Source organism: Myodes glareolus, chromosome X, assembly GCF_982192425.1.
Source record: "Myodes glareolus chromosome X, mMyoGla1.1, whole genome shotgun sequence".
NCBI classification, from domain to species: Eukaryota; Metazoa; Chordata; class Mammalia; order Rodentia; family Cricetidae; genus Myodes; species Myodes glareolus.
The window spans coordinates 79812130-79884218 of record NC_142053.1 but is presented as its reverse complement, the minus strand read 5'-3'; the positions used below and the strand labels follow the sequence as shown (position 1 = coordinate 79884218).

The following is a 72089-nucleotide window of genomic DNA, read 5'->3' as shown; positions in this document are numbered from 1 at the left end:
TTATAGTTCCCTCCAACTTATTTCAATTCCTTGACTGTAGGGCTGGTTTTTTTTTTTGCACACTTGGGTTTTTAATTTTTTTTAGCAGACAATACACACTTCCCTTACCCTTTAAGTTGGTGTGACAATCTTCCATAATAAACTACTTAAAGAGATACTTTGGTCAAAAATGGAATGAGATAGCAAAATCAAAACAAAATGAAAAGATAAGAAAAAACAAAAAAGAAACCCCTGCTGTCTTTAAAACCCACACGTCACCCACAACATCCACACGAACACACTCTAGTTGCTTAATAATGTGACAGTGTTACCACGGACCGGCGGTCCTCACCAACATGCCAACGGCAGAGTGTGCGCAGTCCCTTCTGTCCTTCATGCTGGATGGCAGAGGCTTGGTCAGCTTCTCATTATCCAGAGGCCCTGGAAGCAAGACTCCAGGGTCTTGAAATCCCAAATTGTCATGGCTCCATCGATGCCAGTAGTGCAAAATTTTCGATAGTCTTGCTTGTCCACCTCATAAATAGACACCCGAGTGATGTTGTTCTGGTGCGGTGTCTCCAAGGCTGTGTTGCAGTCCTCAATTGTGGTTCTCCTGTCCATGTTGCAGAAGCATTCCATGGCAGACATGTTGCACTGGATGCTCTGTTTTGGGACGTCTAGTTTGGACACAAAGGTCAAACAGCCACGGTCACCATAGTTAAATAGCATCAGGCAGCAGTCGTGGCCAGCGGCCACAACGCTGTTCTCTGAGACGAACAACACACTCAGCAGTGGCAGGAACTCCGTTTTCAGAGTAGAAACCTGCACACTTTTTGAGGCATCAGCAATGGACACAGCGCTGTCATGGCTGACCCAGGCCAGGCGGCTCCCACTGGCAGAGAAGCTGACACCATGCACCCATGCACGCTGGTGCCACTGCCACCAAATTCAGATATCAGCTGACCAGAAGGCATCTTGCTGCCCCAGGGAGTGCTGGCTGGCTTCTCTCATCCACCTCTTTGATGTAGGCAGAAAACACTCTGCACTTGAAGTCACGTGAGCCTTCAGCCAGAAAAACGTTGTTGGGATGCCAGTTCAAGCTGAGGACTGTGGAACGAAGTGGCTTCTTAATGTGCTTGCTCACCCACGAGTCATTTCCAGACTCAAAGTAACAAACAGAGATGAGCCGCGCCCCACTCCCCACAGCAAACTTATTCTCAGGTGGAGACCACTTCACAAAAGTGGCTGCGCGGTTTTAATCCTCAGGATCACCAGGGTATGCTTCCAGATGCCTCTAGACGTACGCGTTTCGGTCCACCCCACAAGTGACGATGCTGTCGCTCTTAGGATCCCAGTCAATACCTGTGATGTGTCCATTATGTTCCTTCAGCTCATGAGCTTTCGTGCACTGGCTCCCATTTTTCTTGTAGATGTGCACTTCATGATTATTGGGGCTAAGGGCAATCTGGGTACGATCCCTGTTCCAAGCGTGACAGGTGATTGGCTCTAGCAGAAACGGATGCAGAGACATGATTCTTAAGTGTTTTCAAAAGTTAGAAAGCATGTTCCCAAGAGTGTTGAGTATTTGAATGAGGCCAGAAACAAACAAATCCTAGCCTTCAAGTATGAGGAAAGAGAGAGAAAAGGCAAGGAAGGCAGGTATTCGTAGAATGTCTAAGACGCATTAGTAATGGCTATTATTTATTTTCATTATTATTTGAGCAGCTACTCTTGAACCTAATAAAAGCCAAGTAGACGAAGAATCTTCTTACTGCAGCTGTAGAAACCGAGACACCGAGAATCAACCTTCCCAGAGTCACCCGACAAAGTGACAGAGTCAAATGAGAACTTTGGTGGTCCTACATAAAGGAATTTATACAATGAATAGGAACGCAGAGAAGGGTGCAACTTTGGCGGGAGGTGGGGGTGGAACCGAAGAATCTTAAGATTACTCGGAAAGATGACTTTTCTCTTGTTGGGAAGGGTCCCCCAATAACTGACGGATCACAGGCTGCTTTAGACAACACCCTGGGGTCGGGGCGGTCCTTAGGGTCTGAGGGGAGATTCGTGAACTCTGTTCAGTCGATGCGAACAGGCTCTGGCGGGCGACGATGGAGGAGGGAGGCCCAGAGGGAGCGCCTGATAGATCTTGGAAGTTAAGATCTATTTTATTGTATCCAATTAATACTTGGATGGTTTCTAAGACTGCCCTGCTTGATGTGAGGAATTTAGTTGAACGCTGAATTTTAAAATAAGTTCCTCTTAAAGTTTTTATGCAACTAGAGACGTCTGAAATGTACTTCTTACTATTAAAAGAAACATTGTATAGCTTTTATTCTATACTATAGAAGTTCTAAATTATCTGAAAATAGTTTCAAAAGTTGCAGCTACAAATTTAAGAAGACAACGTCTATAAAGAATGCATATATAGTCACACAAAAGAATATTTTATTTTCTTCTAGTTATTCTCAGTAACCAGCAATAGGGGAAGAGAAAAAAAGAGCCCAGCCAGCCCTTTGGCTCATTAGTTAGACAATCCTGCCCCCTAGAGGCATAGTAAGGAAAAACAGAGCATGAATTCCCTATTCCTAGTGAGACGCTTGTTTAATTTTATTGGTAATCATGGATCTTATTACCTGAGAATGTTCTCAGTGCTGACACGAAAAGATCACTCAAGTCATATTAGATTAATACAACAAGTAACTGTGATTGTGTGATGAATCCCACGAACCAGCTTCTTTAGGAAAGTAAAGAACCCTGGGAAGAAATCAAAAGCCCCCACAGAGCACTGTGTCTGCATCCCAGGAGCTCCGGGTCCATCCTCTCCACACTTCCATTGCACATACGAAAGGACAGCTATGTAAGGGGATGCTTTTCTGTGGTTTCATCTTGTGTCAGATATGTATTCTAGCCCTAATTTTGCCATTCGGCAGTTATTAAAGTCAGAGTGCTGTGATCCCATGTCTAAGACACTCAGAACAGCTCTCATCTCAGGATAAATTCTCCTGTCCTTTCCTTGCCTTGTGAAACCCCCCAAACTGCCCCACTGCTTCAGCTTTTACTGATTTTCCTCTTCAGCCCCGCCTCTTTTCTTCCTTCCAAATAATGAGCCAGACTCTTTCCCAGAGGCTTCTTTAGATGTCCTGTCTCCTTTCATTTGGTCAGACAGCAATCTGTGTCAACTTAAAAAGGACTCAATCACAACATCACATTTGGTTCCCTTTACCTCACCATCTGAATTTGTATTTAGCATGTTGGCATGCCTGTGGAAGTTCTGGGGTGGTTAGATGGGGCAGCCAGCAGACAAACTACCCTCTGGAGAAACTTAAATTACACAGACAAAGAGGTTGGAGGCCTGGGCCACCCCAGGGGTCCAAGCTCACCGGAGCCATCCAGGGAAGTCTGCTGCTTCTGCAGGGCCCGCTGGGATTCTGGTGCGTGGTCCGAGGGGTGGGAACTTGGGCCTGGCCGGCCGAGAGAGGCTGCAGTTGGCCACTCCGATGCGTCTTCACAGCTTCTGGTTCCCTTTGACTCTGGGCAGCTGAGGGGTGGATGCAGCAGTAGCCACAGCTTCGTGCTGCTGCTGTCAGTGTATGACCTCGGCTATCTGGGACTGATCTTCAGTTGGGTGCTGTTGGCGCTTGGGCTTCTAGCCTGGCATCGTTAAAGTCACGACCTCGAGGTCAGTCACCTGTGTTGTGCGCTGGCGCTGTGGGGTGACTAGGAGCGAGCTGTGCACCTGGGGGTGCGAGCCTGCAATCTGCATGCCTGAGTTTATTTTCCAGACACCGAGAACGTAGAATGGCTTAATAGTATGGTTAAGCACATGGAGCCCTTTATTTGTCATTTTATAGAGAAATTTTCAAGAAACCATTGGAAGCAGCTGTGTAGGGAGCAAATGCCCATCTCAGCACCTTCAGCTTCACAAAAGTGAACCCTTTATTTGTCATTTTATAGAGAAATTTTCAAGAAACCATTGGAAGCAGCTGTGTAGGGAGCAAATGCCCATCTCAGCACCTTCAGCTTCACAAAAGTGAACACGGGTCAGCAACCCCTCAGAGTCAATGGTGTTAAGGTTTATACTAAAAATGTAGACAAAAGACAAATTATTCTGAATCTTCAGATTAGTCTTGCAGGAAATTGTGAGACTGATTTGGAGATCAAACGATATTTTTGTAGAGCTGGAATGAAAAGAATTCAGATTTGTGGGACAATGTGGATGATCCTGGAGCCCTTGACTGGTGACATGCCTTTCGCTGGAGCACTGTCCATCTTCCTTAGGAAACCAAAAGGCTGGAGCACTGTCCGTCTTCCTTAGGAACCCACTTTTAGGGATTAACTAGACAGGACTGACTAATCTCCTAGACATCCCTGGGCTGAATGCTTTATCAGATACTATCATTTTGGATATAATATCAAATTAATTGACAATCACTTGTCAAAAGCCAAGATCCTAGCTGGGTTCCCCACACTTCCAATAAAGATACAGCCCCATGCAGTCCCCACCTCCATTCCCACCCCTCACATCACACTGATCTTTTCAGATTCCAATAAAAACTCAGGGGACTGAGTGTTGGTATCTGCCACATATTAGATCTCACTACATAAACATCTATATCTCTTTACTTCTCAGAAAAGTCATAGTCCTGGCTTAATTAAAAATCAAAGCTGGCTTTGAAGTTGGAGTGTGGCTCTCTTCTTCTCTAAATCCAAGCAAGCTGTTAGAAGAAAAATTCAGAGTTTTTGTTTCATGTCAGAAGAGTCACCTGGTGTAGAACAGAAGAAAACCAAAAATCTAGGGACTATTGTTGTCAAAACTGTTATCTCCCCAAACTTCTATTTCTCCCCTTACTTATTTTTGACTCTTTAGTACTTTTTTTGACTGAGTTACTTAAGTATATTTTGACAAAATATAATAATAGATGGATGATAGATAGATGGGTGATAGATAAATAGATGACAGATAGATAATAGATGTGACATATATTCAGTAGAATATTGTTACATTTTAATATCTTTATCTTATTTTTAATTATTTGTAAGTATATGTGTGTTGATGTGTCTGCATATATTGCCCTGCCTATTCCTTTCAACAATTCAATAACTTTCTGGGGTCCTGGAAGATTTCCCTTAACACTGGCATACCCTACAATCCACAGGGGCAAGCCATTGTGGAAAGGACCAGAACTCTTAAGGAGCTGTTGACCAGGACTATCTCACCAGACCTTAACAGAGATCCTTTTCATATGACTTTCTCAGCTTTGATGACAAGGGGTTCAGCCCAGCTTACAAACACTGGGCATCTCTGCCAAGGAACATACCCCTCGCCCCTGGTGATATGGAGAGATCCTCTCTCCCTCCAATGGCAGCCACCAGCCCCCTGCTAACCCTTGGGAGAGGGTGTACTTGTGTTTTTCCTCAGATTGCCACAACACCAATATGGGTCCTGGCCATTGATCAGCCTGCTTCTACCAAGGAGGGATTAATTCAGGATGGGTAATATATATACTCCCCTTTCTTGCTCTCATAGGCCCCCCTAACAAATTGATTTATTAAGGGCGGATGTTATAGCCTTTGACTACTCATTTTTTGAAAAAGTTTGGCATAACATAAAAGGCTATTGGATCCATCCTGGATGTTCACATATGCATTAACTGATGGGGTGGTTTTGTTAACCTTTATTCACCTTAAATGTCTCATGCAGCAGATCCAACATCAGTGCACAGCAACTAAGGGGACTCTTCAGTTGGTAATGGTTCTTAGGCATCCTTCTGGCAGTCTTCCACAGGAGGTCATGCATGCCTGGTTATTTGTAATTCAAAAGGCCACTGTCTAGTCCCCCAACCCTGGCAGCTCTCAAGGAATGAATGCTCTTCAACGGCTTGTAGTCAATGACAACCACGAGCTTGCTTGGCAGGCCAACGTAAGACAGGCACAGTCCAGTTGCTGAGCCTTCCTGAGGCGGGGTCAACAGGGCTGAGCAAAGAAGTCTGGCTCTCACTGAGTGCCCTCTGTAATAAATAAAAAAAAGGGTGGACATGAGGCCGCTCTGCAATGCTTACAGGAAGCAGCCGACCGAGGGAATGTCTACGCCCAGGGGACTTTCGTGGAGTACTACTACAAGATGAAGTTGTTTTTTTTTTTTTTTTTTTTTACCAAGTGTGTTGCATTTTCCAAAAGGATAGTGGACTACGATGAGGTTCACGACATCCCCATGATAGCACACGTTACGGACTGTCTCCCAGAGTTTATCAGCAAAGACCATGGTCTCTTTCTGCTACGCACGGTGTCTCCAGCTCAGGTTGGGCATTACGAAAGATGAAGCATCTGCCAAGCACTATTACTCGAAGGCTTGCCATCTGAACCCTGCGTTGGCAGATGAGCTTCACTCCCTGCTTATTCGTCAAAGGATTTCGACCACAATGCATTTCAACAGAGACCGTCCATCCTTACATGAAGCAGCATGCACATGCTTACAGCAGCTACGGGTGTTATTTTCTGCATCCCCATTCTATTATCCGGGGTATTTTACAGAAATGTCTCCTTCATTCTTATATTTGTACAAACCAAACTTTAGACACCAATCGAATTGCTGGAAAGAGTCCTCAGAGGTCACCTCTTAGCCTAGAGTGGCACAGACCGCCCTGAATTTGAAAACATGCCGAGAGCAAGTGCCCCCTTGTCTTCTTAAACACAGTGTCTGGGAAAAAAAAGGGTGGGTATGTAGGAAGTTAAGTCCTGGAGCTGTCAAAGGTCCTGTCTGTGCCAAGTCAATGAGAGACAAGCTTGAGATGTCAACTGTCAGCAGATCAAAATGCCTGAGTGCTGGGAGGGTAGATAGGTTTTTCCCTGTTGTTAAATAAATGAGTCTGTTGTAAGCCTTCTACCTGAGTCCTGGCGTCTGTGTTCGTTGATGTCGTGCCTTCACCCTACCCCCCATTCCCCAAGGAAAACGTTCGGACCCAATAAAACAAATATATTCTCACACTCACTCCATTAGAAGTATCTTCTGTTGAAGACAAAGGCCTCTGTCTTTTTGATCACAGAGCTCTCTCCACCCTTGACAGTGTGTGGGACATAGATTAAAACATTTGTTTATTTTTACATTTGCTTTGAAACAAAGTCTCATGTAGCTGATTATATAACCAAAAATGACCTTGAACTCTTGACCTTCTTGCTTCAGATGTTCCAGGTGATGGGATTACGGGTGCATCCCACCATGCTTGGGTGTCATTTTTTTCAATGATCAATAACTGCAGGGAGACCTGGAACATGTCAATTATATTTTACTTCTAAAGTACAAATTTTCAATTGCCTCCACATTATCATAAGTGTCAAGAAGACAGCTGAGGAAAGATTCAATGGGCAACAAGCAAGGATCCAATATATTTCGGGATAAGGTTTATTTATCAGTAATGATGTCTCTGGCTCCCTTACTCACTCAAGGCCACTCTAGACATTCTCCTTTGAACCTTGTGTCAGGGTGGTGAGTGGGAAGAGTGGTCACTGTACATCATAGGATGCTCTCCCTAGGCCCTATGGGGTTTCTATGGAACATTTGTGGGTAGATGTTTGAGTCACCCACAAAGAAGTCAGTTAGGAATCCAGTCACCCAAGCTTCCAGGCTCAAAACTTAAAACACGTTTGTTGTTGTTGTTGTTGTTGTTGTGGAGACATGGTCTTTGCTATGTAGCCCAGACTACCATGAATTTGAAATCTTCCTACCTCAACTTTCAAGTGCTAGAATTACAGTTACATGGTGTCAAATGACACAATCCTATGATCTGGTTTTAAAACTGGCATTATTTAAGCAGGCAATAGTGCCTAAGCCAGGTCAAGATAATATATGCTTGTGTGTGTGTGTGTGTGTGTGTGTGTGTGTGTGTGTGTGTGTGTGTTTCTTTATTCTTTGTGAATTTCACATCATGCACCAAAATCCCACTCACCTCCCAGTTCCTCCATATATTCCCCTCATGCCATGCAGCATCTCCCCCAAATGAAAACCATCCCCAAATAACTAAAAACAAAACAAAAAAGACAAACTCACTCCTCCATTTTTCCAACATCTCTTTATTTGTCCTAATGGTATTGGACCAATGCAAAAGCCCAGGATGTGGGTCTGGGTGGTAGGTGAGCTGGTCAGTCTGGGCCACTGGGACCAACCACCTCAGGCAAGGGGCAGAACCAACTCTCCTAGGCCTATACCATAGGAGTCAGCTTTCCCATGCCTGTGGTACGGGATGAGGCCTCTCTCCCAAGTGCAGGGGTCAGCTCTCTCATGAGGAGTAGAGCTAGTTCTCCTGCTGCAGAGTCCAGTGAGGGGCAGGGTCAACTACCCCAGGGTTACTGAAGGCCAGAACTGGCTCAGCACAACCCTTGGATTTTAATACACATAGTTCCTACCACCTCCTGTGATAACACAGGACATGGACATCAACATAGAGCCCAGTTGCAGTGGAACCATGAACCCAGACATGGTACTCGGCAGCAGCTCAAGACTGAAGGCCACCACAGCCCTGGTGGCAGATCAGGTCATACAGATCGGTATGGCCCTGGTGGCAGTGTGGCTCTCAGACACCAACATGGCCTCAGGTGGCAGTTCATACCCCAGGCAACCATGTGGCATTTGGTGACAACATGGGTCATGGATATGAACACAGCCTCGAGCTGCAGTAGGACCACAGACACAGACAATTCACATATACAGGAAAATCCATCAGACTAACAGCTGGTTTCTCAATGGAAACTCTGAAATATATCCTGGAGAAATGCACTCCAAATTCTAAATGATCATGACTGTCAAGCTAGACTACTGTACTCAGAGAAACTACCTGTTGTAAGCAAAGGAAAAAGAAAAACTTTCTAAGATCTAAATTGGTTAAATATCCGGGTGTTGTAGGAGGCTGTTTGTTCGTTTCCCAGCTGCCCAGACTCCTGAAATAATCACACAGAAATTACATTATTTAAATCACTGCTTGACCTATTAGCTCTAGCTTCTTATTTCTATTATTTTATAATTTACCATGAGGTTCGTGGCCTACCAGCAAGGTTCCAGCTTGTGACTGGCATCTTTCTCCTCTGACGGCTCCATGGCATCTCTTGACACTGTCTTTTTTTCCCCAGCATTCAGTTTAGTTTTCCCCACCTAGCTCTTTTCTGCTAAGCCACTGGCCAAAACAGTTCCTTTATTTATTAACCAACAAAAGCAACACATATACAGAAGGACTTCCCACATCATTTGTTTGTAGTTCCGTCTGACTGGAATAAAGACTCAGTTGGTTATAACTCCACTGTGTTGGAGTGGTCATCTTTGGTGGGTTTGCATAACAGAAAGACAAATGAAGCTGTAATTTCTTGTAGGATATTTGTTCACACTGACATTCCAGGACTTCAAATAACGTTAAACCTTAATTCAGAAGGTGGAGTCAGTGACTGGCTGACCAGAATTAGCCACAGATACATTGGATGACCAAGGGAGTTGGAGAGAGAAGGACAAGAAGAGACAAGGAGAGCATTGGAGGGAAATGTGGAGAGTAGGGTCAGCGGATCATTTCTCAGTTGTTCCTTGGATTTATCATGTTTCTATCTCAATTTCTGGCTCATGAGTTTTATTAATACTAGAACAATTAAGGTAAATATATTAATAATTACTGAAACACAAACTGTGACTAAGAACACAAACAGGAAACCATTACTAATATCATATTGGCTACGACCAAAACATACCTCTCAATAGTAACTTTAAAACTGGGGGGATTTACTAAATTTTAAAGTTAAAAATCATGGCATTTATTAATTTGTACATACAGAAAGTACACAAAAAAGTACATTCAGAATCTTGATTTGTTATGCTGTCTTTGAGGAAAGTCGGAGGATTCAATAATGTATACTATGTTTTTATAATTTTTTGAGATTATTAAATAATTACATCATTTCTTCCCTTCGTTTTCCTCCAGAGCTTCCTATGTACCTTCTTGCCTGTATTAATTTATGGCCTCTTTTCCTTTAATTGTTCACACACACACACACACACACACACACACACCTGCTCAGTCTGTAATATGTTACTGACTATTTGGTATTGGATAAGCACTTGGTGAGCTCTTCCCTGAGGAAGAGTATTTCTCCCACTCTGAACATTCCTTAGTTGCCTGTATTCTATGTATAGGGATGAGGCCTGTGAGTTTTTCCCCTTCCACATTCTTTTTACTTTTTCAGCTTTCAATACCATTTCTTCGTTTTGTATACTTAGTGATTTAACTTTTATTTGCTGTGAGACATTTATTTTCTAGTCTTGTCAATTTGGTGTTCTGTGTGCTTCTTGTATTTGTATACTTATGTCTTTTCTTAGTTTGGGAAAGTTGGTTTTCATCTATGATTTTTTTGGAAGAGTTGGTCAATGTCATTGACCTGCAATTCTCTCTCATCTGCTTTGATAACTTTGTGCTTTTGTCTTTTTATGATTTCTCATATTTTCTGTATGTACCCTATCTGTGTTTTAAAATTTTTTTTCATATTCTTTTCTTATCTTACCTGCATACTCTATCTTTGAGTTTTGATATTCTCTCTTCTGCTTGATTCGTTCTATTTGTAAGGCTTTCCTCTGAGTTTTTCAGTTGCATTATTAAATTTTTGGTTTGTTTATTTGTTTGTGTGTTTGTTTGTTTTGAGACAAGGTTTCTCTATGTAGCCCTGGCTGTCCTGGAACTTTCTCTGTGGACCAGGCTGGCCTTAAACTCAGAGATCTGTCTGCCTCTGCATCTCAAGTGCTGGGATTAAAGGTGTGGATCACTATGTCTGGTACACACACACCCATAGGCGCGCGCACACATACACACACACAGCCAAAACAAACCTAACCAAATAAACAATTAAACAAACTTAATGAATTCAGAAAATTTGAATTAAAATTCATATATCCTATCTGACTACAATGTAGTAAAGCTTAAAATTAACATCAAATGAATCTCTACAAATTAGACAAACTTATGAAAATTAAAGAACACATTACTAAATGGTGAATGGATCAAAGAAGAAATAAAGAAAACAATAAAAAATATTCCTGGAATTAAATAAAACTGAAAGCATAACACAGCAAAAACTCTGGGACACATTAAAAGCAGTTCTAAGAGGGAAATTTATAGCTCTAATTGCCTATAGCATAGAATCTTTGTCCAGCGACAGATGGAGATAGAGACAGAGACCCTCATCAGAGCAATGGACTGAGTTCCCAAGGTCCAGTTGAAGGGCAGAAGGAGGGAGAAGACGAGCATGGAAGTCAGGACCACGAGGGGTTGGTCCACCAACTGAGGCAGTGTGCCTGTTCTAATGGGAGCTCACCAATAACAGCTGGACCAGGACTGAACCAGCATGTGATCAAACCGGACTCTCTGATTGTGGCTGACAATGGGGGCTGACTGATAAACCATTGATAAAGGCACTGGAACTTGTTTTTACTGCATGTTCTGGCTTTTTTGGGACCCTAGTCTATATGGATGCACAGCTTCCTAGGCCTGGATGTAGGGGGGAGGGCCTCGGACTTCCCCCAGGGCAGGGTTCCCTGCCCTCTCTCAAGCGGGGGGGGGGAGGAGGGTAAGTGGGGGCGCAGGAGGAAATTGGGAGGAGGGGAGGAAGTGTAAATTTTTGAATTGAAAAATAAAAAATTCAATTTAAAAAAATATGAAAATGTTGTTTGGAGGTCGCTTGTTCATCCTGGCTGCCCAGAACCGAAATAATCAGCCCAAGACAGAAAAGTATGTTGCAGTCAACAAAACTGAAAGAAATGGAAGATCTGAAGAGCCATCTAAGCCCTTTGACACTGGACAGACAGCTACAAGATTTGGAGTTTGCCCTGCTGGGTTTGGTTCTGCTTTGATCCAGTGTTTACTCACTATGTTCTCTTACTCCCTTTTGGAATGGCACTGTATATTCTGCACCATTATATATTGGAAGTATGTGATCTAATTTTTGATTTTTCAAGGGATTATAGTTAAAGATACTGTCTTGAGTCTCAGAAGAGACTTTGAAATTTTAAACAGTATTGAGACTGTGAAAGATTATGTAGACTTCTGAAGTTGGGCTAAATGAATTTTGCACTGTGATATGGCTATAAGCCTACAGGGGCCAGAGAGTGAAATGTGATGCTTTAAATGAGAATGGTCCCCATAGGCTCATATATTTGGATGCTTGGTTTCCAGTTGGTGGACTGCTTATGAATGATTGGTAATAGGTGTTCTGTACCCTGATAACACAGCAAGCCAAATCAAGCCAAATTTAAAAAACTTAGCCAAGGGTTGGTGGCGCACACCTTTAATTCTAGCACTCCGGAGGCAGAGGCAGGTGTATCTCTGAGTTTGAGGCCAGCCTGGTCTACAGAACGAGTTCCAGGACTGGCTCCATAGCTACTGAGAAACCCTGTCTTGAAAAACCAAAATAAACACATAAATAAATAAATAAATAGCAAAAGACCAGGGTTTTTCTGGGCAAAGCAACTCCCAGTTAACCCTTCAGTCTCCAGAAATTGAGGCGAGAGAAGGGGCAGGAACTAAATCATATGGCCTAACTGAAGGGGTGACCTTAAGTACTCTGTACACATGGGATAGTGATATGGCCTCTATAAGGTGGGTTTGTGCCTAACTATAGCACGTTAGGCAGGGATTGGGCAGCTGACAGCTTCAGGGGAGGAGCTGTCACAACCGGCAGGAATGCAGAACTGGACTTTTTGGCAGTTTTTCTGAGAGGGCGGGGTTTGGAGAGGCGGGAATGGGGCTTTAGCAGGGGTCAATCTGTTCCAGGTGAACAATTCCTTCCTTCCTTCCTTCCTTCCTTCCTTCCTTCCTTCCTTCCTTCCTTCCTTCCTTCCTTCCTTCCTTCCTTCCTTCCTTTTGGTTTTTCGAGACAGAGTTGCTCTATGTAATAGCTCTGGCTAGATTCATAAAGTTCTTGTCCTGGTCTCCTTTTCTTGGGTGTTAACAGTCCAGCTATAAGAGAACTGACCTGGAAGCCTCCTCCCAAGGTGGAGACCTCTTATGTGTCTGAAGGTACTGTGCAACCTAACAAGGGATAAAAGCAATCATTACCCCTACCCAGTGGTAAAACCACAACAATGACCAGCATGGCAAGCTATCCCCAGTGGTGCTATCATGGTTGGTTTTAATGTCGACTTGGTACAAATTATAGTCACCTCAGTGGGGAGTCTTAATAAAGGCCAGACGACCCACCCCAGTTATGAGTAACACCTTGTTGTAGCAGTCCAGATAAAAAGTATACAGCAGAAGGAAGATGACTCACTTTGCTCTCCTGACCTTCCCTCTTGCCAATGACTTGATCTACTACTCTGTTGCTGCTGCTGCTGCGTCTTTCACAGCTATAAGAGCCAGCATTTTCAGGCTCCTATCATGGACTAAGGACCAGTGGCTCTCTATGGACCCTCCAGATTTTCAACACCAGTTTGGGACAGCAGAGGTACACAGCTTTGTGAACTAGGCAACTACTAGGTTGTTGGATTCTCCAGTGAGAGACAGATGAGGCACCCAGTCCCAGGGACCAAGTGATTATCAGGTCCTCAGCCTCTCAGGTTTGATGCAGCTATTGTTATTTTAGTATAAGATGACTTAAGGAGTTTCATATACATGTACATATATACACACATATTTTTTCATCCCATTGCTTCTGTTCCTCCAGAACACTGACTAATAGAGCTGCAACAGTGGCACTTACCTCTTTGGGGTAAACAAAAGTCATCTTATTGGACATAAGTCTTGCTTAATAGGAAGGAATTCATGTCTAGAACTGTAAACCTAGCCAATTACCAAGGAATGATGAAATCATGGTCACTAAAGGAGAACTTACCTTACGTTCTTAAAGCAGTATAATTTCTAATTGTATTCTTCCTACTCATCATCAAATAAGCTTTTTTTTTTCAGAGAAAACTAAAGTCAGCCACAACTGATAAGACTGTGGGGTACCCAAACCCAGTTGATGGGTCTACAGTACAATCCTTACACTTAATTCTCAGGGAGAGGGTCCAGAAAGACTGTTAAGAGCCCGAGGACTAGGACATAAGTTGTGAGATGTGTCTTCTATATATAATAGGAAAACTGCATTCATGAAAATGCAACCTAAACAAGATCTACACAATGATAACACCCACATGTGGCAACATGGACGAGGAAATCTCACAAGGTCCCATCCACATAAACGATGAGCTATAGAAAATTAATGGCTTCTGAGAAAGGAAAATACAGTATTCTCCAGGGATGAGCCCCCTGAGAAGTTATCCAATCCCAAACTGTCATCCCTAAACACACATAGATTTGAACAACACTAAATGGACTCAGTGGATTTTATTATGCTGTATGTATGCTGTATGTATGTAAGTGTGTGTGTGTGTGTGAAACAATAATTAAGATAAAGTTATGAAAGGGAGTAGGGGAGACACAGGATTTGGAAGAAAAGAGGCAGGGGGAGGAACTGATGTAAATACAATGCTCATGTACAAAATTCTCAAAATAATGAATTAAAAAGTTAAAACTATTCTTCTGAACACACCTCCCCACAGAACACAAAAGAGAGGATAGAGCCAAGGCAAAACAGAACAAAATAATTTTCCTCAATTTGGGACTTTAGTATAGAGAGGCTATACCAAAGATTTTGAAGAGGGGAAGGAAGGAAAGAAGGGAGGGATGAAGGAAGGAAAAAAAGAAAGGAAATCTGGGTGAGTAAGAATAAAGCTTTTCTTTAAAAAGCAAAGTGTGGAGCCAGTGGTGTGTCCCTCTGGCTTCTTGCTAAGCAGTCAGATTCCTATGGGGAGAGGTTGGAGTCACCTGTGCTAGAACTCATCAATCCTCTACCACAGAAACTGTTTCTAGACACCTCAAAAAAGTCCACGACAAATGTTACAACATATTCACATACAAAATATGAGTAAAGGCAAATGAATCAGTGATGTGGGATTTCCCTCTGTATTCTGTGAATGCCATTGGTTAGTAAAGAAGCTGCTTGGGCCTGCCTATGTCAGGGCAGAATAGAGGTAGGCAGGAAAACTAAACTGAATGCTGGGAAAAAGAAGGCAAAGTCAGAGAGATGCCATGTAGCTGACACAGGAGACAGACGCCTCTACCAGAGCCCACTGAAACTTTGCCGGTAGGCCATGACCTTGTGATGATGCACAGATTAATGGAGATGGACTAGTTTAGGATATAAGAGCTAGCTAGCAATACACTTAAGCTATTGGCTAAACAGTATCGCAAATAATATAGTTTCTGTGTGAGGAGACAGATGCCGGAATGTTGCCTGGTAAGCCACGATCTCGTGGCAATACACAGATTAATAGAAATGGGTTAATTTAAGATATAAGAGCTAGCTAGCAATACTCTTAAGTGATCAACTAAGCAGTGATTTAATTAATATAGTTTCTGAGTTATTATTTCAGGTCTAGGCAGTTAGGATACAAACAAGCAACCTCCGCCAACAAATCAGCCTTTTTCAAATCTCAGTTTCCAAAGGCTTTCTTCACAGGGCTGTTAATATTTCACTTCATGTTGCTAAACAAAACAAACTTTTAGCAATGGCATCAAAGAGGTTTGGTGTTGGGAAACACTCTCATCAGGGCTGAAGTCTGGTCTGGTAGATAGCCTTTACTCTCCTGCTGTCTCCTCACCCTGTTACACCACAGAACACTCAAATGGATAGATTACCACTTACTAACTAAAGTTGAAAGACATTGTAAATACACACTTGCTATTTCTAACAATGGCAAGAATGTTCATCAGTAGCTATTTTATTATTATTATTATTTGTATGGCTTTCCCATCAATTAGGGAAGTAAATCAAGAGGCTCTGAAGAAATATCAAGTGTCTATTTCTGAGGGAAGTGTGACAGCGCTATTGATTGGCTGTCACATTGCACTGCAGTTGGACTGGGCTTCCTTAACTGGCTAAGCTCTCTCTTTTTCTAATCTTTTAAAATTTCTGTATTATTATTATTAATTATTATTATTGCTACTATTGTGTGGGTACATACATGTGGAGGTCAAATTTCCTTACACAATGTTGGTCCCCAGATCAAACTGAGGTCATCCGACTTGAGTGAAGTCTTGAGTGAATGTGTATTTTCATATTGGCATGAACTGCCAGGGACTCCAAGACCTATTAGTATATGATGAGTTGGCAAAACCATTACCCATATGGACCAGGCTCATGAGAGATGTCAAATCTTTCCTATGGAGTGTTTATGAACAATTGATTCATGTTTGCATAGACTAACAACTGCAATTTTCTTCTCTTGGATGTTTACAGCCTGAGATTGCTCACTTTTGGAGACTCTGCTACAGAAACTAGCTAATCCGGCCTCCTGTGCAGTATATAATAAACACACTGAGGTTCCACATTGCAATTGTACAAATTAGAGAACCTCACCTGATCCCAGTCTCACTCTATGTGTCTGTTCTTTCTTCATCCTTAGATAGGGTTCCAGGACCCAAACAGATTTAGTGAATGCATCCCCTTAAACTATTTGGTGTTGTTTTTCTGTCCCTTAGCTGGGACCTCCTTTGTGCTGGCGTGACCTCTGGGAAATCCTGGTGAAGAATTAGATTTACTTGACCTTGCAGCTAAGGCATTAATGACTAAGCTTATGTTTATTATTTGCTTTCCTGAACGGACAAATTCCTTAGAGACCATACTAAAACTTAAATTTTTGTGAAACACAAGAAGATAAGGATTATAAATTTTGTGGATGAGATTGATAGGAATATGGAAGACACACTGAGACAAAGAGAAGATGAAGGGTAAATGAGCCACTGTATCGTCTACACAGAGAAAAAAATAGAGGGTAGGAAATAATTTTAGAACTATGGCCCCAAGCAGTTAACTCCATCTGAGCTTTCTACTGGGCAAAACTTGCCTTCAAGGCATAGTCTTCAAAATTTTAGTGAGCCTGCCTCTTTGGGAACAGGTTCTACAGGTACAAAACCCTCTCCAGCACTTGCTGTCTCTCTTTGAAATGTGAGACACATTGAAAATTTGGTCTAGGATTAGATTAATGTGATATACATTAGATAATGTGTCTAAAGGTTTCAGCCAACTGATGATATACAATTAATAAATACTAAAACACACGATGGGGGTGAGGCAAATGGTACTTTTAGAGGTTTGGCTGACATTCTAAGCCAACAACTTTGGTGTACAAGTTAAAAATGAAGCTTACTGGGGCTGGAGAGATGCCTCAGTGCTTTTTCAGAGGACCTGGGCTTAGTTACCAGATGGTAGCTCACAACCATCTGTGACTTCAGTTCCAGGGGACCTGACAATCATTTTCTGACCTCTGAGGGTTCCTGCATATACATGGTGCCCATAAACTCTGGCACACACATATATGTAAAATAAATATTTTTCAACAACCCTTAGCATCACCACTGTGAAGTCTGAAAGTTGGTTTTAAAAAAAATCCAGAATAGTATTTGATAAATCCAGAATGATTATTGACTCCATTTCTTATCCTTTTTTAAATATACTCCTTCCCACTTCCCTTCTCTCTGGGTCCACACCCTTTCTGTGTCTCATTAGAAACAAACAGGCTTCTGAGGAATAATAAAATAAAATATATGATAAAACAAAAACCTACTCTTAATGGTCTATTTTGTGTATACATTTTGGGAATTGAATTGGGAGCCTTGGGCATGCTAAGCAACTTTCCTAACTCTTATTTAAAAGGTTAAAACTATGAAGGCCAGATTTCGGTTTCATTCAGGCCCTTGAATAGTTAATCTTAGAACTCGCAGATAGATTACTAATAGCCATATTACAAATGGATAAGTATTTTCAAGTGCTTGATATTAAGTACTCTATAAATTCATATCCAGTGAGGTGGGCATATTGCCATCCTGCAATCTAGGTGACACAGGTAAGTTACAGACACTGACTAATTTGCCATGGGCCACAGGACATTCTAGAGTATTTTGACTCCTATCTTTGATTCTGAAGTTCTTCCTTGGACTCTTAATCCTGTTTCTTTATGACATCACTTGTTTTTCAGTATTCCTCCCAACTTCTAGGCTAGTTTAATTGTGAGGTATGATTTCCATAAGACAAAAAAAACCCCATTGTTTTTGACTAGTTTGCCAAGGAAAACTTTAAAAGGGCAAATCTATATCCATTTATATGAATTAAGGGATATAAATATCATAAATTTGTTAAATCACTCTGGACATTTCCAAATACACCTTAGGAGTTAGAAATTAAATCAAATTAACATTCATTTTAGCATGTTAATATGTTTTGGAATCAGTTTTAGGGCAAGTATTTTCCAAAAGTCTTGGGAAAAGTATATATACATACACACACACACACACACACACACACACGTGTGTGTGTGTGCCTCTGTATATGTCTACATATATGCATGTATAATATGTATATATATATGTATGTATGTATAACAGGCTGGCCTCGAACTCACAGAGGTTCTACCTGTGTCTGCCTCCCAAGTGCTGGAATTAAAGGTATGCACCACCACTGCCCAGCCATGTTTTGTTTTTTTGAGATAAGGTTTCTCTGTGTAGGTTTGCCTGTTCTGGAACTTGTTCTGTAGACCAAGCTGGTCTTGAACTCAGAGACCTGCCTGCCTCTGCCGCCAAGAGCTGGGATCAAAGGCATGCATCACCACTGCCAGGCCTTATCCATTTGTTTTTAAACTTAGTAAGAATATTTAACATTGTCTCCGGACATCTTAACACAATTTTGAGTGTATGGTAGAGTCCCAGTTAAGGTCAACTGACTATATAAGAACAGCGTTGTTTCCAGTCTTTCTACTGAGGTTAAAGGTGTTCACCACCAACACCCGACTTTTTTCTGTATTTTATTCTATGAAATTTGGGCAAATTTTGATGGTTCCAAGAGTTGAATCCAGAGCCTTGTGCAGGATATGTAAGCAGTATACCTTTGAACACCACCAGCGGCCTAAATTGAGCAATCTTCAAGGACCATCTTAACTCTAATATGAACTACAAAGGATTTCAGTCAACTTTTTGGTATGCCCATTAGTTTACCAGCATCCAAGCAGATGTCCTTTAAAGTCGGTTGTCTAGAGCTGCCATAGGCCTTTGAAGAGTGTTGTCATTGCTTAAAAGATACTTTTTTAAATTGCTTTTGGGAACACTTTTATGAGCACCAATATAGTAACCCTATTCAGTTGGTTCACATGCTACCTTTCTGGCTGTTTCCAAGGATTACTTTTATCTCAATAGATATTTAACACTTAAGCAAAACAGTCTAAAGGCAAGTGCAAACAAATCATTTCCAAATAATAGGTCAAGTGGTGTTTGGACTAAGTAAATGGCTGTTGAGGAGAGGACTTGAAGATCATCATGTCTCATTCAATGCGAAGCACCAAGATAAACAGCTCCCATTGTAAGCAGTCAGGCTTTTCAGTAGGAGCTGCCTAAGTAGATGATACTAGCAAACCTTAAACAGATGTGCCATAATTATCTCCATTCAAACACATAGCTGAGCGCTCAAATATTTGAGAGGAGTAGAGAAGGATATGGGGTGATCAAGGGCTCATCTAAATTTCCAGTTTCCTCAGGAAGTAACCACGTTGCTCTCATCTCTATCTTAAGCACTGTTTTTGAAGAGCGGGTCCTGAAATCTCTGAAATACTGCTGAAGTCTCATCGGAGGGCCTGACTGCTACAGCTATAGTAGGTGGTGACTACTGTATTGCCGAGTAGAGTTCTAGTTTGATAATTAAAGTGGGTAGGATGCAAATGGCACCAAGTTTTAAAAGTTGACCTATGGCTATGCAGGCATACCTTATCTGCTGACCCATATCACATCAGAACTAAGTATGTCTTGTTGAAAAGAAAGCACACGTGTGTGTGTGTGTGTGTGTGTAGCTCACGATAATGAGTTTTGAAGAATACCTGGTAATGCAGGTCTATAATCAAAGCTACTTACAGGCTGAGGCAAGAGAATCACGAATTCAGGGCCAGCCTGGGGAACAGTTTCAACATTAAAACAAAAATACAAAAAGGTCTGGGGAGTCAAGTTCAACTCTAGGGCGCTTGACTAGCATGCATTAAAGTCCTGGGCTCCAACACGCAGTTTCTAACAAATAGAACCACCACACTAAAAGCCCTAGAGAAGTAGTGAGGCAAAGGGCCTATTGAATCAAAACTATACCGAGGAAGTGAGTTTGATTATCAGTGGAGAGCTCTGCAGGTGCCACTGCCGGCTCAAGGTGTATAACAGGGAAAGTCCACCCTTTCTGAGCACAATGATGTGCTCAGAAAGAGCCATCTGAATGAAGGACTTAATGTTTCAGAGACGGAAGACTGGATGGAGGACAGACACTGCACAAGCCCACATGCACACCCATTCTGAGGTCAAGGGAAGTCAACCAAGGCAGCAGTTGGGGCAAGAACAGCAGACACATCTACTTCAAATGTCAATCACCTCTTTACATCGAAGATTAAGCCATTCAACAAGATAAAAACCTTGGCCAAATAATGAAATCAGTTGCAGTGGAATCCTCGACTCTAAAAATTGCTTATATGACTGGTCTAAGGTACTAGAACATTGATTAGCATCCACCTTTTAAAACCCCAAAGATGAAAAAGCACAAATGATTACTTCATGCATTTTATTGATAGTCTATATTTTAAGTCTGCAGTATGACATTGTACATAGGGAAAAAGCTTCTTCCTAAAAGATAGCTATTAATAATCAAACCAGATTTAATGAATGACCTTTCAAGGTCTTGCTCTGCATTAAACAAGTTAAATTTTAGCAGGTGTAAAGCACTGTACAAAAAAGGGTACATTCTCAAAATTTAATACAGGGCTTCCCAACCAGGAGTTTGTTGGATCAGATACCGGAGAAGGGTGCTTCATTCAGATTTAAATGGTAAGAAAATGAGAAACCAGACAAAGCAAGCCAAGCAAATTCATTTCCCTTTGTGCTCTTCTGTTGCTTTCTGAAAATGGATCCCGGGTCAGGAAGCCCTGCTATGGCCATCACTTTAGTCTTTACACAGCATGCACACGTGTGCTTCGTGTTCAAAGATTTAAGGCCTGCCCTTTTCAAATCCTTTCAGGTTCTTATGGGCTTCAGAGCTTTCCAGGATTGCTGCCCAGTTCCTTACAGGCACTCAAGTAAACATCTGTACCAAAGCAGCTTTTCCTGGGAGAAGACAGACATAGGTCCAAAACCAGGCCAACTGCGTACCTACTCCCACGCGGACACTCACGGGGCCCTATACCTTTAAAAGCAGCATCAGGAACAAATGGAGCCATCAAGAGGTAAAATGCAAACGCTGGACAGTTTCAACATATAAAAACCAATCTGTTAAAAATGTTAGTAACAGGGCACTGAACAGAGTTAAGGCTGGGCAGCTGGCCTGACTACAGATTGGAACTGGAAACAATCAAGATGAGAAACAAGGCACAGTGGCATGGCAGGCTCACTTTCACTGCGCGTCTCTGGACAGCCGCTCATCCAAATGACTATAGAGCAGCTGTGGGACTTTAGCACACAAATCCTTTCTGGGTGGGGCGACACACCTATAATCCCAGCAATCAGGAGGATCACCAATTCCAGGCCAGCCTGGGCTACAAAAACAGACCCTCTCAAAATACCAAAACAAAAAGTCCCGAGTATCTCACCGTAGCTCTGAGATTTGAATCCAGACATCGACATGGACATGAATATAATCATAAAACTGATACTTTGAAAAAAATTCCCGGTAGCTGTAGGTTTTCAGATACAAGGTATGGTGACTTACAGAGGCCACTCACTTCCTGGAGTGTTGGAGAGTATTTTAGAAACGTTCCAGTGAAGGGAAAGGAAACCTTATTTCAAAGTGCTGAGCTAGGTTTGGTGACAAGTACCTGTATTCCCAACATCCAAGAGGCAGAGGCAGAAGGACTGCCACAAGTTTGAGGCCAGTCTGGTCCACAGAGAGTTCCAGGCCAGCTAAGAGTGCACAGCACAATACCCTACATCAAAACATGGTAATTCACAATGCTAAAAAAAAAAAAAAAAGAGTAAAGGGCAGATATTGAGGTCACAGCTGTTTTTATTTGCTTACACTGTGACTTAGAAATACTCTTTCCTCAGACCTTGCAAAGTGAAGCATGATACAGCAATGTACATTTAAAAACGGTTTTCTGAAAAGAACCATTTACTAGGTAACTCAATTACAACACTGTTACTGAGCATAAACATAGTGAACTGTTCTGCAGGGAAAAAGCAGACAGCCTCACATGTGCGCTCTCCGCCTGTTACAAAAGTTTAGAGAGAATACTTTGGAGAGCAACCATCAGAACCGTCTTAGACCTAAGTGCTCCGCAAGCATGGCTTCCATGTCCTGCACACTGTTGGTAAGAGTGTGTCAGGGAAGCCAGTCGGGAAAAACATTTTTAAAAAGACAACTAAGGCAGATTACAAAAGATTTCCTTTCACAAAAGAATTAAAAACATCTCCATCTGTTTAAAAAACAAGGTCAACTACAAGGTGCCCCTGCATTCTAGCAAACAGTTACAAAAGGCCTTTAACAGTCATTTGCAACATTGACCTCTTTATCACGAGGATTTGGAGAACCGACTTAAAGTCATAGAAGCAGGTGGTTAAATAAAAAATGTGCTAAATGTTAACCCTTCATAAATATAAGACATTGACAAAAGCAGAGAATACTGAGTACAGAAATAAAATTTTTCCAGGAGGAAAAAAAACATTGCTTAAGGTAACAGAGCTAAGCATATTCCTACCTTGGATGGATTCTGATAATCATGTCCCTAAAGACTGAGTATCTCCTGGCACATTTTCTTATTAAATGGACCATCATCTGTTCCAACACTAGCGTGTGAGCCTCCTCCCTCTCCCCAATGCCACCTCCATTAACATAGTGGTGTAACTAACATGTTCTTTTCAGGGAAAATGTTCCAATTTCCCACCACAGCTCTCTTCAGTGTTACTGCAAATGGTCTGCCTTTTTAAAAACTTGTTCAACTTGGTTTTCAGCAATAATAAATCTCAACATTGTAAACTGCCTGAAATTAAACCAAAACACTGCAAACCTTCACACTACTAAGCAAATTCAAAAAAAATTGGAAAAATTCAAGGAAAATCAGGCTTTAGTACTTTTCCCTATGCTTTGAACAATGTAATCTCCCAACATTATTACTGCATGAAGTTCAAAGTAGGCCTTAAAGACAGAACCTTTCTGTAATAAGGAAAAAGTGCAAAGACACAAAATGAAATGTAATGTCTTTTGTAGGAATAGGTGTTTGGACACTGGTGAGGAAAAAGACTTTCACTCTTTACTGTACACCTGACACCTGTTATGAACGACCTTATCTTTAACATCTGCAACACTAGTAATATATAATAGTCATGGACTTGGTAAAATAAAAAAGCAACTCCCACTAAAAATACTTGTATTCATCCTACAGAACCCAAGAGACAGGAGTGCTATTCGAAAGGGTCCACATGCACGTCAAACATGTGCATTCTACTGAAAGCTAGAAATGGGAAGATTGATTTCCAGTGTCTCTGAAGAGCTTCAACATCTGCATTCATATAACCAGCATCCTGGCTTGAGTTACCTCTGACTTCAGTACTTTGCAAACAAGTAATATGTTTGGGGAGTTGAGGGAAGTACCCGTTGTCAGTAACTTCGTGTTTAGAATGTGCTGCAGCTGTTTTTGAGCTATAGAAAATGAACACCTCTAAAATGGAACATTTTTATCAAGAGGAAAATGGATTTGTTTTTAGTTAATCAGGACTATCCTGCAGATCTGAAAACCATAGAAAGGTGACAAGGAGGCTCACAAATATAAAGAAATCCTGACTTTTACATGGACAATTCTTTTAAAAAGATAAAAATGTATTACATAAGCGCCATAAACAGTGAAATCTGCTTATATTAAAAAAAATAAGTGAAGCTTTGTTTGGACATTATTTCCTTGCAAGAGCAGTACATATCCTTTGTAAACAACTACCATATTTACAATTTCATTTCCTTGACACTTAGGTAGGACTGAAAGCCAGAGGAAAACATGAAAGAATGAACTTTGAAATAATCTGTACTGCTAAGGTGGTATCAGTGAGGGTAAGCAGATTTGGGTAAAAGTTTCTAGAATCCCGGACTAATCTGGGTAGTTAGCTCATTTGGTGAAAGGCCAGGGATGTGCCTGTTCAATCCAGCTTCTCTTCTGGCCTGGCAGCTTTCTCCAGGAAACCAGCCAGGCTAATCTGAACCCCAATCAGTCTAAAAAAACCCACAAAAAACAAAAAACCAGGCAAGAGTACTGGGGTTATCACAATCTAGTCTTACCACTAAAAAAGAACAATAAAGTGCATGTCCATAGATGTGAGCCGGACATCTCGTCTTCAAATATGGGCAACACAACTAGAATTTGAATTTCAAATAACCCAACATGCCTCACTTTCAATAAAAGATAATCTCATAATTTATGAATATGTCTTTTAAATGTGGCATGTTAGATCTGCTAGATACAGCAATGAAATATCAACAAGTGTGCATTAGTACCTTACATGATAAATCTCGAAAACAAGCAAATCCGAGACTTTTCCAAAAAGCACACCCATCTGTACCAACTGAAATCCCTACCTTAAAATTGGTTTAGAAGTCTCTTTCCTCCACCTTTTGTTTTTGAGGAGCAGCTTGTAAAAACATCAATTTAACTTGTGCTAGGTGGTAGTGGTTTGTTTTTTTTTTTTTTTTAAACCAAAGACAGTTCTGCCAAATTTGTTGATCTTCTGCTTCATCTATTCAAGCTGCTGTGGCTGTCACTGTATGAAACCAGTTCATGTCTACATCACTGTCATCATGAAAACGTTCCATTCTCCAGAGCAATGTTCTTACCCTCTATCACTTCCTGCCTAAATCCACGTTAAAACCATGATTTCCATTGGATTTTAGTGCAGTTTGATTCTACATGGTCCTTTCCTTCCCATGTCACAGTAGCTGTTCACAAATACATTAAATATAGATATGTTCTGCTCTTGACACCCACACACTTACAAAAGCAGCTTCGTACTTTGTTTGGTGTGTTTGTTTTACTATGCTGGCTCACAAAAAGCAGTTCTCATTTCTAAGCATGGTACTTTACAATTTTGAATGCATTAATACAACAGTGCATTGGAAAAGTACTGAGCCTCTACAAAATAGCTTTACATTTTTAAACAAATGAATGTGATTTTTTTCACTTACACAAGCATAGGCTTTTTAATATTTCCACAAGATAAATATCTCAATTAAACTCTAAGTTCATTGTATTGTGTGCCACAGTGATGGGCTTAGAACAGTTAATACACTTAGAAGATCCTAACTGTTTAGTGTTATTTACACTGGTATGTCCATCATCACCTAATCTGGAAGGTGAACAAACAATATTCAGAATGTGACTGAATTTGTGTCAATAACTGGGAATGGTTTAGTTTTAATTAATCACTTACAAAACACATAATGGAACTTAGTCTTGAGTGGGAATTTTCTTCAAGCCGCTCTTATGGCCTGGGAAACTTAAAAAGAGGTCAACATGATAAAGGATCCCCTGCTAAGGCAGACCTTATGGTAACCAAGGGAAAATAACAGTGTCCATGGGTAAATTATCAGTAACAGGTTAGCAATTATCTGGTACTGAAATCAAACACTGAAGTCCTAAAACGTCGCTTCTGAAATATTCTTTCTATCCTGAAAGAGAAACTAAAGACATGATTCCCTCAGAAAGCAATGACTCGATTCAGGTTGTGACTTTATATTTAAGCACCACTCAAAAAGTGGACATAAAGCAGGTGATTTCTATTTGCCCATCACTATTCCAGCTACACAGCTTCGAGAGTTCTGTTCTCATTACACAACACTTTCTCTGTTCCCAGAAGATAAGACGGCCCTGCGGCAAATGGGACAGGTGGAATTCTCCGATAACCAGCGGTCGATGCAGTGGACATGGTACTCATGGGAGCAAGGTAGTTTACGAAGTTTGTTGCCTTCTGTATATTCTGTAATGCAAACACTACATGTCTTCAACGCATCATTTTCACCAAAACTTCTCATTGCCAAGTTATCAATCTGTTCTTTGGTGAGTCCTCTAGGTTGGTCATCGTCATCCTCATTTAAGAGGAAAAACTGAGCCAGACTAAGGAATGGCAAAGTGCCACCCTCATCAAATATAACTGGGGCTCTATGTCGGCCCTCTCTCCTGGCACCTGGTGCGAGAATTCGGGTTCCTTCATTACTGCCTTCAAACATCTCTGAGCTACTTTCTGAACTTTCACCATTGGAGCTGGAGCCAGGGCTGGAGCCGGAGCTGGAACCAGAGCTGTTACCACCAGAGCTCCCTCTTCCACTCCGTGTCTCTATTCTCTCCGTATTTCGAGTGGGGACTGAGATACCAGGCTCTGAGTCACTGTCACTGTACATAAAGTAACTCAGCTCACCAAAACCTGTCATTATCTGCCTTAACATGGTCTGAATCGCAACAGATGTAGTCTCACTTAATCCAGTATTTAAGATTCTACGAATGGGAATCCTGATAGTACTCACATAGGTTCTCACACCTGCACGTTCAGAACGTGAAAAAGTGCGCCTAAAACCTCCGCGTTCACTTTCATAAGTGACTGTGTTGTTTGGGGTCTGAGACCTTGACCGAGTTCTGCTAGCTATGCTATCTCTCTGCCGGTATTCTCCCGGACGAACTCTTCTGACTTGAAGATCAAGGACAATGGTTGGAGGTCTTTGACCAGATCCTGCAGCTTCACCATTGGTACCTGTGTCTGAAGAACTTGTCCCTTGAGCGGCATTTCTCGACCCAGAAGCTGCAAAAAGACCTCTACCTAGCAACTCAGGTCCACTTATCTGCTGTCTCAAAGTCACATGGTGACGGGTTCTAGAACTTCCTTCAATCTCGTTTACTAAAGGGTGCTCAAAAGTCTGAGATGAGATGCTATGTTGAGATCTTCGCGGAGTTTCATTTGCTGGGTGCAGAGGAGACCTACTTCTTTCAGCTCTGGCTCTGGTTCTCCGATGTTCTGGGCTCCGGCTTCTTGCCCTCCTCTGACCTCTGGTGGATGGCACTTCTGGTAATGCTTCAGCAGAACTGCGTTCTGACCTAGGTGGTCTGGCAGATGATGTCTCAGATGCTGAATTTTCCATTGGCCTTTGGCTACTGCTGTCCATGTTTTCTACACTAAGACGTCTAGCAGATGATTCATTTTCATTCTCTGGGGTTTGGCTTCCATTATTACGGTTAACATTTATCTCTAAACTGAATCTGAAATCACCACTGTTTGGATTAGTCCGGCTCACTGCCCTCCAGGACTGATTTCCTCTCTGACCACTTCTTGTTGTATTGCCAGTCTGTCTGACAGAGTTAAGCCAATCTATTATAGAGTCACCATTGGACATGTCATCTGAAGAGTCTCCACCTGTTTAAAACAAAGAAGGGGAGGAGAGAAAGGAACTACAATAATTAGGACAATCACACAAATAACATTAAAGAAGTTTGCAATTCTGAATGAATTTTACATTTACATATCTTATGCTGTATACGACACTGATTTCTAAGTGAAAAGCAAAAAAAAGGTCACCACACCATGAGTCACAGCATTAGGAAGGTTGACAAGTGCTAGTCTAAAAGAAGCTACAAGACTGTGAGAAAGCTACATGTTTTTTTCTAGTCTACTGTCTAAATCAAATGACACAACTGCTAGTTGTGGGGGCTAGTGTTCGTATTTTCGTTCCAATTATATTTCTACCAATTTCAGTCTCTATTACTTCATCTGGGGGCCTAGCTTAAGTGCCTTTGATAATATGAAGTTGCCTTAAAATACAAGAATTTTGTAGTCATAGTAAACATATAAACAAGGCTAACGGTTTATAACTACTTGAATATTTGTCAATATCAAGATTCTAAACTACCACGAAAATGAAGACCATACGAAATGAATAGCCTGAACCTGGAGTAACAGCACACCTAGCGATGTGTTTAAGAACTAATGTACCAGCACCAGCTCCTAGGTTACGTCAATCTCTGTTTCCTGGGGAGAGGGAGGCACCAGTCTTGAGCTTATAGACAGCTTGCTTACTTAGCAGCAGCACTGACACTCTGAGCCAATTAATGCTGGGAACTGTGGTGTATTTTGTGGATGATCACAATGGCTGGCAGTAGAGCTGCCCTCTGCCTGCTAGATACTAAGAGCAAACCCTAATCAGCTGTGTCAACCAGTGTCTGCGGTCATTGCTAATCCCCCCACATGGAAAAAAATTACTCCCAGTCAGAAGGCACTAGGGCAGGCAAAGCAGTGTTTCCTTTTTGCTGATGAAGCCATACTTATAAACAAGGAACTAAGTAGTAGGAAATTTCAATGGATATGGAAAGCCAAGGGGAGGAAATCTCATTTAAATAGGCTGCTTCTCACTGTGGCCCAATTAACACAAACAACCCAAAAGGTGAGGCAGAAAACAGCATGCTGACGTTCTCAGTCATACATTAAGAAAATGCCACTTCTCTTTTTATGAACAGTTACTTATCACCAAATTAATTTGTGGCATTTCTGGCTAATCTTTGGCTGACATTTACTATTATGAATTTCCTATCACTCCATCAACTGCCCACCTCCCAAAGCAAAATATACCTCTATTTTCATCTGAGCTCTGTGGTGGCGGACCCTCTTTAATTTGCTGTAGTCTTCTGAGCAACTCCTCCTCAGTGCTTTCACCTGAAAGTTAACAATGTTGGCCAAATCACAAATGAAGATCGATCGACAAGTCAGTTTCTGTCTTTTTCCCACCCTCAGGATTCATTTTGAAGGGTTTACCCAGGCTGTCTTCAAACTCAACAACCTCATGCCTCAGCCTCCTGTGCAGCTGGGATCACAGGCACATGCCACCAGGTCACCTCTCCATACCAGGCAACAGCAAAACCGTTCAGAACTGCAGTTAAGATTAATTCCAAAGTCTGGTATTGTTTGCTCAAAATGCTCCACCTAGTCTTGCTAACGAACCCATCCACAGGTTGGTGGAAACAGAATTGGGAAGGAAGATGTAGACTGAGTTCTGACTAGGACCAAATGACTAAGGACAAAGTTGTAGTTGTCATTTTCCCCACAGCTAACTTTAGGGTTACAGTTGGGACAGTCAGGGAATTAAGGATGACAAAATAAGATGCGTCTGTCCTAGAAACTAAAATCCTATTAGTTAGTTTGTAACTGGATGCATGGCTAGCAAACTAAATTGTTCAGCTCAATTTTATTTAATCCATTTTACTAAAAGTTTATATTATGACTGTTCCAATTATTAAAGAATGGAATCGGGCAATAAATAGGGCAGGCAGTAAATGCCATTCAGCATCTCTTGTATTAACAATTTTTTGTTAAAGAAACCTATTGTAAAACAAGCTATTTCTTAAAAACCTAGCAACCTACATACATAACTTACATTAGATGTAGCTTACCTGGGGTGCCTAGCAAATTGTTGTCTCTCATAAGTCTATAGTCTTCTTCGCTCAGGTTATTTACAAATTGATAGAAAGCTTCTTCCCGATCCAATCGATCCATTTGACTTCTGCGCTGTGCTGCAGATTGGTCATTTCCTTTATCGTTAGAATCTGAGTTTTCCATCTTGATGAACAAGTGGAGAATTATCTGAAAGAGAAACTCTAACGTGAATGCCATGATGCATTCGACAGTCTTACTTACATGGAAATCTAAAATGCATATATAGAAGTGAATTTTAAGAAAAACAAACAAATGAAATGTAATAGAAAATCTTGGAAAAGCACGAGGAAGACTAGATCGGGAAGTCAGCAAACTAAATGCTTGGGCCAAATTCAGCAATGTGGCCTATTTTTATCTTCTCTGTAATCTAAAACTGGTTTTTACATTTAAGTGCTAGGAACTAAACCCAGGACCTTGCCTACACGCACTCCATCATGAGCATACAATTCCAATTCCTGGGTTTTAGTTATTTGAGTCAGGGAAAGCTCTGTATGGTCCAGTTAACTCAAACATGGTTCTCCTGCCTGGCCTCTTGAGTGCTGGACTTGCTTACAGGTGCGCCACAATGCATGGCCACATGCACAAGATTGTGATGTGTGAAAACTATGGAATACACACTTCAGGATTCATAGTCTTCCTGGAGCACAGCCATTCATCCACGCTTGTGTTACAATGGCAGAACTGGACAACTGTGACGGACTGTAAGTGCTTCCCCCACGGCTGTGCGCTGCTGCTCTGAGCACTTTCAGTTACCTCAACGCAACTCTAACTTAATAGTATTTCAAGTATGGCATGTGGATCATCTCGCAACTTTTTAAAAAATGTATGAGCACACTCACTGTGGCAACTGAAAAGTGTACTTTGAACACTGCACATAAAGGCACAGCAAAAGATACCTACCTAATATTCACCAGATTAGATAACCAAAGCCACACTTAGGCAGATACTATGAATGCACTAAAGTACTACAAAATTAGACTAAAATACGTGTCAAAATATTTCCAATACAGGAAACCTATGCTCTACAAATTAGAAAACTCAAGTTGAAAGATTTCGTCTAAAACATTTCTTCATAAAAATTTACACACTGGAATATTAATCAGCTGTTTAAAAATGAAATTATGGAATTTACAGGCCAATGGATTGATCTAGAAAAATTCATCCCGAGGTAATCTAGACTCCAAGAAAAATACTGTGTTTTCTCTCATAGTCACATATTATATCTTTTAAGTCATCAATAGACATGTTACAATCCATATAACCAGACACTAGGTGTCAAGTAAGGGACTTTGGGGGAAGAGTTTTGCTTGCCTGTTTGTTTTCTAAGGTGAGTAGAGTTGGGTGAGTGGAGATCTAGTGAGGAGTTGGGGGAGGGGAAACCACGGGTAATATATTGTATGAAAAAGTTTCAATAAAAAAAATTTAAAAATGAGGATTTAAACCAACTTTCCAAATGGCTTGTTTTCTCCTGAGCAAAAAAAGCTATTTTATCAATGGTAATCTTGTTTAAGGGAAGAAATGTATACAAAGGAAATGAACTTGTTAGCATTAGCCTTTTGGTTAATTATAGACCTATATAACGTTGAAGGTACTGGACATGCTGTCACTGACTATGCAAGGAATGGAGTGGCTAGCGATGGGTTAACAAATACACCTGACAGCATTCAAGTGTTCCTTTCCCTAGGCAAGTGTTGATTATTCAAGTATAAACCAGCTGGACAACTAGTCCCATGAAGAGTCTACATGAAACAACAAATGAGAACATAGCCCAGTAATTTAGTATAACTTAAAGCAGCCCTGCCAAGATGATTTATAAATGAAATAATAAAAATATATGTGACGTAGAAAAAACTGGTGGGACTATTTACAAAGTTATATAAAAATGCAAGATGTTTATAAAGCTTCTGGGTACCCATTTTGTTTTCTTCAAAAAGTACTTTGAAGAAAATATTAGAACCCATCATTTTACTGAGCCAATAGTGTCAATGTAAACCTCATTCTTGTGGATTTAATCATTTTTAGTTGTATAAAGTTTTTTTTTTGGTCGAAAATCTTTTGTTGTTGTTGTTGAGACAGGGTCTCACTATGTAGCCTTGGCAGGCCTAGAACTCACTTTGTAGACCAATGTGGCCTCAAACTCAGAGATCTGCCTGAGTGCTGTCAGAAATTTCCCACTTTGCATTAAAGATAGGGTGTTTGCAGCCTAAGCCTTAAACTCACGGCAAGCCTGTTTCATATGAGCCACAGGCCTATTAGTCTTTCCATGCAGCATTTTGATGGCTTAACAATGGTTAGATTTTATTGTGATTTGTAGGACTTGGGTAAAAGATCAATTTTTTCTTAACGAGAACCTCAAATACTACCTTCAAACCATAAATGGCTTAAGGAATTACGTTTGGCTGGTAACTAGCAGAGAATGTCCCTTAATGAATAACAAGACAATCAATGCTGAACTTAAAATCACTGCAATAGTAGGGAACACTGGTATCACAGGCTCTCAAAGATAATGAGAGTTCCATTATAATCTGAGTTCCAACTACAGTTCCAAAAGTGCAAAATGAACTTCCTCAGCTTAAACTTCGCACTAGGGCTGGAGCAACAGCTTAGTTGTTAAGAGCATTCGCTGTTCTACAGAGGACTCAGATTTGATTCTGAGCACCAACATGACAGTTCACAACTATCTGGAGCTCCATCTCTATGGGGATCTGACACTCTTCTTGGTCCTGCAGGTACTAATCACTTGGTACACATAACACATGCGTGCGGGCAAAACTACCTATACAAATAAAAATAAAATTCATACAGTGTATAGTTGAGGACCTTTTATCTACCCTTCAAGGAGAAATAGCCATCCTAAGTAATAATATACTAAAAGGTACACTTGGGAACTAAATCTCTAAGAGCAGAATATGCGAATTAAAATCAAGCCTGTGGACTGTTAAAAAGACTGGTAAATGCAAGTGAAATGGCATTTTCAAAGATGAAACATGCACAATCCCTGCCCCCAAATCCACAAATGACACACAAATGAAGACGTGTAAAAATCTCATTTCAAGCTACCCACAGTGGACAAACATCTGTGAATGGTCAGTAAGGCACACTAACTTTAAGCTTCAGGAAAAAAAATAATTGCTTCCTAAAAGGAATGCCATTTTTCTCTATGTGAACTTGTATTAGGTGATAATGTGCTCAACTATTATTACACGGTGAAATTTATTAGCAAAACCTTCACTAGGCCAGTCATGGTGGTACAAGCATTCAATCCAGATACTCAGGAAAAACTGTGTGTGCTACCATGCCTGGCTCTGAGAACAAAGGGTTTTGAATTTCTAGCTAGCCTAGGAAATATAGTAAGATCTCATTTCAAAAATAAGAACAAAAACAAAGCCAAACAACAACAACAAAACAAAAAAAGGAGGGATGACTTTTCTGAAATTTGGGCTTCTCTCTTTCACCTAAGGTTCACATGCTGAAATTCTAACCCTCAAGGTTATAGCATTAGGAAGTAAGGATTAGCACAACCTTCTAAGAAACCCTTAAAGAAATACCTTGACTTTTTCATCAATATCAATAATAAAATGAGAGTCATGAAGCCAACCCTTACCAGACACCAAGCTGCCCAGGCCGTGAGTCTAACTTAATTCTTCTGCCTCCTGAACTCTCTTAAGACTTCTGTTGTCTATAGGATATGCAGCTTAGGGTATTCTATTATAGTAGCCCAAACCAACAAAGACAATAAGAAAATTGAAATTAATAATTTATCCCTCCCCACAAATGCAACAATGTACCAGAATCTTCATAAATCGGTCCAAAGGAACAAAATCCAAAAACCAAATCCTATTCCAGATTTGAAAAAAAGCACAAAGAGACCTGCTCTTGTCAACTTTTGCCCACTTACTTACCTGATGTTCAATAGCCTAGACATAGGCACACCCACATCTCCATTCTGTTATCGAGACAGGGTTTCTCTGTGTAACAACCCTGGCTGTCCTAGAATTAGCTAGACCAGGCTGGCCTTGAACCCCCTGCCTCTGCCTCCCTGAGTGGGTGCACCATTTATCCAGATTAGACTACTGTTCTTAAAACTACTCTTATTTTTGCTAAAGTCAATAAGATGAGCATGGCAAGGAAAAAGAAGGTAAGGCCATAATAGTTTCAGTTTCCTACTCTCATTACTAAGATTCTTTTTTTTCCTCTAGAAATTTCTGGCAAGTGTTTTGATAACTTTGATAACCATGTGAAGACTAGAAGCCAAAGAGCGAACAGTTATGGAAGTCACATGGGCCAAGTATGAACAAATGTAAAAACAACACAAACCACCATTTTCCTACAAGTTCCCTACAAGTTGGTATTGGTAATGGTAGCCGTGACTACTTTTTAAAACACAGAAAAGCACAAAAGGAAAGAAAACAAAACCCTCAAGCCATAAATAATTTCCAAAAGAAAAGCACCACCAATGTTTAATTAGCATTCTTAAAGTAGTCAATGTTCTGGACACTATAACAAGTTAGGACAAAATCTACTTGTGAAAGATCAGTAAACAATCCCCAAAATAACTGCCGGTTGAATAGGTTTTGAAAATATAAATCTTCCAAAGAAGGCAAAAACATGTGGTAAGTTCTGACATCTGAAGGACATGAACCTAAGGTAAAACTCACATGCCAAGGAAAGAACAGTGTGCCACAGTGTTAAGAATAGCACCAAGGAGATTAAACCTGGAAGAAGCAGAAACCTTTGGAAAAAATGGGGAAGATTTAAAAAACAGTATCTGAGCTCAGTGTGTTGGCACACACCTGTAATCCAAGTACCTAAGAGGCAGAGGCACATGGATCTCTGAGTTTGAGGCCAGCCTGGTTTACATAGGCCAGCTAGGGTGGCACAGATGTGTATGATATAAACTCTCAGTGAGCGATCAGGATGGGCTAAAATAAAAATAATAAATGTCAAATATCAAAGGCAATAAGTCAAAATAAAACAAAACAAAAATGGAATCCCAGCACCGAGGAAGCAGCGACAGAAGCAAATGGATCTTTGTGAATTCAAGGCCAGTCTGGTCTATGTATAGTGAGTTTCAGGGTAGCATTGAGACTCTATCTTTAAAGTAAAAAGAAAGGAGGAAGAGGGAACAGAAAGATGCCTTCAAATAGAAAGGCGTAACACTGAAGAGAATACAACCATGGTGTCAAACTAGAGCCAAGAGTTGACAAAAATAACAGTTTAACAAAACTGCCCCAAAACGGAGATGTAATCAGCAGCTAAAGCAAGGAAACCGCCTGAATGTGTAGTTGTATCATGTGGAAGTTAAACAGAAGTTAGAACAAACTGAATTCAAAAGACCCTCTGAAATAAAATGTCATTAAGGACAGGTTATGTCTCCCTGTTCTGGGGCTAGTGTAATATTGAGCTATACATTCCAATGATACAAAATTCTACCACTTTCCTGGCAAGGCCTATGGGAGTAATGAGACCGTGCCTCAAAACAGACCAAAAAGAGCAGCTCCAAACTCCTTTTACTTTCATAATGAGATGCTGTTCTACATTTCCCCTACACTCATCAATACACACTTGGGTAATCTCTCCACATATTTCTGTAACATGCTTTTACTCCAAAACTGCAAGAAAACTGGGAATGCCTTGCTAAACAGAATACAGTGTATGCTAAAGTAGAGACTTCCATCAAAGAAAGTCTATTCTTTGCAGTTATTTGGGGACAGGGAGAAAAATATCTGATTTGATTCATTCCCTACTTCTGCCCCAACTCCCCAGCCTTTTGGCTTTAAATTCTGCATTGGTTAAGAGTGGAATAAGTGAAGAGATTTAGGCACTGGGAAGGCAAATCCATCCTGCAGGGGCAGTCACATGGGGGTTTATGACTGCAAGAAGGTCCCAGAGCCTGAGTTGACTGCTTACAATTTGAAAGAAAAGGAAATTCTGAATGCAAGCAGTGATCTCAATGGCTGGTAAAGCAATCTTACTCTCAAATACTCAATGAACCTGGCCTTATTTTAAGGCAGGAGTCTCGCACTAGCTGTGGCTCAAGATGAAGAACGGTATTAAGCGCAACTCACAAGTTCTACTGTTTGGTGAGTGAAAGAAGAATATTTTAAAGGTGAAGGTGTATCAAAAATGCTAGGGAACTCTGATCCAAATACAGACTTTTCTCTACCTTAGTATGAAAATACCAGGAAGAAATGTTAAAAAAAATGTTTTCAGATACATATGAAAAAAGGAATTGTGATCATGTCCAGTTGAACTAGTAACGGAGAAAAGGGGCTGGGGCATATTGCTCAGTGACAGAGTGCTTGCCTAGTATGTATGAAGCCCCAATTTCCTAAGACGAGTAGAGGGGACATTCCTTCCACATCACCAGAGAAGATCTTTAATTTACCACCTCATTCTCAAGGTTTAATATTTATGACAGATAATATGCTTGTACTTATGATTAGTTTCAGACATTTTAAAACAATTTCCTCAAATGGTTACCAATAAACCGAGCAGTGGTAGTACACACCTTTAATCTCAGTACTCAGGAGGCAGAGACAGGCAGATCTCTGAGTTTGAGGTCAGCCTGGTCTACATAGCAAGTTCAGGACAGTGAGGACTACACAGAGAAACTCTGTTTCAACACCCCACACCCAAAAAGATTATCAATAGAAGCCTACTGTAGAGAAAAATCCTGTTCTTCTTAAAACACTTAGCTATCTGTCGTGGTTATAATATATATATATATATATATATATATGTATCTTTTTTAAAAAGAGTTCTACACTTAATCCTGACAGCAATCCCATAAAGTAGGAAACCCATCTCAGTTTGATAAGAATCCTGGTAATGGAAGAAGTGAATTGTCAAAGCCCTGTAGACAATAAATGGTCAGCAATTAAATGCAGGTCTACTGATTCCAAAGTCAATCAATTTTTCACTAAATGGCTACTCCCAGTATATCCTGGATTGTGTGCTTTAAAATACATCCTTTAAATTCCAATAGGCATGGCCACTGAGTACCATGGGCTTTTTATACCAGTCCTTGTATAAACACTTTTGAACATGAAAACAACTTTTTTGCTGTGCTGAGGATTGAACCTAGGGCCTTACACATGCAAGACAAGCACACTACCACACTGAGCTATATCCTCAGCACTCTTGGAGACATTTTTGCTATTAACTTCCCATCTTAACTTCCAAAGTAGCTGAGATTGCAGGCCCATATTATAAAGTCCATTAACAAAACAGTTTTCAAATGGTAATAACTCTTCCACTGAGTTATACTCTTAGCCTGCAAAATACCTTGCACTGGCACAAATAGCCAGATTTTCTATTTTCTGATCAGCTTTTGGAGGGGCATGGGCTCCCTATGTAGCCTAGTCCCGTGTCACCATGCTGGTTCTGTAATTTTCTTCAACAATGCTAGGAAGAATTGTGCATATTAGGCAAACACTCTACCACTGAGCCATATAGTTCAGTTTGTATCCTATTCATTTTGTCGGTTTTATTTTTGTCAACAAAGTATAAGTTCAATAATATTAACACCAAAAGGAAAAAAATATCTGTTTGTTCAACCATAGTCAAATATGGTGATGGATACCTTAATCCCAGCACTCAGGGCAGGTAGATCTTGGAGTTTGTGGACAGCCAGAGTTATATAGTGAAACTTTGTCTCAAAATAGTTTAAACCAGCTGGGCAAAGGTGGTGCAAACCTATAATCTCAGCAATCGGAGACAAAGGCAGGAATATCTCTGTCAGTTAAAGACAGCCTGGTCTATAAATGAAGTTCCAGGACAGCCAGGGCTCCCTTATACAGACAACCCCTGTCTCAAAAAACCAAATCAAAAGGCTAAAGCATGAGACAGGCTGATGGCAAAGGTCTGTAATCCTAGCCAATAGAAAGACTAAGGTAGGAGGATCACAAGTTCAAGGCCTATCTGTGCTATAGTTAGTTCCAGGGTAGCCTTGGCACTTGAATGCATAAGACTCCAGGTTCAAATTCCAGTTCCACCAAAAATGATATACAAAATTAAATCAAATAATCTACTAGATTTGAAGTCAGGATAAAAAGGGCCATCATGTATGTAGATACCAAAAGTGTTAAAGAGTTTTCCTTTGTAGAATTTAAACAGTTTAAAGTTCATTAAGTTTATAATAGATAAATGGATGGAAGTTTAGCTGTGTTGTTCTGTCATCTCTCACTTTTAAAAATAGAAAGCATTTGCAAAAACAAAAACAACAAACAAGCAAAAAAACCAGGGCACTGGGCATGGTGAAACATACCTTTAATTCCAGCACTCAGGAGGTAGCAGGCAGAACTCAAGTTCCAGGCTAGACAGGGCTACACAGTGAGACTCTGTCTCAAAAACAACAACAAAAAGAAGACAAGGACAGAGGGACTAGAGAGATGGCGGCATGATGTACAGTACTTGTTACTCTTACAGAAGACCTGATTTGATTCCCAGCACTATGTGGCAGCTCATTACCATCAAACTTTGGTTCCAGGGAAATAGACATCCTCCCCTGGCCTAAATGGGCAACAGGCACACACACATACAGATAAAGTGCTCATACAAATAAAATAATTGAATTTAAAAAGAAACAGAACAGCGTTGTTTTATTGCATTTATTTATGGAAAGATACTGCTTACCAACTATATGATTCGTTGAAATGTTTCCAGAAGTAGACTAGTAGAATATACAGTGTATTCAGAACTATTGAGACACAATAGCAATGAGCTTACAGATGACCTGGATAGTAACCAACACTTAGCTTTGCTTATAATTTCCTATCTTTACCTCTTGTAAAGGGCAGCTGAATTATCCAGAACGGATTCAGGAATGTCCCTTATGTCTAACCTCTTCGCAGGAAGAGTATTTACTGTCTTGCAGTTCACAATTCCAACTACAAGTCTTTAAAAACAATTCAATCGAAAAAATATTAAGAACTATAAAGTAAATGACAGAAAACTCTGCTATGCTATCAATTTATAGGATCAAGTTAGTGGGAAGCCAATATGATGACATTTTCATCCCACTCAAGTAATTTAGACAATGAATTTAATCTTCAACCACCATTCCATGTTCTTTTATTATTGTTCTACCTCATTATATCAGAATTTGTTCTCTATAAACTCAATTTTGAATTGCTTCTTTTAAAGCAAAAATTATAGCTGGGCGGTGGTGGTGCACACCTTTAATCCCTGCACTCAGCAGGCAGAGGCAGGCGGATCTATGTGAGTTCGAGGCCAGCCTGGTCTACAATAGCTAGTTCCAGGACAGGTGCCAAAGCTACAGGGAAATCCTGCCTCAAAAAACCAAATAAATAAATAAATAAATAAATGATATTTTCCCCTAAAACACCTAGAGGATGAGACAGGAGGAGTTCCTTGAGGTTGCTATATGATTAGCTCCAAGACAACTTGGACTTCTAGATCTTGACTCAAAAAAATCAAAAATAAAACACAGCCAAAAAAGACTGGCATATCACCTATATCAATCACTTAATTTTAGTTGAGGAAAACAACTTTAAGATGAAACATGATGACAACTAAATCCTTCCTGAACCAGTGTTCCTACCCAGAAATCATTGAGGGCAGCCCTTTAACCCTGGTCTGACCCATACACTAAGAACCCTTTATACCTGTACTTAGGCTATCATTAAACACAAGTATCTCTCCACCCAGAAAGAATCATTCTCATCAAATTCCTTTAGACTATCACAGCAGATGTGCAGTTATTACCTTTAACCTACCTAAACACACACACACACACACAATGTGTTGCTGTCTACTACAGATATTTGTCCCATACATATCGGTGCTGTTATGATTAATGAAATTAAAACCTTAAAGCATTGTAATATGAGAAAATCTAGAGCAAAATTTCTGGTGGGAAACCCTATGTTCAAAAACACATCCATAACTGAGGAATCCATCTTTGAAAAAACCTCAGTTAATTAGAGGGGTAAGATAAGTGGCTTTACATCATCTACAAAATGTCCCTATTCAAAGCTGAGAAAAAAATAATGAAGGAAAAAACAGACAGGGAACTATTACTATTTTAACCTTACTTATCAAAATTTCAAGGTACTATATAAAGTGGGACATGAGGATTTAGAAATCTCTATTATCCAAAAATGTTAAAGAACTACACTCACAAAAGAAAATGTCCTCATCCTGGCACTAACCCAAAACTGCTGCACCTCATTGGTCTGGTTTTGATTATTTGCTACCCACTCAATGGTAAATCAAACGAACAGGATGCTAGTCACTGAGGTATTCTATTTCCCAGTCCTATAGGATTCTGGAAAAAGTACGTGTAACACAATTCTATAAATGCAAATGGTCCACTTGACCTGCTCTTACTGGAAGTCTTACTACAATGTTTACTGAAAGATAGTGGCCAACATTTCTAAAGACTTCATTGAGCTATTTCTTTAAAAGAGTATAGATTATAATTTTTTTGAGACTCCCTATGTAGAATTGGTAGGTCTAGAACTCACTGTTTAGACCATGCTGATCTCAAATTGTAGTGACCCTATGTCTGCCCCTGCCAATGCCAGTATTCCAGATGTGGGTCACCGTGACATATGCTGATGTTGTAAAGTATCTCTATCAACTTACACCAAGACCAGAAAAGTTGAAACAGAAACTATAACAAACCACCCAAATAATGTGTAGATTCTGGACAACTCTCGCCTGTTCCACTGAGGTAAACTATTTTTACGAGTTAATGACAGTTTCGGATGCAGAATAAGTTACAGATTACCACTTTTCACTTCCACTAGTTTTCTGATGTAACTGGATAGCAAACAGGTATTAAAAGTTTGGTGACCTGGAGTTGGACAAACCTGAGATAAAATGAAAGCTCCATACACACTAATTTTTAAAAAATCACTCAACTTTCTCAGAGTAGTCTGTTTCCTAGAATATCCTCATGAAGGCCTGACTGAGGATTATGAAATAATACATGCCAAAACCAGATCCTAGCACATACTCCTTCAAGAGAAGTTTGTTACAAATGTAGCCCAGTTACTATCCAGCAGAGTTTGCTTAGCATAGTCCAAGCTTGCACCCATTTCCTAGGAATACTTATTAATAATGTTCTACTTACTTTGAAGTGTCCTGGTTAGTGTAAGCAATTATGTGGTTATCTTACAATGTTGAAAATAGTGACAGAATTAATTCCAACTAGAGTAACGTATACCAATATGGCTTCTTGAATCTTGAAGGGGGAAAAATAAAATGGCAGATAAAATAACTCACATTCTATTGAGATTTTATTTAGCTATTCACCAAACATTTAAAGGCATGTTCTTATACCCAGGTCTTTACAACAATATCTTAAAGCAGCTTAATTGTTTTCTTTTAGTGCTATTAGTGCTAATTTTAGATTACTTAATAAAACCCATAGCTAAAGTATAGGTGATTTTCAGGTATCCTTTGAATTCACAGTAAAAAAGCACCCACCCTCATCGTGAAGAACCCATTCAACCACAAAGTCTATAGAACACAATAACATATTTGCAAATACATTCTACGTATCAGGAAACAAAGCAAAAAATAATTACCTGTCTGTTATGACATAGTACTGAAATCCAACAAGTTGGATTTTCAGTTTTCTTCACTCCGCTCTAGAAGAAAAAGAATTCATTAGTCTTCCTGTTAGAAGATCCACATTTTCTTTTTAATAAAGCAAATTCTCAAAAAACACATATCATATGTATTTTGGTTACATACATCATAATCCAAATTAATTCAATGTTAGTATTAGGATATTTGGGGAACTAAGGAGGTCAGAGGGAAGCAGGAGTTAGATAAAACATTTCCTTTAAAGGCCAAGAGGCAATCTACCTTTTACTATTAGCTTCTTCAAAACAGGCCTTTCCTTATCAGACTAGTCATTATTTTCAGATTCTAAGAGTCACTTTCAGGGACTTCTTTGGTACATTACACCAGCCTAAGGCAGAAACTATAGGAATAAAACCATCCGGACATCTTAGGCTAAAGAATGTTAGCGACCTTTTCCAGTAAGAGGAACTGCCGAAAAATAGCCCTCTAAAGGGTGCTGGGGTTGATCTTTCTACATAGTTTTAACCTGTATTTCGGAAACTGATTTGAGAAAAAGGCCGACCTGTAATTGCGCCTGCCTCCTCTGCAGACGACTCTGATCTAATGGGAAGATGAGTAACTTTGTAATTATGAAGAATCAAAGAAATGATTAGCACTACATTTGTTATTTTTGGTCTTCAAGCATCTAAACGCACTGTGGTTAATTATGATTCAAGAAATGTAAGCAACTGATTTCTAGCAAAAAAAAAAAAAAATGTGTGAAGCCCGCCAGTGGTGCGTGAAAATCTGATATAAATCCTTTAGCCCCAAAAGAAAAAAAAATGACCTTAATAACTAGGCTGCTAGGCCTCAGACTGCTAGACTAACCTGTGGAATAAGTATGGTGAAACTGTCCAGGGAAAGAACGTGGCTGTCTCCTCCATCTTGAAATTAATCAGCATAAGGGGAAAAGGGACAGAGTATTCAGGAAGCAGAAGCCCAACCGGTTAATACTAGTTACTAAGCTATGGCGTACGTGGCAGGTACCGCCCGCAGATGCCGAGACCCTTAGGGGTTTTTCTGAGTGGGGGAGGGGTATGACTGCTGGCAGATCACACGGATATTAACTTGAAAATAATTTGGCTCAATTCCCACACTTACCCAGGGAAAACAACCCGCAACGTCTTTTCCCTCCGTTTTTTTTTTTTCTAGATGAGGGGGGAAATCCTAGTAATAATCTGGCCAAGGATACAGCAGGGCTAAAGGAGCAAGGAAGCAAATCACATTTGCCCCCGATCCTCAGGGAAGACTGTCATCTTAGCCCCAGAGGACAACTAATTGGTAATGCCCTACAGCAGGGTTCAAAATGGGGCTTTGCGAATCCCAGGAAAATCTGAAGGCCCAAGAGTTCCTAACATTTGACTTCGAGCCCCTCCACCCCACTTCCCCAAACCCTAGCCCGATCCGCAACGCGGGGCGACGAAGGGGGAAACTCGAGGAAAGAGAAGGACTGGAGACGCTTAGCTCCTCACGCCCGAGGCCCAAAGTCCAGGCTGGCCTCTCGGGCCGGCGCCCCCAGCTTGGAAGAGAGGCCCGGGCCGCGAGTCCAGGGCCCCGGGGAGGAAGTCCTCCCCATCTCCTTCCCCTTCTTCCACGAGCCGGCCGCCACCCGCCACCCAGCTAAAATGGCAGCGGCGACTACGCCACGGATCCCCCCGGAGCCAGGAGCCCGGGACCGGGGGCCGTGCGGGGTGTCTCGGCCTCAGCCGACCACTCGGGCCATTTTGAAGAGCCGCGGCGCCGCTGTCTTGCTCCAGCCCGACAGCCCGTTTCTCGGGGTGCCCCGTGCCTTCACTTACTCAGGGGTCCGGCCAGGAGCGGACTCGCTGGGCTCCGCCGCCGATACAGTCGCTGGAGCGTCGCCACGTCGCCGCTGCTGGCTCTCTAGCCCGCCTCCGAAAGCCTGGGAGAGACCCGCCTCTAGCCGCTCAGCGCCCGTTCGGAGACGCAGCTCAAGCAGCCATTACCTTCCCCATTGTTACCTTGCAGTGACAGGAAACGACTGCCCACAACAGGAAGTGATGGTGTCGCGTCCCGGCTTCTCAGGCCCAGTCCCAGACTGCTAGCCAGCCAATCCCAGTTGATTCCTCGAAAAGGCTTAGTGGGCAGAGGAGGGGAGCGGTAGACTACCGGACGAGGCGGGCGGCGGGTCGGGGGGAAAAAATGCTGCTGTGACGCCCACCATGTGACAGGCCCCACCCTCCTTCGCCATTTTGAATTGTGGCGAGAAATTCGCGTTCTGAGAATTGTGGGAACCTTTGCTTTCCCATTTTGAAAGCTGAAGGACGTCACAGTCGGGCCGGTTGAAGCTTGTTTTTCAGAGAACAAGAATGTGGTATCAGTGTAACTGCCATTGATCCACACAGCCCAGACTCCTGTAAACGGCAGCCAACATTTTATTCAACATGTATTTATTGAGTGCCAACTGTACATCAAGCATAATTGTCGATGTTGAGAAAGTTGAACCAAGGCGGGCGGTGGTGGCGCATGTCTTTAATCCCAGTACTCGGGAGGTAGAGGCAGGCGGATCTTTGTGAGTTCAAGGCCAGCCTGGTCTACAAGAGCTAGTTCCAGGATAGGATAGGCTCCAAAGCTACAGAGAAACCCTGTCTCGAAAAAAAAAGTTGAACCAAAAGTAAGGTTGATATAGTCTAGAAATAGAAATTCTCAGTTCTTAAGCGATTTGGTAATCTAGAGTGAACGAAAAATATATTACGTGTTGCCCTATAGTGGAGTTTAAAAGTGGGGGAGGGGGCGCACTGTAGGAACAAAAGTAAATTTGCAATGTTAAAAAGTGGCGAGGAAAGACGCTAAGGGTCTCTAACTTGAGTACTTTAAAAGGGGGCGGTGATTGTAAATGGATGGGAAAATCTGATAGCAGGGGAATTCTAAAAGGGGACGTTTAGGAAACCTTTCTTAGATGCTAATGACGAAAGGAAGGAACGAAGGGAAAGCAGCCTACAGTTCCCATTGAACAGTTAAAGGGGAAAAGAACCTTAAGCCAGTGTTTTAAGGATGTCTCTGTGTCCCCACCCCCATTTTTCTGTTTTCTTTTAAAAGCAGTGGTAGTTTGTTTATTGTTTTTTCCAAGGGATCTAATTTAGCCCAATTCAGGTGTTTAAACTAATCTGGAAGCCGGGGGTGGGGGTGGGGAATGGGGTGGTGGCGGCAGCAGCTGTGCACTCTCTAGTCCCAGCGCTTGGGAGACAGAGGCAGGCAGATCTCTAAGTTCGAGGCCAGCCTGGTCTACACATCGAGTTCCAGGACAGCCAGGGCTACACAAACACACAAACCAGGCTGCAATATTTTTCTTTGATATTTTTGTATTTATCATCTAGCCTCATCTCATCTCTCAGAGAAACCTCCTGTGATCATCCTATTTAATCTAACAACTTCTCTTTAATTCTTTTCCTCGCCATTTAAGAATGTAATAAAAACCCCAGAACTGGGGCTGGTGAGATGGCTCAGTGGTTAAGAGTACTGACTCCAGAAGACCCGGGTTCAATTCCCAGCACCCACATGGCAGCTTGCAGCTGTCTGTAGCTCCAGTTCAAGAGAATGTGACATCATTGTACCAATGCACATGAAATAAAGTTAAATAAAGTTAAAAAAAAAAACCCAGAACTGAGGAGGCTGAACAGGAGAATTGCTGAGAGTTGGAGGCCATCCTAGGCTACATAGTGAATTCCAGATCAGTCTGAGTTAAATGTAAGGCATTTTTTTAAAATGGAGAATCTCTCTATGAGACCCAGGCTGACCTTAAACCTACAATCCAGCCTCTTCTTCCCAAGTACTGGTATTTCAAACCTGCACAAGTACCCCCTGCTCCAAATTCATGGACGTCTTAAAAGGCAATTTGGTAAAGTGGGTCAAAAGCCTCAGTACATCCGGATATGACGGTGTCTTTCTGTTTGGTAAAGTGTGTCAAAGGCCTCAGTGTATCTGTACATGACAGTGTTTGTCTGGAATGCCTGTACCTAAACGAATAAAGCAGGATTGCAACAAATTCAAGGTCAGTCTGGGCTACATAGTGTGTTCCCGGTCACCTAGGCTAAAGTGAGACCCTGGATTTCTTTTTTAATGCTAGTCATAGTGGATTTTTTTAATCTTTAAATTACATTGTGCGCATGCGCGCGCGCACACACACGCTTTTGCCCCACCCCCACCCCGTGCTGGGAACAGGCCTTAGCAAACATTCTTCCACTAAGCTAGCCCAACTCCTAGAAAGAAGTTGGACATACATGCAAGTAAAGTGTGATCATTATTAGTCATTTAACCATCTTAATCTTTTCCTATATTGTCTTAAACATTTTACAATATACATGTGTATAGGTTTTAGAAGGGGGAGAGGCATGTTCATTCAAAAGAAGTATCTAAATGTAAAAAGAGAAAAACAGTTCCTATCCATTTGTTCCTTCCACAATCCAAATACACACTTTGCCTTTGTTTCCTTCTTCCTGTTCTTCCTGAGCTTTTTCATAAGCATAAAGCTGCTTCAAGTATTTAGGAAATTATTCACTGTATTGTCAAACTTTGAATGCAGCCCGTGATGCCATTGAGTACACTCTGGAACCTTCCAAAACAAACACTGAATACTTTGTGTCCGCCTATTTGTTTGTCCCACGCAACACTGAAATGTTTTCTAAAAACCTCTTCTTGATTACGTGGTCTTTAGGAAAAAGAAAAACATTTCCTTGTGTTCCTCTCAATGGTCTGCCGATCTCTACTCAGATCTATCAGTAGCTCTCAGCACACGCCTGGACTCTGCAGTAAGACTGACGTCAAGCCGATATCAGTGTCAAAGGATTGCAAAGGAGATTAGTGTGCCAACGGAAGTACTAAGAGAAGCTGTTATTTGTGCCTGAGATCTGAAAAGAGGAAGGTACTTCAGGGAAATAAAGGAGGAACCCAGAGAGAGGGAACAGCCTTATTTAAATATCCTGGGGTGAGAAAATGGAGCCTGCGGACCTGAAAGGCTAGATGATTTTCTCCACCAAAGATTCGATTTTATTTTCTTCACAGCGCTCTCACATTAAAATTTATCCGGTCCGTTTGCTTGTTTATTGGTTTTATTTGTATGTTTATAGTCCGTCAGTCTTCCTGCTGGCTGGCTCCCACCCTTCTGAAAGTAAACATCGTGGGAACTGAAGCTTGGCTCCACCCCCTCACAGCAGTATCTCCGGAGCCTAAAATACTAACAGGCACTCAATATTTTTTTTTTTAAAAAAATGAATCAACAGGTTAGTGTGTAGTTCTTGTGGCAGATTTAGGATCTAGCCTAATAACAATGAAAAACGTTAGGTCTTTAAAGGGAAGAGCAATAGAGCGATATTGTCTGATTCAAGTTGTTTTTAAGGTCTTTATGGATGCTATGTGTTTGAATCTGATTTTGCCTTTTTAAAAATAATATTCAAATAAAGGTCTAACAGTTACAGTTGTTGTGTGTTTGTGACTTCATTTTTCTCTTTTGAAACAGCCACACTGTTTTAAAATGTAATAAGTAAGTACTGTCTTTAAGGCATTCCAAAGGTTGTGTGGAAAAGACGGCTATAGAGTATTTACTTGGCTCAGGACTGCCTCTATTGTCTTTTTAAAATCTTTTGAGCAAGAATCATGGACGTCTTTGATGCCACCAGTGGGTACAGTGTATGCCACCTTGCCACTCCACACACACAGCACACTCTGTGGACCTCCTTCAGCCTCTGTCTCTGCCAGTGCTCCTCCTCTGGTCAGGTTTCAGCTCAGGTGAGATCATAGCAGAGAGATTCACTCTTCGTGGCACGCATCTTCACTTGGCATGTCATGCACTTGTTTTGCATTTGTAGATGGCATGTCCTCAGCGAGAATGCCTATTTCATGACAACAAACACTGCCTCTTTTGTCTGCTTCTATACTCCAGGTGCCTTGAAGATCCCTGACTTGTAATAAATACTCTGTAACTATTTGAATAAACGAGTGAAAAAAATTCATTGGTCAAAATAGTTTAACCAAAAACCATTGCCTATTTCTCACTGCTTCCAGTTACCAGTTTGCTCCTGTAGTGGTTCATGGTGAAAATTCAGATATGAGCGAACTCTAAATGCCTTTTCTTCAGTTGTTCTGAGGAAGTGGCTAAAGATACACTGGTAAATATTCAATAATGATTTACTTAAATAAATAATTTACTCATTTATTTTGGCATTAGAGATCAAACCAAAGGCGTCTAAAGTCTTAAGAACACTAAGCAAAAATTCTACCACTGAACTACATCCCTAAATCTCTAATTTGCTCCTTTATTCCCTTGATTAAGTCATTCCTTCAATAAATTCTGTGAGCCAATGCTATGTGTTAGGCCTTGGGGCTTTGCATACAAAAGCTGCAATCTCTGTCCTGTTCACAGAGTAGAAGAGAAGCATCTTGGGAGGATGCAGTTTTTTGTAAAGGTGTGTGTTCATTCCATTGACTGCCCAGGAGACACTCTTTAGTTCATTCACATGTGTGATTTGTTTGAGGATACAGAAGACGTTAATATGATCAAAGTAACTTACATGTATGTATGAAAGTGTAACAGTGATAAAACAAGAAAAGGTCAAAATGAAGCCCATTATTTTGTACAATTAACACACTAATAAAACAGAACAAAAGCAAGATTAAAAAGTGAAGCACACAGAGCACGTGAAGCCTGTAGAGGGCATTTCAAGCGCCTAAAGCTTTCAAAATAGTAACTTGTGGGTCAGCCTCATCCGTGGCACAGATTACAATTCCTTTTACTCTAACAACACAAAGGCCCGTTTTAGCTGGGACTCTAGGCACGTGCCTGTCAAGCGTCCTGTTTATACTGGCATTGTTATTGAAAACTGTTAGATCCTTGAGAACTATTATCTCCGCAAAGTTCATTGTGCTGCACATTGTTTCTCTCGCAGACCCCTGTAACTTAATTAACTGAAGTTGTTATCCCCAGGAAAATAAATTCTAGAATAGGAAGTATTATTGCAAATGCTTGGCATACTGGAAATAAAATGAGTTCTGGCTAATTGCATTCATATTAAAGGAATTCAGAGTAGATTTGTAGTCATACCCCTCCCCCCCCCAGCTGTCCCTGCAGCGATCTCGGGTTTTTCTTTACACTCTGCTGTCTGGGAATTAAAAGGCAACTTGCCCTAGCAAAGCAGTAGGATACGCCTTCAGTATCGAAACAGAAAAGTTCAGAGCCGGGTCACAGAGCACAGGACAATTTTGTATCTCATGTCAAAGCAACTAGAATGTAACCTTTCTAGAACAAATTAAGAACAGGGTCATAGAGAGAGCACAGAGCTGTGGATTTAGAGAAGATGCGTTCTTGTTATCTCTGATTAGCAGCTCATTTCAATAAATAAATCCTCTTTTGTTTAAATTATTCTAACTGTGAAGAAGAAAATGTTTAAAGCTGGGTCAGGTTAATTGTGGACTATCATCTCTGAAGTCAAACACATACCAAGTGTCTCTTTGGAGACAAGATACCCAGGTCTTTGCCTCTTATCTTCAGTCTCCTCAGTTAGCAAAAAATGACTATCCACCAAACCCCGCCTTCCGCAGAGGTCTGCTGTCGGGCTTCGACCCTGGCGACCCACACTGCCCTTCGTTCAGGCTCTACGGGCTTTCTCTGGGGAACCACATTCAAAAAAGTCACTCCTCCGCCTTCCAAGTCTCTTCAGAGAAGAAAGGCTCCTCCTTCCAGCACTTTGACCGGAAACTGCCAGCTCCCAAATCTTCCCCTCCCCCAAGAACTCTAGGGAAAATCCCAAGGCCACACCCGGAGCTAGACTCCCTACCCTCCCAGGGAGAGACAGAAAGGAAGCTTGTTTAGAAAATAACAGGTTCCACCCCTACCCTATGATTCTCATTCAAATGCTTCAGATAGGAACTTGAGAAGTGTCAGGTTCTAAATGGTATGTTTATCAATGTAAATTACTTTGAGGGTTTTGTTGTTCTGTTTTGTTTTCCTCGGTTAGGGTCTCTAAGCAGTCCTGTCTGGCCTGGACCAGGCCGGCTTCAAACGTGCAGCTTTGGATTCCCTCGTCTCTGCTTCCTGGATGCTGGGATTTCAGGTGGTCACCACCACTGCATGTTAGAAAGTTTCATTTTAAATACTGCTCCTGCCCCCAGCAAAGATTCAGAGCCGGATTATTTGCAGAGAGAGAAGCACTAGGAAGGCCTCCTTTACTTGAAACAATAGGAGCTGTCATTTACAAAATTATGCTGTATTTCATGATAAAATATAGTGCCATTAAATGCTCTTAGAAGAAAATTTAATAACAGAAAATATTTATAAATAAATACCTTATCCACTAAAATGAGATAATCTTATTTTAAAACAACGTTTTTAATGTATGCTTGGAGATTTTCATACAATGTATTTTAATCATGTTCTTTGCACTCTCGCACTCTCCCAATTCCTGCCTGCCAGACCCTCCCTGCTGCCTCACCTTCCAACCTTCATGCTTTCTCTTTGTCTTTAAAAAACAACAGTCAGGCAGCCGTGGCACATGCCTTTCATTCCAACACTTGGGAGAAAGAGACAGGTGGATCTCTGAGTTTGAGGCCAGCCTGGTCATGAGTTCCAGGACAGCCAGGGCTGTGCAGAGAAACCCCATCTCAAAAAACCAACCAATCAACCATCCAACCAAACAAGCAAGCAAATCCATGGAGTGCAGTCTGTTTTGCCAACTATTTCTAGCTGTGAACCTGCTGTGAGCTGTGGTTTGTGTATCAAGTGTCACTCCGCTGAGGAAAACTTTGCTCTGCTGCCAATAGTTTCTCAGCTAAGGGTGGGGCGTCATACCTACCTCCCTTCCTCTAAGCCAGGATTTTGTCTGGCTTGAGCTTGCGCAGCTCTCATGCTTGCAGTCATAGCCACTGCCTGCCTAGGCCCTACTGTGTCTGTAAAACACTGATTCCTTGAAGTCATCCAGTATTTTGGACTCTTATAATTTTTCTACCCCATCTTCTGCATAAATCCCTGAGCCTTGAGGGAAGGGATGTGATATAAGCATTGAAATGGATTTATAAAAAATGCTGCAAACAGGAAGGAAGAGCTGCCTGCCTCAGCGGGGGGGGGGGGGGGGGCAAGGAGGGAGTGGGCGTGGCTTGTCTCTTAAAGAGACAGAACAGATCATTACAAACGTCTCATTTAGGACCAAGCATTCTGTCATCTTTTATGCTCTGTGTGTTTACCAGTTGAGAGTCTTTGTGTTAATTAGTGTCTAGTGCAAGAAGACGCTTCTCTGATTAGGGTTGATCCACATCATGAAGAGTCATTTCAATTCTATGCCAATTTAGTAGAATAATAGTAGTAGGTTTCCCTCTAAGGACCATGACCTGCTGAAGAATATAATAATTACCTCTATCCTCTTTCTTGAGTTTTACTTTTTTTTCCAAGACAGGGTTTCTCTGTGTAGCCCTGGCTTCCCTGGAACTCACCTGTAGACCAGGCTGAAATTGAACTCTCAGAGATCCTCTTGCCTTTGCTTCCCAAGTGCTGGGATTAAAGGTGTGCGCCACCACCACCTGGCCTTCATATCTCATTTTCAACTGGGTTATTTCTTTTCCTTTTTAAATAAATATGATTTTTTTAAAATAATTTATTTAACTTTATATTTATGTGCATTGGTGTGAAGGTGTCAGATCCCCTGGAACTGAAGTTGCAGACAGTTGTGTGCTGCCACGTGGGTGGTAGGAATTGAACCTAGGACCTCTGGAAGAGCAGTCAGTGCTCTTAACTGCTGATCCATCTCTCCAGCCTCGGGTTATTTTTTTTTTTGTAATATTCAGTTTTGTTCAGGTCTTTGTATATTCTAGATAGAAGCCTCCTGTCAGATGTATAGTTGTTATGATTTGTCCCCGTTCTGTAAGTTACCACTTTGCTTGAATGATGGTGTCCTTTACTGTACAGAAGCTTCATTAGGTCCTGAAAATATTTTTTATTTTATGTTCATTGTTGTTTGGCCTGCATGTATGTCTGTGTGAGCAAGTCAGATCCACTGGAACTCAAGTTACACTTGTGAGTTGTTGTGTGGAATGCTTGGTAATTGAACCCAGGCCCTCTGGAAAAGCTGCCAATGCTCTTAACCATTGAGCCATTTCTCCAGCCCCAAGGTCCTGGTTATTAAATGTTGGTCTTAGTGCCTGTGCCAGCAGTGTCTTGTTCAGAAGGTCCTTTTCCGTGACAGCGAATTCAAGTGTATCCTTTCTTTCTTTCTTTCGTTTTTTTATCAGATTAAGAGTTAAGTTTTATCAGTAGTTATGTTGAGGCTCTTGATTCATTTGGAGTTGTAACTAGGTTGAAAGAACCTACTTTCAGCTGGGTGGTGGTGGCACATGCCTTTAATCCCAGCCATTTGGGAGGCAGAAACAAGCAGTTCTCTGTGACCTGTGAGTTCGAGACCAGACTGGTCTACAGAGTGAGCTGCAGGGCAGCCAGGATTTTTACACAGAGAAACCCTGTCTCAAAATCAAAAATCCAAAACCAAATAAAACATGTCTGGAACCCCCTGAAACAAAAAATAAAGTTTCATTCTTCATGCAGCTATCCAGTTTGACCAGCACTATTTGTTGAAGATGCTGTTTTCTCTATAGTATGCATTTTTGGCTTCTCTGTCAAAAATTAGGAGTATGTAGGAGTGCAGAATTATATCTGTGTCTTCAGTTCTGTTTCACTGAACAATATGTCTATTTTTATGACAATAACATGATGACTTTATCTGACTTGCATATATTGAACCATCTCTGAATTTGTGGGATGAAGTCAACTTAACCACATGAATAATCTTTTTTGATATATTCTTGAATTTGGTATGTAATGCATCTATGTTCATAAAACATATTGGTCTTTAATTTTCTTTTTTTCTTTCTTTTTTACTGAGACTTTGTTTGTTCAAGGCCAGCCTGGTCTACAGAGCAAGTTCCAGTACAGCCAGGTCTACACAGAGAAACCCTGTCTTGAAATTAAAAACAGAAAGGAAGGAAGGAAGGAAGGAAGGAAGGAAGGAAGGAAGGAAGGACAGATGTTCTTCAAACAGGCTTGCATTTTTATGTGATTTAGTATTTTTCACTTGCAGCTTTCAATGCCCTTTGTTTTTTCTTTGCATTTAGCATTTTGATTATTTGTCAAATGACATATATCCTTTCTAGTACTGCCTGTTTGTTGTTCTGTATGCCTCTTGTACCTTGATAGGCACCTCTTTTTAGACACAGGAAATTTTCTATGATTTTGTTGAAAATATTTTCTGTGTCTTTGACTGAGTTTCTTCTCCTTCTCATATACCTACTATTCACAAATTTGGTGTTTTCACAGTGTCATAGATTTCCTGGAGGTTTTGTTACTACTGGGTCTTTTTTAATTCAACATTTTCTTTGACTGAGTAATTGGTTTCTACCTTGTCTTCAAGGTCTGACTTTCCTCTCTTCTACTTAGTCCAGCATGTTGCTGAGATTTTCCTTTGACCTTGTTTGACTTTCCAAATTGTTCATTCATTCGTTCATTCATTTGTTCATTCCTTCCTTTCTCCCTCCCTCTTTCTCTTCTCTTTTCTTCTTCCTCCTCTCTCTTTTTTTGATACAGGGTCTCCTGGAACTCACTATGTAGACTAGGCTGGCTTAGAACTCACAGAGATCCTTCTGCCTTTGTCTCCAAGTACTAGAATTGAAGGTATGCACCTCTAGGCCTGAAATGTCCTAAGTTCTTTTTCACTTTTATTTAATTTTTCCTCCCTCCCACAAGATCTTTTTTTGCATTCAATTTTCATATCTTGAATTGCTTTTTACTTTTTATTTATTATTTCATTTAACTGTGTTTTCACCATCTTCAGTTACATATTTATTCATACCATCCTTTGAAAATGTTCATAGTTGCTATTTTGAAGTCTTTGTCTTTACATCAGTGAAGGGCTTCTATTTGTGAGATATTGCAATATGGGTGCTGATTTCTGGAGGAGCCACATTATCTTAGCTGTTCATTGTCTTAGTTTCTTTTTGATGGCTATGATAAGACATCATGACCAAGACAACTTATAAAAGGAATCTTTTAAATAGGGTTTGCTTAGAGTTTCAGGAGGTTAGTCTATGACCATCATGTCAGGGAGCATGGCAGTAAACAAGCAAGCCTGACTATGGAGAAGTAGCTGAGTGCTTATATCTAATCCACTTGCACAAGGCAGAGAGAGAGAGGGAGTGCAGAAGATATGGGGAGAGGAAAGCTAATTGAGAATGACATGGGCTTTTTAAATCTCAAAGCCTGCCCTCATTGATGGATCTCCTCCAATAGGGCCATGCCTCCTAATCCTTTCCAAACAGTTCCACCAATTAAAACTAAGCATTCATATATATGAGTCTATGGCGGCCATTCTTATTCAAACCACCACATTCATGGTGTGTGTGTGAGTGTGTGTGTGTGTGTGTGTGTGTGTATGTTTATAAGATATATGCATTTGGACTATCTGCGGTGTTTCTTTGTATGAATATCTACTTTGGCATTTGTTGAATTGGTGGTTACATCTTTGTTATTACTCCAACTTGTTAGATTGTAGACCAGATTAATGATATTTGGGTCTAAGTCTTGGAGCTACTTTGGGTTTAGTCTCCAAGTGGTCTCAGATCAGAGTAGTAAGTAGGGTGGCTGATAGTTCTGCAGGTGGGTGGGGAGTATACTGCCTTTGGAAATCTCTAACTGGGGTTCTGAGACAGCTGCGCGCAGTCCCAGGACCCAGCAGTATGTTGGGTACCTGAGAGTTAGGCAGACTGGTGGGATAACTCTGGGAGCTCTTTCCTGGAACTCAGATTCAGATGCAGGTTTTGTTTGTACTCTAAGAGGTCCCAGCCAAGTGTGAGAGGTGGGATGACTGACGTTGACGGGGAGGGAATGTATTGGCTCTGTGAGTTCCTACCTAAAGTCACAGTTGGACTCTAAGAAGTCCCAGGATGGGATGTCTGTCAGATGAAGGGATGAATAGGGCACTGGCTCTGGAAATTTCTAACTGCTGTTCTGAGTTCAGTTGTCCAAAACTTGGGGTCCAACGGTAGATGGATGTTTGACAGTCTGGTGTTAGTGAACTGACTCTGAGAATTCCTACATGAAGTTATGGCTTAGATTCTAGGTTTAGACTTGAAAACTCTCCCAGACTGGGGTGTTCAGTGTGATGGCTGATAAGTGAGCAAGTGGGGAGGAGCGCACTGGCTCTGAGTGTCTCTGTCTAGGGCTCTGGATCAGGAGTCACCTGATCTGAGGATTAAGGGTGGGTGGAGTGTCTGACAGCTCAGTGAATTGAATTTGAGAAAATAATTATATATATATATATATGATCAGCTAAAATTCACTTTGGTTTTGTGTGTTTTTAAATTATTATTTTTGCTTTATATATATATATATATATATATATATATATATATATTGATATTTTGTTTCCATATATGTCTGCATTTGCCTGGCCAGAAGAAAGTCTAAGATTTTGGAATTGGAGTTACAGATGGTTGTGAGCCACCATGAGGGTGCTAGGAATCGAACCTGTGTCCTCTGGAAGAACAGTCAGTCCTCTTAACTGCTGAGCAATCTCTCCATCCCCTCTTTGTTTGGTTTTGAGATTGAGTTTCCCTATGTAGCCCTGGCTGACCTAGAACTCACTCTGGAGACCTGACTGGCCTCCAGCTCATAAAGACTGCATGCTCTGTCTCCTAAATGCTAGAATTAAACACATGTGCTACCTGGTTTATTCGCTTTGCAATAAGATGTCATGTAGCCACTACTGGCCTCAAACTCATTATGTAGCTGAGGATAGCCTTGAAATCCTAAATTTCTGCCTCCAGTGCCTGAGTGTTCAGATTACAGATGTGCACCACCCTGCTGGGTTCCACCTGTTTTAAGTACATTTTTATAAACATTAGAAAGATATGTCTTCAGGATGTATTGTTAAATGCTAATATATATTTCTGGGCACTGGAGTTACAGGTGATTATTTTCTAAAGTTTTTACAAGAAATATTCACTGCTTTTGCACTTGATTGAAAAAAATGTTCCACAAGAGAAGCTGTTCTCTCCAGAGTAATCAAGTTTTGCTCATCATCCTATGCATCACAAATTGTCCATTAGACTGTAACTATCATGTGGGCAGAAATTAGTTTTTTTTTAATTTCCCCTGGTACTTCCTGTCACACAGTGTTCTGCATTCAATAAATGTTGACTAAGTCCACTCGTGCATGCGCATACATATAAGCCTATGTACCTATGCGGGCACGCATATTTAGATATGCTGCCCTCTTTCTCATCAGTTATGAGAAAAAAGTAAAAAGCAGCTTTCTAAAAAGAGCTAATGGGCCTTTTGCCACACGTTGGGAAAAGAACCGTGCTCTCTACCCACCAAGGCTGAGAGTACAGAGTGCTCACTAATGATTTCTGGTCACCGCAATCAAATTTGCCCATTTCTGCCCACGCAATTATTTTCTTGTACTGCTTTTGGTGAGATTAGGTCCAGCTCTCCAACAATTAGTTCTCCTAACTAGCCTGTCTGGACACTTTATTGAAGATGTTTAAATGAAAAGCTATGTACCAAGACAAGTGGTAAATGGACTGTCTGTACCCACTCTGGCCTACTTGTTGCAGCCACTGTTTAATCAGCTGAGATGACAAGAACCTTGTCCTGTTGAGAGGCAGGCGAGCCAGACAGGTTCACAGGTCTTCAGGCGCATCTCATTTGCTGCGCCTTCAGAATTCCGTGCTCTGCATCAAAACCGAGAGAAAAAGTACAAAGTTTGTACTTTGGGTTATCAGCAGGTGCCCAAGGGAGAGTGAGTGTTCAAATCCCTCAAACCACTAAATTATTAAAAAACCCTTGAACGAGCTCTTCAGAAACAGACAGCAGGGCTGAAGGATTTACACATTTGATATCAGAAATAGGAGGACAGGATAAAGAGCCAATCTGAGCTCTTGATGATTTGATTTTTTAAAAATAGTTCCTGCTGTGTAAAGGAAGGCACAGAACGTGGAGGACATTTTAAAGAAAGATTATGGCTTATCCTTAATTATGGCTGCTGCAGGGCTAAGGAGATGGGTTGGAGCCTGATCATGACTCTGGCCTTCCCTTAGAGACCCAGCAGGCAACAGGGTAGGGTTTCTTTTGCTTCCTCAAAGTCACTGATGGGGAATTATTGATTCTGAAATCTCCTATAGGAAATTTTTATGCTGGAAAGTGGGGCGTTTAGAAATCTGAGCAGATCGACCAACTGTGAATTTATACTGCCTCATTATGTTAACCCATTGGAAGCTCTATCTGGGGACACACTAGTGCCACTGTCTTCTTACATATTTATTGGGCTGTCAAGGTATAAAATGCCACTATTAAAGTCAGAAGCACCATGCAGCGGACCGTGGCTTAAAAGTCCCTCTACTAATCACAGCAGAGTCCTGGCAGCGGTATCCCTGCATTCAGCAAATAGTGAGGAGTAGGAACACTGGGGCGGCCTTAGAAGATGCTGCTTTACTCTTTTTTCTCAAATTATCCAGAATTTCTCTTTTGTAAATAACTAAAATCCTAGCCCTCTCTGAGGCACTGAATCATGTAAGATCTTACCTTGGCAGTGTGGTCAAAAAAAAAAAAAAACTGTTCTATTTTGTGTATTGTGGGAAGGTGCAAGAGGTGCTCTTGGGAGGAAGAAAGGGGACTGGTGGCAAAGAGTAACGGAAAGGTTTAGGATTATAAGATGCATTCACTTTCAAACATTTTTTGATTGAGAAAAGTCAACACCATTGTATGCTTATTCTTCCTATTCTGTAGGCAAAGGGTGTACTCATAAACTTGACTCACCGCTTCAATCCCACGAACTTCTTTCCCCATCTTTGCGTTACGTAGCCAGTGCTAAATATACATTTCTTTGTTAGAGGAATGAAAAACTGGATCTCAAATGATGGCACTTTTTAGTGCCTGTATGGTGGTTTGAATGAGAATGGTCCCCATAGGCTCATATATTTGAATGCTAGGTCCCTAGCTGATGAAACTGGTTTGGGAAAGATTAGAAAGTGTGGCCTTCTTGGAGAAGGTGTGTCACTGGGGACGGGCTTTGAGGTTTCAAGAACTCATGTGAGGCCTAGTCTCTCTCCCCTTCCTCTCCTGTCTGTCCCTCTCCCCCTCTCCCTGTCTTATTGTTGTGGATCAGGAAGTGAACTCTTAGCTTCAGCACCATGCCTGCCTGCCTGCTGCCATGCTCCCTGCCATGAATCTTAACCTTCTGGAACCAAAAGCAAATTTTCAACCCCCCATTTAAATGCTTTCTTTTATAAGTTGCCTTGGTCATGGTCTTTTCACAGTAATAGAACAGCAACTCGGAGAGTCTGCTAGTGTTAAATTGAGACTTGCAAATGTACACCTTAAAATGTACAGCCCGCTGCAGAGGGTGGATCCTGAACTAACCACTGAGTATCCAAGCACTTTATCATAGGTATTATTGCTTGTACCTGATAATAAAAGTGGTAAATTATGAAGGAAGAAATTATTTTAATCTCCTGATCTAAATAAAACCTCAGACTAGGGGCTGGGGAGATGGCTCAGACGTTAACAGGTTGCTCTTCCAGAGGTCCTTAATTCAGTTCCTGGCAACCACATAGATGGCTCACAAGGTTATATGATGGTATCTGGTGCCCTCTTTTGGTAGGTAGGGGTACATGCAGGTAGAACACTACACTTAAAAATCCCCAAAACCTTAGACTAAAATATTCTCTCTCTCTCTCTCTCTCTCTCTCTCTCTCTCTCTCTCTCTCTCTCTCTCTCTCTCTCTCTCTCTCTCCGAAAATTTAAGGAATCTCTTCTTTTCCTTCCACCTTGGGTTAGGGATTGAACTCATGAACTCATGAATCTCAGGCTTGTGACAAAGTGCTTGTATCTGTTGAGCCATTTTGACAGTCCAGAAATTACTTCTTATTTTGAATATTGTATTTGGTAGACCACATTTAGGACAATCACCCAGGGATTAAGTTGAATTTAGACTTGGTAGATAGACGGAGATGCTCCAACTCAACAGCCCTGCATGACCTTCTCAAATGTCAACATCACAATCATGTGCCACTGTGTCAGGACAAGAATTTCCTTAGGAAACCAACTCAGGAACAAAACCGCTGGAGCATGGAGCTATGTATCAATTGAACTGAATGTTTCTGGTTAGTTGTCTGGAAGCTCCCACAGAAATCGCTTGCTTGGGGCTGCTCCCACTGAGGTCGCTGCCTTGGATCTTCTCTGGCAGAGGTCACTGGTTCAGGCCTGCTCCCTCAGAGGTTTCTGACTTGTGCCCGAACCTGCAGAAGCCTCTGGTTTGGGTCTGCTTCCTCAGTGGTGGCTTCCTTGTACCTCATCCTGTGGAGGTAATTGCCTTGGCCCTACTTTGGTGGAGGTCACTTGCTCAAGCCTTCTCCTGTGGAGGCTGCTGCCTGAGGCCTGCTCTGGCCGGAAGTAGCTGCCTCAGACTTGCTTGGGTAGAGGCCACTGCCTCAGGCCTGTTTCCACAAAGCTCCCTGTCTTGGGCCTGCTCTCTTGGAGGTCCCTATGGCATCAGGTCCCACAGAGGTCTCTGGCTCCAGCCTGCTCCCTTGGCAGTTGCTCCCTTGTACCTGCTCCTGTGGAGGTCACTGGTTCAGGCCTACTCCCTCAGAGGTTTCTGACTTGTGCCCGAACCTGCAGAAGCCTCTGGTTTGGGCCTGCTTCCTCAGTGGTGGCTTCCTTGTACCTCATCCTGTGGAGGTAATTGCCTTGACCCTACTCTGGTGGAGGTCACTTGCTCACGCCTGCTCCTGTGGAGGCTGCTGCCTGGGGCCTGCTCTGGCTGACGTAGCTGCCTCAGGCCTGCTCTGGCCGGAAGTAGCTGCCTCCGACTTGCTTGGGTAGAGGTCACTGCCTCAGGCCTGTTTCCACAAAGCTCCCTGTCTTGGGCCTGCTCCTTTGGAGGTCCCTGATGGTGTCAGGTCCCACAGAGGTCTCTGGCTCCAGCCTGCTCCCTTGGCAGTTGTTCCCTTGTATCTCCTCTTGTGGAGGTCACTGGCTCAGGCCTGCTACCTTAGAAGTGTCTGGTTTGGGTCTACTCCCTCAGTGGTGGCTCCCATGTTCCTGCTCTTGTTGAGGCCATTGCCTCTGGCCTGCTTCTGCAGAGGTCCCTGGCTCAAGCCTGCTCCTGTGGAGGTCACTGCCTCAGGCCTGCTCCTGCTGAGATAGCTGGCTCAGGCCTGCTGAAGCAAAGGTTATTGCTCAGGCCTTTTCCTGCAGATGTCCTTGGATCTGGCTTGCCCCTTCAGTGGTCGCTCCCCTGTCAGTATTTTTAATTTTTTTTATTGATTTTTATTGAACTCTACATTTTTCTCTGCTCCTCTTCCGTCTTCTCCCCCTCTTCCCCTCAGCCCTCTCCCCAGGTCCCCATGCTCCCAATTTACTCAGGAGATCTTGCCTTTTTCTTTCTACTTCCCATGTAGATTAGATCTATGTAAGTCTCTCTTAGGGTCCTCATTGTTGTCTATGCTCTCTGGGATTGTGATTTGTGGGCTGGTTTTCTTTGTTTTATGTTTAAAAACCACTTATAGTGAGTACATGTTTTCGTTCTTTAAAAGGCGGGCGTGTTCCCTGGCAGACTCGCAGAACAGCCACTAGTCCGACAAGGTCTTTGCAAGATCTCCAGGGTGGCAGGCTGGTCCCGCCATGCGGCCGGGCGAGTCAGGCAGGCGGTGCGATGGACGGCGGAGTAAATGGACATAAGGCTATACATAAAGCTGAACATTTATTACTTAAAGAAGAGGCAAAGAGACAGAGAGGCATAGATAGAGGAACATAAAGACATAAAAACATAGAGACAGAGGAGACACATGTGCACACGCCAAGAGATGGGGAACAGAAGAGAGAGAGTTAAGATGGTGACCAGGGAGGTCAGAAGTGGCTGGGAGTGGGCGTGGTTAGCCCTTAAAGGGACCAGAGCATAAGGAATAACACGTGATAATTGTCTTTCTGGGTCTGGGTTACCTCACTCGAAATGATGTTTTCTAGCTCCATCCATTTGCCTGCAAATTTCAAGATGTCGTTGTTTTTTGTTTTGTTTTGTTTTTTTTTTTGGGTTTTTTTTGCTGTGTAGTACTCCATTGTGTACATACCACATTTTTCTTATTCATTCTTTGGTCAAGGGCATTTAGGTTGCTTCCAGGTTCTGGCTATGACAAATAATGCTGCTATGAACATAGTTGAGCACATGTCCTTATGGCACAGTTGAGCATCCTTTGGCTATATACCCAAAACGTGGTATTACTGGGTCTTGAGGAAGGTTGTTTCCTAATTTTCTGAGAAATTGCCACACTGACATCCAAAGGGGCTTTACCAACTTGCATTCCCACCAGCAATGTAGAAGTGTTCCCTTTTCCCCACAACCGCTCCAGCATAAATTGTCATCAGTGTTTTTGATCTTGGCCATTCTTACAGGTGTAAGACGGAATCTCAGAGTTGTTTTGACTTGTATTTCTCTGATTACCAAGGATGTTGAACATTTCCTTAAGTGTCTTTCAGCCATTTTAGATTCCTCTGTTGAGAGTTCTCTGTTTAGGTCTGTACTCCATTTTTTATTGGATTATTTGTTCTTTTGGTGACCAATTTCTTGAGTTCCTTGTATATTTTGGAGATCAGACCTCTGTCTGAAGTGGGGTTAGTGAGGATCTTTTACCGTTCTGTAGGCTGTCGTTTTGTCTTGTTAACCATATCCTTTGCTTTACAGAAGCTTTTCAGTCTCAGGAGGTCCCATTTCTTAATTGTTTCTGTCAGTGTCTGTGCTACTGGAGTTATATTTAGGAAGTGGTCTCCTGTGCCAATGCATTCAAGTGTAATTTCCACTTTCTCTTCTATGAGGTTCAGTGTGGCTGGCTTTTTGTTGAGGTTTTTGATCCATTTGGACTTTAGTTTTGTGCATGGTGATAGCTATGGATTTATTGTCATCATTCTACATGTTGGTATCCAGTTATGCCAGCACCACTTGTTAAATATGTTTACTTTTTTTCCATTTAATATTTTTTGCTTCTTTGTCAAAAATCAGGTGTTTGAAGGAGTGTGGATTAATATCCGGGTCTTCAATTTGGTTCCATTGGTCCTCCTGTTTGTTTTTATGCCAATACCAGGCTGTTTTCAGTACTGTAGCTCTGTAGTAGAGTTTGAAGTCAGGGATTGGGATGCCTCCAGAAGTTCTTTTATTGTACAGGATTGTAAGGAGCCATCTGATTATCGCCATTACAAGATGGCGCTGGTGGTCCTGCAGCTTGGAAGTATACAAGTCCTTATTTGGTATTGCCGCGTGGGGCTGAGCGCCATTTGCTTGTACATGCGCAATTGAGCCTTTGTCCCTGGCCAATCCCGAGGCTTTGGGCATCAGCAGAATGGTATTCACCAATCAGGACAGTACCCGAGTCCCTGCACCCTACAAAAGAAGCTACCACTTGGCTTTCACTCTCTCTCACTTCCTGCTCTCCCTTCAACTAAGAGGCTCCACTAAAGTGTGATTTGAGAAGAATCCTCGACTTCGTGGTCCTTCTTCCTTGCTGGTCAAGGGGCGTGCCACACAGGATTGTTTTGGCTATCCTGGGCTTTTTGCTTTTCCATATGAAGTTGAGTACTGTTCTTTCGAGGTCAGTGAAGAATTTTACTGGAATTTTGATAGGTATTGCATTGAATCTGTAGATTGCTTTTAGTAAGATTTCATTTTTACTATGTACCACTTTACTTAAATATTCTAATTTGTAACCTGCCTTCCCTGATTTATTAACCTTGAATTTTCTTAATGCTAAGGAGAATGTAACAACGGCAGCAGAGAGACATTGGATAATAGAAAAAAAAACTTCTGTATTAGATCTGTTGATATATTTTAAGGATGTATTGACCTCAGAATGGAAACCAGGAGATGTGCCATGTTGGGGAAGGGGTTTTGCTCTTGTTTCTACGGGAGAAGAAAAGCTATGGATACCTTCAAAATTAATCGAGATTCAGTTGAAAAGGACAAACTTCTTGACAAAGCGAAATGACAGCTAATCCACAGAGTTGGCAATCTTACAGGTTGTAAGAAAACCTCATAAGGGTTGGGGCATGGTTCTGTTCTTGTCTTTGCAGGAAAATACCCATATTTGAAAAGTCAAGAGACTTTGTGCATCTAGATGCCTAAAGAAGAAAAGATACATATCCAGAAAGAATCACCAACCAAAGAGAAATATGACTTATGATACCAATATCCTAGGTAGGGTAAAATCTCACCACCTAAACATACATAACTCCCTACTTGTCAATATAATGGTAGTCACAGCTTATGTAAAACTCAAAGCTGGCTTTGGAGTTGGATGGTGGCTCTCTTTCTCTAAACCCAAGCATGTTGTTAAAATTCAGAGTTTCTGTCTCATATTAGGAACCATCTGTTGTGGAACAGAAGGAAGATAAAATCTAGGGGTTAAGGTTACCAAACTCTCTTTTCAAATATTTTACTTCTCCCCATACCTATTTTCATCTCTATGGTACCTTTCATTGAACAAATGTCTATTGAAATTCAAACTTTCTGGTCTTCAGCTTAAACCCCAATATCTGTCTCTGAGTTTTTATTATATATACTTCGAAAGTAGAAGACTTTCACAGTCCATTTCAATGCTGAACAGTTAGAAGTTTTTAGGTGAAATAATGTTATCGAGTCCATCTTGAAGGGCCAAAGAAGCTTGAGTTCTTAGATTTTGGATAAAGTTGCTTATAAGATATAATCTAAGACTATCACAAATTGACTTTGAACTTACAATTGTCTTGCTCCAGTCTTTTAACTGCTGATATTACAAGTTTATGACCTTATTCTTAGCATTTTAGTTGTTTCTTTTTTACACAAAATCAGTTCAATGGACAGTTGATAATCTTTTCAATAAATGGTGATGGAATAAATGGATATCTGTATAGGAAAAAGGCATTTTGATCAATACCATATATTGTTTTTTTTAAATTTTTAAAATGAGTTTTAATTTGAAAGAATGGAATTCTTTTAAGAATATGAGTTCTGCTAAATATTTGGAATCACCATAATATCTTGCATCTGTGTGTCTGTGTAGCACAAGTGTTCATATACGATGAAGAGTAGGGTAGGGCCCATCTAAATCTAAATTCTGAGCTTTCTCATGTGCAGCAAGTCATTCCCATTCTCATTCCCTTCTAGGTTAGGGTAGATATTGCAGGTTCCACAGCAGTTGGAACTTCAGCCTTAATTGTGAGGGATAAAAGCTTCGAGGAGCTCAGCATTCAAATAAAATATCTAGGCCATCTGGTAAGTTCTATTTCCCATCTGGAAGCTCAGGTAGACTCCTTAGTGGAGGTTGTTCTTCAGAATCTAAGATGTCTAGACCTCCTCTTCATAAAGCAAGGAAGTATCTGTATGTCACTGGGAGAAACTTGTTGCTTCTGTGCCAACCAGTCAGGGGTAATTAGAGAAAGTTTGGCCATGGTCAGAAATAATCTTAAGGAGAGAGAAAAGAGATGCTAAGAATCTGATAACTATTGTCTATCATTATTTTCCTGGTCTTCCTGGTTAACCACTCTACTCATAACAATTGCTGAGCCATTAATCCTTTTGCTCCTATAAGACTCTGCTTGCTTAATTGCCTACTTAACTATGTAAGATAGTAAACTCTGTTAATTTTTTACTACTGAGGGTATGATACAACTAAACCCCGGTCACAGGATGAGTCCACAATTTGACTCCTACCCATAGAATCTGTGGGAAATGTAAGAGGCTTTCAGATCTTAGCACAATTGATGCCATGTTAGAGGTACCATTGTAACCTAAGAACCCAGCATATAGACCCCAAAACTTGCTAAAAGGAGAACAAAGACCTAATACAGCATAGCCTATAGCTCTAGGAAAGTTCCTAAATGTACTATTTTTGTTTTCTTGGCTTCTACAGCTCTGCTTACTGCTAATTGCTATTGCTAATTGAAATGTGTCAAACCAGGATGTTGTTTTTTGTTCATAAAAAGTCAAGAATGGAAAGGCTAATGGCTGCATGATTTGGGCAAGTTCCCTGTGCAGCCACTGGTCACTGAAAGTAAATAACTTTCTCTTTGGCTTTAAGTGTGTCCCCATGTTCTCTGATGAAGTTACCTTGCAGCACCCCTATATCCATTACTGATGTATATCCACTAGGATGGATTAACCTTAAAATCTTTGTACTAAGTGAAATAAAAAAGAAATAAAACAGCATATATTGTATATACTTGCTTGTTGAAATTCTCAGAAGGACTAAGTTGCCATTAGTGACAAAAACAGATCAGTAGCTCCTAAGGTGGGAGCTTTGTCATAAGATATGAAATAACTTTATTTTTGAAATGCTGGGAATTAAACCCAGGGTCCTGCACTCACTAGGCAAGTAATTATTCTACCATGAGTCACTTCACCAGCATAAAGTAACATTTTGGAGTGACAAACATTCTATATCTTGGTGGGGAGGGTTGTTCCAGTGTGCATATTTTCAGTCCTCTTTGAATTGTATATATAAAATGAAATTTCAAAGTTGATTAACAAAACAGTAAGAGCAGTCTATATTACTAGGCCACATGAGAATTGGGCTGCTTTATTTCATTTGTTGGAAGACAAAAATCTCTGCTGAAGAATTCTGAGGCTGCCCCAGGATCTCTGTCTTCTAGGATAGGACCATACAAGCACCATTGGTTGCCCTTCTTGCTTATCTGGCAAAATATCTCTCATAGACAACTTAAAGGAACAAGTTTCAGAGGTATTAGTCCATGTATTAGTTACTTTTCTACTGCTGTGATAAAACGCCATGTCCAGAAAAAGGGTTTATTTGGGCTTAAGGTCCCAGAGTAAAGTCATGACAACAGACAGGCATCATTACATAATGATGGCAGAAGTCATAAAATAATTCCACACCAGTTCAGAATTATGAATAATAAAGGGTTATTTATTTAAGTGAAAATTACAGGTCACTGTCCTAGATAACAGTCCTCTGCCCTAGATAACAGTCCTCTGCACGAACAGAAACAGAGTCTAACAGCAGAAAACGAGAGCCAGAAGCAAGAGAGTGATAGCGTGCTTTGCAGCTGAATTTACAGTATAAGAGACCATGCCCAAGTGGTATCTTAAATGCTATTGGCTGAGGGAGTGGAATGTGTTACCCCAGCACCTCCCCCTTTTGTTTAAATAAGAGAGTTCTAAACCCAATATATAACTATGTACACTAGGAACAGATATTGAGTATAATTAGAATTACAACCAGAATAAACAATATTAAGCAAGGAACATATGCTAAATGTTTTAATAAACATCTTATTGTAAGGAGTGTAAGTCTTGTATAGGAAATGGCTTGGCTAGAACATAGGAGAACAGTAACTACAGCTATCTAATCTTCAACTCCATCGAAGGCCTGAAAAGGGAGACAATATTAACTCAACAGACAGGAAGTACAATCAAGTTGCTCCCAAAGCTAGCAATATATGACTGAGACAATTAGCTACCTGAGCAATCACCCAAAGTCTCATTTTGCAGCGTTGAAGCAACCAACTTTGGCTAAGGCCTAGCATAACTGACAAACCATTTTCAGAGGCAGGAAATTTTTCAGAACCGTCTTACCCTGTCTTGGAAACATTTGACAGTCTTACTTATCCATTTCCAGATACCAGGTAACTTGTCAGTGGTGGAGGTATGGTCACTTCCTTGACCAAAGGCCAATTGTGCCAAGAAGAAAACAAACTCTGAGTGGAGTGTCTTTGGTGCTCAACATTTTCTTGGGAATAGATTGGTGCTGTCAGGAGCAATCATGTCTCATGTCAACAGAACCCTAAGTTATTTAAATGCCTGCAAATCCTTGAAGTGGTTGAAGATTACCTGTCTAGACAGAATATGGTCTCTATGTATCTAAAAAACTTAAATGATTTGACTATGTACAACAAACATGAATGACTATTGAACTATAATATTTAATACCTGTATAACTTAAAGACTAAGACTTCATGTCAACATATTAAATAATCTGTAAACAAATGAGCAACAAATGAGGATAATGACCTCAAAATGTAAACAATGTATAAATATCTTGATCAGAGGTAGGAGAAATACATAATGCAATATGAAAATATATTCTAAAAGTTGTATCACTATACAAAATGTCCTAAACAGAGGTAGAAGCATGTATATATAAAAATCTGACAGAATAACTTTGCATAGGTGTACAAATATTGTAAACAGAAATAACAAATATATTTTGAACTTGTATCAATATACAAAACTATACCAATGTAAATTATCTATAAATAATAGTTCACAAGTATTCACTCTATTACCCACTATTATTATCCCATTTTTTTTTAAAACATAGTTTTCACCCCAACCCTCTATCTAGTACAAATAATAATCAACAACCCCTAAATGGTGCTCCCAACCCTAAGGACAAAACTTTTTGGGATAGGGGGTGTCTTCTAGAATTGCTTCCCACTGTCATGGGTGCGATGTCCTCTTAATGGGATCCTGCAAAAGTAAAGTGGTAGTTAAGTTTCAAAATTACTGTCTAGTATAGTTGCAAATGATTTCTAAACAGTCGATAGGGTTTTCCCCAAAGTTCTTATTTGGGGTTCTGGCCAGAACGTCATCAAAAGGAGCACCATTTCAGCAGCTGGTACTCAAAAAACCAGTCTTATAGTAGCACTACCAGCATCATGTTGCCATCTCAACCAGGCAGAATTGTTGCTGTGGGGCCACATCTTCTTCCTGAAAACTTCAAAGATGACTGCAGGAAAAGGATCTGTAGGAAAATCTATTGTTCAATATGGAAAACATAAACATTATTCATAGAGACATACATTTAATAAAGATTATTATATAGACAAAATAGACATGGAGAAAGTAAATTTTTCCCTAAAGTCTTCCTTCTGTCCCATACCAGATGATTCCCGATATGAGATAGAAACTCTAAATGGTCCTTTTAACAACACACTTGGATTTAGATAAGTAGAGAGCCATTGACCAACTCCAAACGCAGCTCTATATATTCATAAAGATATATCTACATCTACATCTCTATCTCTATCTATCTATCTATCTATCTATCTATCTATCTATCTATCTATCTATCTATCTGTATTAATTACCTGAATTGATCACTTGTATTCCTTTTTCCAAGTGATCCTTAGTGAATAGTTATTTTTCCTTCTGTCAGCATTCATATATCCAGGGTCTCTTGAATTTTTGAAGATGTGTATTTTCCTGTAAAGACAAGAGCAGAACCCTGCCCCAACCCTATATGCCTTCCTTACCACTTGTATGGCTGTCACTGTTGTGGATGAGCTGTCATTTCTCTTTTTCAAGAGGTTTCTCCTTTTCACAGTGAATATTTTTTTAATTTTGATAGTATCTGTAGTTTTTCTTCTCCTGTGTAAGCAAGAGTGAAACCCCTTCCCCAACATAACACATTTCCTGGTTTCCATTGTGAGGTCAACACATCCTTGAAACATACTGATTGATTCAGTTCAGAAGTTTTTTCCATTACCCAATGCCTTTCTGATGCTGCTGTTCCATTCTCATTAGTGTTAAGAAAATTCAAGGTTAATAAAGGATTATGCAATTTATTTCTGGGTGTATTTTCCATCCCTTTTTGTTTGTTCAGCATTGCTTTTGTAGTATGATTTGACTTTTCTATAACTGCCTGACCTGTAAAATTATTTGATATACCTGTAATGTGTTTTATATTATAATAGGCAAAAGATCTTTTCAGTTTTTTAGACACATATGCTGGACAATTGTCTGTCTTTATTTGTGCAGGAATGCCCATGATGGCTATAACTTCTAATTCTAATAAATGTGTGATTACTGAGTTAGCTTTCTCCAAACTCAAGGCAGTTGCCCATTGAAAACCTGAATAAGTGTCTATGGTGTGGTGTACATATTTTAATTTACCAAATTCTACAAAGTGGAACACATTCATCTGCCAGATTTCATTCCTTTGAGTACCCGTAGGATTTCTCCCTGCAGCCAATGGTGTTTGGTTATAGAAAGAACAAGTAGGACATCTCTTTAATTATCTCCTTAGGTTGTTGCCATGTAATAGAAAACTCTTTATTTAAACCTTTGCTGTTAACATGATGTTTTTTTTAATGAAATTCAGATTCCTGCAACACACTTCAAATGAATAATTGATCAATTTCTGCATTACCTTGTGCCAGAGGAACTGCCAGACCCATATGGGATCGGATGTGTGTTTTGTATATAGGACAAAGTCTATTCCTGATTATGTCTTGCACCTGGATGAATAATGAAGTCAATTCCATATCATCTGGTATAAATTTAATGGTTTCAATATGCAAGACAACTCTTTCTGCATATTGTGACTCAGTAACTATATTGAGAGGTTCTTTAAAATCCCTTAGAACCATAGGAATAACATATAATTCTGCCTTCTGGACAGAATTATAAGGGCTTTGTTCCACCTTACTTAATTCTTCTGATTTGTAATCTGCCTTCCCTGATTTATTTGCATCAGTATAAAATGTATGGGCTCCAGTTATTGGTGCATCATGTACAATTTGGGGGAGAATCCAAGAAGTACTCTTTATAAAGTTAAGTCTATTGCTTTTGGGATAATTGCTATTAATTTCTCCCCAAAAGTTAGTACAAGCCCTTTACCAGGGTTCATTGTCTTCCCATAACATTTTTATCTCGTCAGTAGTAAAAGGCACTATAATCTTTGCTGGGTCTATATCTGTTAATTGACAAAGTCTCAATTTACCCTTTATAATTAATTCAGAGACTTTTCCACATAGACTTTAAATTTTTTACTTGGTTTTTGTGGTAAAAAGATCCTTTCTAAGATAATATCATCCCTCTGCATTAAAATTCTTATAGGAGAAATTCTGGAAGGCAATATGACTAGATTAAGATTTGTGGACTGGAGAGATGGCTCAGCGGTTAAGAGCATTGCCTGCTCTTCCAAAGGTCCTGAGTTCAATTCCCGGCAACCACATGGTGGTTCACAACCATCCGTAATGAGGTCTGGTGCCCTCTTCTGGCCTGCAGACATACACACAGACAGAATATTGTATACATAATAAATAAATATTAAAATTTTTTAAAAAAAGATTTGTATTTGCCCTATCCACATGTGCCTCCTGCAATTTCTCCTCAACAATCATCAATTCCTTTCCTGCTTCTCTGGGACGATTAAAGTCTTTATGACCATCTAAAGTTTTATTCAGATGAACTATTAGGTCAGGTGTTATCCTATTAGCCAGTTGTAGACTGGAGATGTCTCCCAATAATCTTTGAAAGTCATTAAGAGTCTGTAACCAGTCTCTCCTAATTTGTACCTTTTGTGTTCTAATTTTCTGCAAACCTATTCTGTAACCTAGGTAATTAACATAATCTCCTCTTTGAATCTTTTCAGGAGCAATTTGTAATCCCCATTTAGGCAAAATGTTCTTTACTTCTTCAAATATCCATTCTAAAGTATCTGTATTTGAATCAGATAACAAAATGTCATCCATGTAATGGTAGATTATAGACTTAGGAAATTTCTTACATATTATTTCCAATGGCTGGCTGACAAAGTATTAGCACAGGGTAGGGCTATTGAGCATTCCATGTGGGAGGATAGTCCATTGATATCTCCTAGTAGGCTGAGAATTATTATAAGTAGGCACTGTGAAAACAAGCTTTTCTCTATCCTTTTCTTGTAAAGGTATAGTGAAGAGAAAATCCTTTAAATCAATAACTATGAGAAGCCATTCTTTTTGGTAACAGAAAAATCTGGAAAATGGAGAATGGTGACAGATCTTAGAGATATCAACAAGGTTATTTAATCTATGGACCCTCTAATTTAGAATTTCATTTTACAGATTTCCTTTTACCAACAAATACAGGAGAATTCCAAGGGCTGGTAGAGTCTTCAATATGTCAAGCATCTAGTTGCTCTTGTACCAGCTGTTCTAAAGCTTGCAACTTTTCCTCAACTAGAGGCCACTGCTTAACCCATGTTGGTTTCTCAGTTAACCATTTTAAGGTAGGGCCGTTAGTATCTCTGAAGGTTTATCAGTTACTTTGTGTTCTTGTACAGCCCAAATGGCTGGTGACTGTCGTCTATAACATTTTCTAATATTTTCCCCAGAAACATAAGTTTTTGGGGCTGCAAGAATGTTAATCTGGGTATTCCATTGCTGCAATAGGTCATGACCCCACAAATTCACTGCAATATTAGCTACATATGGCCTCAGTCTTCCTCTCTGTCCTTCTGATCCTAGGCATTCAACCCATCGAGTGCTTTGTTTTTCCTGAGATATGGTTCCAATTCCTAGGAACTGAACATTTACCTCTTGAAGAGGCCAATTCAGATGCCAAGATTCTGGAGTAATGATACTTACATCTGCATCCACATCTAGTAAGCCTTCAACAAAAAAACCATTTATACAATAAAAATGCCATTTATACAGACTCTTAGCTTTGGTCTTCGATCATTTATAGATGTCTGCCAGAATATACATTTCCTATGTCCTACTGGAGTTTTTGACTCATCCTCCACATTTAACCCATCATTCAGACCAGTATTGTTTTTTATAGCAGACATTGGATTTTTTAATTTTCCAGGTGAGACACATTCTCCACAGTAACTGGGAATGACTGGACCACATTCATCATGGGGGCCTGCAAGAGGTCCACCACAGCATTTCCTGATGGTATCGGGTTGCCTTGTTGTCTTTCATTGACCTACATTCATTGGTCCAATGTTGGTCTTTGTCACACCTCCTACATAAACCTGAAGGCTGAGTCCTCCTATTTCTGCTATTTCCAGAGAAGGCATTATTCCTATGAATCCATTGTCTACAATCCCTTCACAGATGTTTCATTCTACCACATTAAAACATTTGGTATTTTGATGTCTTCTCCTACCAGTGGGAATTGCTTCTCCTACCCAAGCTTAAGTACCATAATCAAGTGTCTCGACATTCATTGTATGCAAGACCCATTCATCCATGGGTGTTTAAAGGTCTGATCTGATCTTTAAAGGTCCAAGGATCCTTTTACATTCTATGTTGGCATTCTCATAAGCCAAAAATTCAAATATTATACATCTAACTTCTGGGTCAGTTACCCCTATTTGTACAGCACTAGTTAGTCTTTGTAAAAAGTCACTAAAATGTTCTCTCTGACCCTGTTTAACCCTAAGATATGATTCAACTCTCTTTTCTTGTTCCTGAATCCTGTCTCAAACCTTTAAAGCTGCTGTGCCACATAGGGACAAGGTGTGGTCATCATAAAGAGCTTTATCCTGAGGATCAGAGGAAAGTCCCTTGCCTAGAATTTGATCTAGGGAAATCTCAAATCCTTTTGCTTTTTTCCTGTTGCTCTAAAATTTTAGCTTCTTCCTTAAAATACCACCTCCAAAGCAACTGTGGTCCATTTTCTAGGACTGCTGAGATTAACTGAGTCCAGTCTTGTGGTGTTGTTTTGTTACTAGAAACCCGCATTTTGACCATTTCCATAACAAATGACAAATGTAGTCCGTAAGCTACAATTGCTTATTTAATTTCCTTCAGATCAGTCATATGTATGGGCTTCCATGAATATTCTTTGACAACCTCAGTGTACTTGGGCCAGATACTCTTTCTGATGTTATTACCAGAAAGGCAGGCAGAACTCTGGGAAAGCTATCCCAGAAGTTTTTACATACAGATGAGGCTAAATTTTGTCTTTGTACCTTTTGTCCAGAGCCGAGGGTTCTGAATCCAAATGGTTGGGTGCCAGATAATGGCGGAAGTCACAAAATAATCCCATACCAGTTCAGAATTGTGAATAACAAAGAGTTATTTATTTAAGGGAAACTTATAGATCACTGTCCTAGATAACAGTCCTCTGCATGAACAGGAACAGAATCTAGCAGTCAGAAGCGAGAGCCAGAAGCAAGAGAGTGAGCGCAGGCTTTACAGCTGCATTTATAGTATAAGAGACCACGCCCAAGTGGGCTGGTGTC

The 72089-nt window shown here is 40.8% G+C and overlaps 1 protein-coding gene and 1 pseudogene across 2 annotated transcripts; both read right to left on the bottom strand.

Moving 5' to 3' along the window:
• Positions 1-396: 396 nt before the first annotated feature.
• On the bottom strand, positions 397-1535 carry LOC125389395 (actin-related protein 2/3 complex subunit 1A pseudogene; annotated as a pseudogene).
• Positions 1536-20605: 19070 nt separating this feature from the next.
• Rlim (ring finger protein, LIM domain interacting) lies at positions 20606-43109 on the bottom strand. 2 transcript variants are annotated; one of them, XM_087903181.1, is made up of 5 exons: positions 42896-43109; positions 41057-41119; positions 29456-29645; positions 28638-28721; positions 20606-27428 (listed from the first exon to the last, which is right to left on the bottom strand). In XM_087903181.1, the coding sequence occupies exons 3-5, from the start codon at positions 29619-29621 to the stop codon at positions 25855-25857; spliced, it is 1824 nt and encodes a 607-aa protein (XP_087759307.1). In that variant the 5' UTR covers positions 29622-29645; positions 41057-41119; positions 42896-43109; the 3' UTR covers positions 20606-25854. The 2 variants fall into 2 exon arrangements, with proteins under 2 accessions (XP_087759307.1, XP_087759308.1); XM_087903182.1 differs by lacking the exon at positions 42896-43109 and adding an exon at positions 41925-41943.
• Between the last annotated feature and the right edge of the window lie 28980 nt (positions 43110-72089).

Bases quoted from the DNA above. Each gene is read 5' to 3' on its own strand.
- Rlim (XM_087903181.1), bottom strand. From the start codon at position 29,621: ATGGAAAACTCAGATTCTAACGATAAAGGAAATGACCAATCTGCAGCA. The intron at 28,722-29,455 runs GTAAGCTACATC...GTTAACTTTCAG, and splicing joins CAATTTGCTAGGCACCCCAG to GTGAAAGCACTGAGGAGGAG. The intron at 27,429-28,637 runs GTATATTTTGCT...TGTTTTAAACAG, and splicing joins GAGCTCAGATGAAAATAGAG to GTGGAGACTCTTCAGATGAC.